Below are 72,089 nucleotides of genomic sequence, written 5' to 3' on the forward strand. Positions count from 1 at the left end.
TGGCATTCAGGCCAAAGAGTTCAATCTTGGTTTCATCAGACCAGAGATTCTTGTTTCTCATGGTCTGAGAGTCCTTTAGGTGCCTTTAATTCCTTTGACCTCATGGCTTGGTTTTTGCTCTGTCAAGTGTGGGACCTTATATAGACAGGTGTATGCCTTTCCAAATCATGTCCAATCAATTGAATTTACCACAGGTGGACTCCAATCAAGTTGTACAAACATCTCAAAGATGATCAATGGAAACTCGATGCACCTGAGCTCAATTTCGAGTCTCATAGCAAACGGTCTAAATACTTATGTAAATAAGGTAGTGTTATTTATTTTTAATACGTTTGCTAACATTTCTAAAAACCTGTTTTCGCTTTGTCATTATGGGTTATTGTGATGTCATTATGGGGTATCGTGATGTCATTATGGGGTATTGTGATGTAGATTGAAGAGGAACATTTTTTATTTTATCCATTTTCGAATATGGCTGTAATGAAACAAAGTGTGGAAAAAGTCAAGGGGTCTGAATACTTTCCAAATGCACTGTATATAGTGAACTACAACCCTATGGGCCCTGGTCAAGAGTAGTGCACTATATAGGGAATAGGGTGTTTTATTCAAAAGGTGCACCAACGAAAAGGCAACTTGTTTGTAAAGGACCATGAGAAGAAGTGGTCCCTTCTTAGCCTGGTCCCAGATCTGTTTGTGCTCTTACCAGCTCCATTGATGTGGGGCAAGACAGCACAGACAGACTGTCTCTCAGGCTAGTCCACCCTCTCTCTCCTTCACATCCCTGTTCTCCTCTCAAAGCCAAGCTCCAGGTGTAGCGTTGCACAATTCCCCTAATTCTCAGGTTTTCCAGAAAACCCCAACCTCGAAGATTACCGTAATCAGAGGGGAATAAGCAGGAAATCCTGAATCCTCCATACAGGATTTCTAGAAAACCTGGGAATTTAGGGAAAGTGATTCGAGTTTTGCAACTCTAGCCAGGTTTCAGCTTGAGGACAGTTCTGAACCTCCCCTAGCCAGGTTTCAGCTTCAGGACTGTTCTGAACCTCCCCTAGCCAGGTTTCAGCTTCAGGACTGTTCTGAACCTCCCCTAGCCAGGTTTCAGCTTCAGGACTGTTCTGAACCTCCCCTAGCCAGGTTTCAGCTTCAGGACTGTTCTGAATCTCCCCTAGCCAGGTTTCAGCTTCAGGACTGTTCTGAATCTCCCTAGCCAGGTTTCAGCTTCAGGACTGTTCTGAATCTCCCCTAGCCAGGTTTCAGCTTCAGGACTGTTCTGAATCTCCCTAGCCAGGTTTCAGCTTCAGGACTGTTCTGAATCTCCCTAGCCAGGTTTCAGCTTCAGGACTGTTCTGAATCTCCCCTAGCCAGGTTTCAGCTTCAGGACAGTTCTGAATCTCCCTAGCCAGGTTTCAGCTTCAGGACAGTTCTGAATCTCCCCTAGCCAGGTTTCAGCTTCAGGACAGTTCTGAATCTCCCTAGCCAGGTTTCAGCTTCAGGACAGTTCTGAATCTCCCTAGCCAGGTTTCAGCTTCAGGACAGTTCTGAATCTCCCCTAGCCAGGTTTCAGCTTCAGGACAGTTCTGAATCTCCCCTAGCCAGGTTTCAGCTTCAGGACAGTTCTGAATCTCCCCTAGCCAAGTTTCAGCTTCAGGACAGTTCTGAATCTCCCCTAGCCAGGTTTCAGCTTCAGTACTGTTCTGAACCTCCCCTAGCCAGGTTTCAGCTTCAGGACAGTTCTGAATCTCCCCTAGCCAGGTTTCAGCTTCAGGACAGTTCTGAATCTCCCCTAGCCAGGTTTCAGCTTCAGGACAGTTCTGAATCTCCCCTAGCCAGGTTTCAGCTTCAGGACAGTTCTGAATCTCCCCTAGCCAGGTTTCAGCTTCAGAACTGTTCTGAATCTGAAGTCCTGTTTCAGAAACGTTCCGAACATGGTTCCAATAGGAACAGAACAGGGTTCCCATGAGGAAGTTGGGAGTCCACCCCTCCTAAAGAGACTCAATTTTCTAAATCGATCGCCTCTATCAAAACGGTCCTGTTTGGCTCAGTTGGTAGAACATGGCACTTGTAACATCAGGGTTGTGGGTTGGATTCCCGCTGGGGACACCCATAGTTTCTACACACTACTGTAAGTGTGTGTTTCTAGCTTTGAGGCTATTAACCCTTCTATCTAATTAGCATAATAATAATAATTTAAAAAATCCCCATAAAAATCTGTCCGTTTAAGCTAGAGATATCTGTTGTTTTGTATCAATCCACTACATCCGTCGATGTCGCACTTCTGCATCTGCAGTGAAAGAGCTCGAGCGGTGTTTGTTTCCCCGAACGGTTTGACTCAACGAGCGTCTTGGGACCCGTCTGAAGTCGGGAAAAGCAGATCTGCCAACTTCTGTCTGTAGCGTCCCGACAGTTTGGCCTACACACTAATCTGTGGAAAGGTGAGAGACTTACACCAACATATCGGTGTTGTTCTATGCCTCCCCACTGGCCTCAGAAGACTTGTCTGAAGGTCCTCCCGGTGGAAAAGGCAGGGTTTAGGCTGTAGAGGGTCAAAGGGCAGTGAGTCTAGAGTGAGTCTAGAGTCCACTAGACAGAGAGTACAGGTGATACCATATAGACCCTTCAAATTCAAAACTGGACCTCAAAGCCAATTCCACTGCTATTTTCCCCACTCTTCCTTTCTAATCAGAGACGGATTTTAAACCTGGGAGTTTTTCCTCCATGGTTCTCCTCTAAATCAGAGACTGATTTTAAACCAGGGAGTTTTTCCTCCATGGTTCTCCTCTAAATCAGAGACTGATTTTAAACCTGGGAGTTTTTCCTCCATGGTTCTCCTCTAAATCAGAGACTGATTTAAAACCTGGGAGTTTTTCCTCCATGGTTCTCCTCTAAATCAGAGACTGATTTTAAACCTGGGAGTTTTTCTGGACATTATTTTAAAAACTCAATCCTACCTAGAAGCGGTGTTTTAACTAGGAACCAAACGGAACCCATTTGTCCAATAGAAACGGTTGTTTTAGTTGAAAATGTGTTTTTTAGCTACAGTGTGTGACTAATGAGTAGACCAGAGGTTCTCCACTACAGCAGTGACTATACGATCCTCCAAACAGAATTTATGGAAAAAAAACAACATTTCCGGTAAGTTTCCCAGGAATTTTCCCAATCCAACTCAACCCGACCTACCAGGCCAGCCTACATACAGATCGTAAGGCATGTCGACGTTCTGCCAGCGTAGACAGGTGGTCTTGGGAGTGTTTTGTACAGGTTGAAAACGCTTGACTCGTTAGCATTTAGCTAGCATCCACTATGGGAATTCCCTACTACTTTGTTAGCATACCGCTAATTTGGCTATTTTTTATTTTTTTATTATTTTCCCATTAATTCGCAACGCCCGGTAATACCGTTTGGCTCCAGTACGGCACAACGATGGTATAAAGGTATTAAAATCTGGATACCGTTTACTTCCCCCCTACAGTGATCACATCTATCACCTACACAAGCCTACATCAGTGTGTTGGCCATGTTGCTGTTCTGCCAGCGCAGACAGGTAGTCTTGGAGTGTTTGTACAGGTGGGACGACTGGCTGAAACGTTTACCGCACTTGAGACAGGCGTAAGGTTTCTCCCCGGTGTGAACTCTGATGTGTTTCTTACAGTCAGTCAGAGTGAGGAAAGTCTTACAGCAGATTCTACAAGCGTATTTCCTGGCTCCTTCTACCACCAGGACGTTGTGTTCAGACAGAGCTTTCTTACACTTGGAGAGAACATCTGCTGAGGCACGGGTCAGCTGTGGGTGTGGGTGGGGGGCGGAGGAGGAGGTGGGTGGGCCTGACTCGTACCCTCCCGATCCGTTCAGAAGCAGGGGTCCCCCTTCCCCAAGACTGGAGGAAGACAGGGCGTCTTGGAGAACGACCCCCGTTTCTCCTCCTCGGTTGTCGTTTTTAGGTGCGATGCGGCGATATCCAGGAAAGCCCAGGGAGCCCCCTCTAGAGGCGCGGGCCAGGGAGTGCAGGCCCAGGCTGGAGCGCTGGAAGTCCAGAGAGAACGGGTCTGGAAACCCTCCTCCTCCTCTGGGGTTTCCCAGCCCGTCATGCAGGGGACGCAGGAAGAGCGAATCAGCGTCTGTAGAGAATCCCCCGAGACCATCGCTACCCAGCAGGTGGTTGGCTGACCCGGTACGGAGCATCGAAGAAGAGCTATTGGTCCCAGAGTGTTCCGGGCTCAGCAGGAAGCGATGTGCCGCTGCCATCGCTTCGCCGGTTGTCGTGTTGAGGTCGTCGTCCCCGGCATCGACCCCCGACCCCCCGCTTCCAAACACCTTGGCGCCGAGGAAGCTAGAAATCCTAAAACCAGACTTCCCATCAAGATGGTTACTACAGCCAAAACCACCGCCACTCTCCCTACCAAGACCTCCTTTCAGCAGGAGCTGGGAGCTGGGCTGGAGCAACTGTTGGTCAGAGGAGGAAAGACTACGGTCGCTGCTCTGTGGGCTCAGCTCTACCTTCTCCTCCTCTCCTCTTCCTCCTCCAAGTCCCAGCTGGTCGCTACCCTGGATGGTGATGTCATCAGCTGGCTCTGGGGAGCTCAGAGGCTCACACTTGACCACCACCTGGAGGAGAGGAGAGAGGAGGAGATGAGGAGAGAGAGAGGAGGGGAGAGGAGAAGGAGAGAGAGGAGAAGATAGGAGGAGAGAGAGGAGGAGGAGAGATGAGGGGAGAGGAAGAGGAGAGAGAAGGGGAGAGGAGAAGAGAGAGAGAGGAGAAGAAGAGAGGAGGGGAGAGAGGAGAAGATAGGGGAGAGAGGAGGAGGAGGAGAGAGAGAGAGGAGAAGAGGAGAGGAGGGGAGAGAAGAGAGAGAGGAGGAGAAGAGGAGAGATACAGACATGAAGGAGGACAACAGGATATGACCCATTACTTTATCCAAGGTTGGGTTTAAACCCTTTATTTAACCAAGGTAAAGCATGAATTATGGCTAGACAGTTGTTTCATACATTGCTAACTCTTTAAATGGAGAAGTATTCGTCCCAAATGGCACCCTATAACCTGAGCAATGAGCCCTGGTCAACAGTAGTCCACTATGGGTCCTGGTCAACAGTAGTCCACTATTGGGTCCTGGTCAACAGTAGTCCACTATTGGGCCCTGGTCAACAGTAGTCCACTATTGGGTCCTGGTCAACAGTAGTCCACTATTGGGCCCTGGTCAACAGTAGTCCACTATTGGGTCCTGGTCAACAGTAGTCCACTATGGGTCCTGGTCAACAGTAGTCCATTATGGGTCCTGGTCAACAGTAGTCCACTATTGGGCCCTGGTCAACAGTAGTCCACTATTGGGTCCTGGTCAACAGTAGTCCACTATTGGGTCCTGGTCAACAGTAGTCCACTATTGGGCCCTGGTCAACAGTAGTCCACTATTGGGCCCTGGTCAACAGTAGTCCACTATTGGGCCCTGGTCAACAGTAGTCCACTATTGGGTCCTGGTCAACAGTAGTCCACTATGGGTCCTGGTCAACAGTAGTCCATTATGGGTCCTGGTCAACAGTAGTCCACTATTGGGTCCTGGTCAACAGTAGTCCACTATTGGGTCCTGGTCAACAGTAGTCCACTATTGGGTCCTGGTCAACAGTAGTCCACTATTGGGTCCTGGTCAACAGTAGTGCACTATGGGTCCTGGTCAACAGTAGTCCACTATTGGGTCCTGGTCAACAGTAGTCCACTATTGGGTCCTGGTCAACAGTAGTCCACTATTGGTCCTGGTCAACAGTCTATTATTGGTCCTGGTCAACAGTAGTCTATTATTGGCCCTGGTCAACAGTAGTCTATTATTGGGTCCTGGTCAACAGTAGTCTATTATTGGGTCCTGGTCAACAGTAGTCCCCAATGGGCCTGGTCAACAGTAGTCTATTATTGGTCCTGGTCAACAGTAGTCCACTATTGGGTCCTGGTCAACAGTAGTCCACTATGGGCCTGGTCAACAGTAGTGCACTATGGGTCCTGGTCAACAGTAGTCTATTATTGGGTCCTGGTCAACAGTAGTCCACTATGGGTCCTGGTCAACAGTAGTGCACTATGGGTCCTGGTCAACAGTAGTGCACTATTTGTCCTGGCCAACAGTAGTCCACTACAGAGGGAATAAGAAGCCATTTGGGATGCAGATGAAGTATTTCCTGGTAAAATGTCATTACCTGTCCCTGTTGCTCCCGTACTTCCTCCTCTTCCTCCGTTATCTTCACCTCCACCCCATCGCCATGGTGACTCCCTCCATCCAGGGACTCCTTCCCCACACCCTCCTCCTCCGCCATCTCTTGCTCCTCCCCTTCGCAGCGTCCGCCGTCCGATTGGCTGGGCATCTGGGAGTCATCCTGGGACACGCCCCCTGCTAGGCCGGTGATCGTCGCGTCCAGTCTGGCCTCCTCCCCCGTCTTGTGGGAGTCGGGGGAGAGTAGTCCCACTTCCTCATCCCCGTGGGGTCCGGAGGGGCGGGGCCTCTGCCTGGACCTGTCCTCTGATAGGCTAAAGCTCAGGGAGGGTTTTCTCTTGTGGAAACGTCGGATGGGGAAGGAAGCTTTATGCTCCACTACGCCACTAATGCTAACGCCATCGCTACCACCCCTGGCCCCATCCTCCTCCACCCCGCCCAGGGCAGAGCTCACCAGGCTTAGACCCAGCTGCTGCAGCAGGAACGACCGCTGGAGCCTGGAAGTAGCAGCGTTAGCCGCTAGGTTAGCGTTAGCCTCTTGGTTAGCGTTAGCCGCTAGTTTAGCGTTAGCGGCTAACTCGGCGGCTGCCTGCTGCTGCCTGTGCCTCTGCTGTTCTGCGTGGGTGTGTTGGTGCTGGCGGTGTTGTGTGGCCCGGTGGTCTGCCGGCGGGGACATGGGCATGGTGCGGGTGGTCAGGTAGTGCTTACAGGCCTTGACTACGGCGTTCAGGTGGAGGTGAGAGGCAGCTAGCAGCACGTCCATCACGTTGCTCTCTCCTAGCATCAGGGTGGAGGTGTACATCATGTCCACCAGGGCAGCAAACGCCTCCGCTGTCACCACCTGCAGTAACACACACATCATCATCATCCTCATCATCCCTGTTATAGACTCATCCTCCTCATCACCCCTGTTGTAGACTCATCCTCATCATCCCTGTTATAAACTCATCATCCTCACACCCCTGTTTACTCATCACCCCTGTTTACTCATCCTCATCACCGTTATAGACTCATCCTCCTCATCACCCCTGTTATAAACTCATCCTCCTCATCACCCCTGTTATAAACTCATCCTCTTCATCACCCCTGTTATAAACTCATCCTCCTCATCACCCCTGTTATAAACTCATCCTCTTCATCACCCCTGTTATAAACTCATCCTCCTCATCACCCCTGTTATAAACTCATCCTCCTCATCACCCCTGTTATGAACTCATCCTCCTCTTCACCCCTGTTATAGACTCATCCTCCTCTTCACCCCTGTTATAAACTCATCCTCCTCATCACCCCTGTTATAAACTCATCCTCCTCATCACCCCTGTTATAAACTCATCCTCTTCATCACCCCTGTTATAAACTAATCCTCCTCATCACCCCTGTTATGAACTCATCCTCCTCATCACCCCTGTTATAGACTCATCCTCCTCATCACCCCTGTTATAGACTCATCCTCCTCATCACCCCTGTTATAAACTCATCCTCCTCATCACCCCTGTTGTAGACTCATCCTCCTCATCACCCTTGTTGTAGACTCATCCTCCTCATCACCCCTGTTATAAACTCATCGTCCTCATCACCCTGTTATAGACTCATCCTCCTCATCACCCCTGTTATAAACTCATCCTCCTCATCACCCCTGTTATAAACTCATCCTCCTCATCGCCCCTGTTATAGACTCATCCTCCTCATCGCCCCTGTTATAGACTCATCCTCCTCATCGCCCCTGTTATAAACTCATCCTCCTCATCACCCCTGTTATAGACTGATCCTCCTCATCACCCCTGTTATAAACTCATCCTCCTCATCACCCCTGTTATAAACTCATCCTCCTCATCACCCCTGTTATAGACTCATCCTCCTCATCACCCCTGTTATAGACTCATCCTCCTCATCACCCCTGTTATAGACTCATCCTCCTCATCACCCCTGTTATAAACTGATCCTCATCTTAATCATCACCACCTTCATCATCCTCACCTCGCTGTCCAGTTGTATCATGTTCATGCTGGCGTCTCCCTGGGCGACCGTAAACAGGGCTCTGAAGTGAGTGCTGCAAGCCGCCAGCACCGAGCGGTGGGCTTTAAAATGGCGGCTGCCCACCACAATGACACAGTCACACAGCTGGCTGTGAACCCGCTGGTAGTTCAGCTGCTGGAAGACCTGGATAATATGAATAATAATAATAATAATAATAATAATATGACTCATGTGTGGCTCAGTCGCTAGCTAGAGCACGGGTCGTGGGTTCGATTCCCGCTGCGGCCACGTGTACATGTAAAATGCATGAATTCATGAAAGTAATTCGCTTCAGATAAAAGCGTCTGACAAATGGAATATATTCTTATATTATATTGTTATGAACAATACACTATTTGTAGAGCATTTTTTCCATTTACTGAGAGAAATTATAAAGCTGTTTGCATTACCTGGTCGAAGTGGCCCGGGAAGTCCATGACCTGCAGGGAAGGAGGGGGAGGAGGAGAGAGAAGGGGAGGGAGGGGTGAGAAAGGGAGGGGTGGGAAAGGGAGGGGGGAGAAAGGGGAAGGAGGCGAGAGAAGGAGGAATGGGGGAGAGGAGGGAGGAGAGGTGGGGGGAGGGAGGGAACAGGGTTGTAAAAAAAAAATCTGTTGTGTAATTATTTGTGAGGAAAATGAGGTCCTCTGGAGGTAATCTTCCTGACAAAACCTTTGATTGATTAAAAAGTAAGCTTTAAAATTGACTGTCACTGGAGGGGACATTATAGTAGACTATAGGTTGATGCTTTGAATAATATATTTTGTAGAAGGGCAGTAGCTACACTTGCTATCACAATTCATTAGTTCAATGTATTAACAAATAAATAATAGAAGTCTCGTTGGAAGTTATAGCATAGGCTATTTCACGGTAAGTGAAAGTGAGAACTAGTAAGGATATTGAAGAGAATATGTTAAATGTGTGAAATGAAAGCCAGTATGTCTATGTGAAGACATTAGTCAAGTACAAGCAAGGAAACTGTTGCCAAGGAAACTGTTAGCAAGGAAACTGTTGGCAAGGTAACTGTTAGCAAGGTAACTGTTAGCAAGGTAACTGTTAGCAAGGTAACTGTTAGCAAGGTAACTGTTGGCAAGGTAACTGTTGGCAAGGTAACTGTTAGCAAATAAACTGTTAGCAAGGAAACTGTTAGCAAGGTAACTGTTAGCAAGGAAACTGTAGAGTTTGTTGACGTCTAGAAGTCTTGTCTAGACAGCTAGCTAACTAAATAACCACTGCCGTCGGTTAGCCAAGCCCTCGTCTGGCGAGTACTATCGTTGCTAACTAACTAGCTATGCTAGCTAACTAACTAACTAGCAAGTCAGCAACTGGATATTTAGTTAGCTAGCTAGTTAGCTACTTGCTAACCTTTGGGAAAGGTTGTGTAATAAAAATAAAAACCCAGTAAGACAACAGCGATGGCGGTGAAGTAGCTAGCTAGCATGACCCCGTTGTGTGACCGACATTTTGTTTAAAATAACAGCCAAGGCCAACAACAAAACATCACAACATGAAGAAATTATTCTGTTTGGCTACAATGGCTACTGTTATTAATGCGGACTACCTAGCTAGATTTGCTAACGTTAACAGTTGTCAAGTTTCCCCCTAGAAAGCATGCAACATTGATATAACTCGAGGAAACAATAAAAACGTGATGATATTAAAAAGGTAAATAAAGCTAAAATGTAGCTAGCTAGCTTGCTAATGTTAAGCTACCGGTACCTTGTTTTTGTCGGTGCTACTCCCGGGTCATGGGTGGACAAACGGGGTTCATCAAGTCCACTAGACCGGACAGAACGAGGGACTACCGACGGCTAGACAGTCTTCATGGACCGCTACGGCTACTCCAAATGCTCACAGTCACATACTCAATATACCAATCCCTTGTCCGACTGGTTGAACCCACCCCAAGGACAGACACAACACCAGCTAAACAGCTAAGACTCCATGTAGCTACTTTAAATGAATCTAAATGTAGTTTTGTTACCAAAGAGGGTCTTCTCCTGGGTGGGCGATGGCTGGAGCTGGATGAGTTTCTCCTCCTCCTCCAGACTCTGTAGGTGGCGCTACACTCCTATGTCCTCACCGTGTTAACCAGTTGCAGTACCACTCCTCGCCGTTGGATGGCGCTGCAGTTTGCTGGGGGTGAATATCTCTCCGATTGTTTTTTTATATAGGTCCCCGACCGACAACAAACATGGACGTCAACTGCACATTGGTTTGTTGTGAAGAGGAGAGAGAAGACGATAAAGCTGTTATTGGTAAATATACTATTTATGTCACAGGTTAATTATATATATATATATATTTTTTTAAATACATGTTTAATTACACGATTGCAGTTTAAACGTCCCCCAAGCATTGACAAGACTGAAGTCCACCCTGTTCCGTAGTACACGTGGGTGCTCTCATGGTAGCGCAGTAATGTTAAATGTATACTTCGGGATTTTGTCATTGAAGTCCTTTTATCTACTGTCCACAGAGTCAAATTAACTAATGGATAACATTTTTATGTCTCTGCATACAGTATGAAGGAAGTTCAGAGGTAGTTTCACGACACAATGCTAACTAGCTTAATGACTGGAAGTCTGTGGAATCTACTACCGTGCTAGCAGTTACCATAGACTTCCAGTCATTGCGCTAACGCTAGTTAGTAACTTCCTTCGAACTGCACACAGAGACGACATTGGCTAAGTTAGTTAGCAAACATTCAATTAACGTTAGCCGGGTGATATTATTTTTTTGGGGGAGACTAAACGGTAACAAACTATATTGATTTAACTTGCACCATCAACCATAGTTAGCCAGCAGAGCCGACCCATTTGCTAACTGCTACGCTCGGGTCAGACAGCAGTCCTGTATAGATTAAGACCCAACAGAGGCTGTGAGAGATATGGCTCGGTAAACATACCTCTTATCCAGGGATGAGAAATGAGTTGTACTCCAAATGTTCTTATAGAGACCCACAGTGGTGTCATCATACCCATAAAACCTAGCGGTTAAACAAGGAAATGATTCCAATCGTTTTTCCAACATTCTTCCCACCCCCCTTCATAGGGAATTTTAGAAACACTTTTAAAATTAAGGATGTTGTGTTTTGTGTAGGCTTACCCTGGCGTGACGTTTTGATAACCGTGTCAATCTCTCTCTGACAAGGTGACTTTTATCAATATATTCGGCTCTATTTACTCTTATTCTAAAACGCTAATTAAAACCAAATTAGACATCATGCAAGACTACAAATCCCAGCATGCTCCTGCACCTCATCTCTAGCTGACACTTTTGCTAACAGGTATTGTGTCAATTTAAAACTTGCACAAGACAGTTATTAGCAGAATTGTAAATGTAAAGAAAATGTTTTTTTATTTTTTTATTACTACATTTAGCTAACATTAGATCGTTAATCCAGAGATTCTTAGCTTTGCCTTGATTCGTCAGTCTCGTCCAGGTCATCATGGTATTTGTAGTTCTTCATGATAGCCACATTAGCATTTTACATACAAGCAAATATATTAAAAATGAATGGTGGAAAAAACGATTGGAACCATTTCCCTGTTTTGACCACTAGGTTTTATGGGTATTATGACTCATACTGTGGTACTCTATAATCCCCAACTGTTACAGTAGAGAAGATTGAACGACTGCTAGTTTTTATGGACAACTGCCGCTTCGTCCCCATGCTATAGGTAGCAGAAGCCACTGCAGCCATTTTCTGGAATGGCAGTGTAAGCCAATCAGCTAATTTGTTGTGCAGCTGTAAAAGCAGTCTGGTCGGATCTGCTGGCTACCATACATTATGTTCCATATATAGTGTTCTATTGTTTGACCAGGTGGTGGCACCCTATTTCTATACAGCTAGTGTACGACTTTTGACCATGGTATGTTCACTATATCGTTCCCTACCTTTTGACCAGGGATAGGGGGGGGATAGGTAGCTAAACTACTGGTGGTTTCAGCATGATGAATGTCCATTGGGGTGTTGGCAGGGTAAAATTGACGTTTGGGGGAGGGGGGTTAAATGTCCTTAAGGGGATCAGCAGGGTGGTAGGAAGTCCGGGATAAGGGGGGGGGGGGGGGGCAGCGGAGTTGCCGTACCAGGCTGTGATGCAGCCCGACAGCAGGCTCTCGATGGTGCTACTGTAGAACACTGAGAGGGTCCTCGGAGACAGGTTGAATTTCTTCAGCAATCCTGAGGTTGAAGAGTCCCTGTTGTTCCTTCACCACGGTGTCCGTGTGGTTTGACTGTTAAAGCTCTTCTGAGATGTGCATCTCGAGGAACTTGACGTTTTTTGTACAGTCTCCAAGGCAACCCAGTTGATGAGGATTGTGGGAGGGGGGGGGCGTGCTCAGCCTGGTTCCTTCTGAAGTCCACATTCAGCTCTTTTTGTTTTGTTGACGTTGAGGGGAGAGGTTGTTTACCTGGCACCACGCCGTCAGAGTGCCTACCTCTTCCCTGTAGGCTGTCTCGTCGTTGGTGGTAACCGGGCCTACTACTGTCGTGTCGTCAGCGAACTTGATGGTGGAGTTGGAACTGTTTGAGGCCACGCAGTCGTGGGTGTACAGGGACTTCAGGAGGGGACTGAGGACGCGCCCTTGTGGGGCCCCGGTGTTAAGAATCGGTGTAGAGGAGGTAATGTTGCCTACCTTCACCACCTGGAGGTATTGAAGGCAGAGCTGTGAGTTTTGTGGTGAGCATAGAGGACACTATGGTATTGAAGGCAGAGCTGTGAGTTTTGTGGTGAGCATAGAGGACACTATGGTATTGAAGGCAGAGCTGTGGTCGTTGGAACAGCGTTGTGTCAATCATCAATCCCCTTCTCTTCAACAGTTCAGTTCTCTAACGGCAACCTGAGGAACACAGAGCAGCTGAACTTCAGCTTCTATAAGAACGTGGACGAGACCAACCCCAGGAAGAAGACCCGACGCATGCTGGTGAGACCATATAGGGTGACGTTGTCCTCTAGAACACTGATCTTGGATCCGTTTTGGATCTATACCCAAAAAACACTGAGTTGATAAATATTGGACACTTTGGGTAAAACACCATTCCTTCTGTCTGTGTTTTAGGCTACTTCTCTCTAACATGGTCTTCTGTCTGTGTCAGGTTGCAGAATCACAAAGACTCTCCTATGTTGGGAATAACTTTGGAACAGAATCCCTAAAATGCAACAACCTTTGCAAGTAAGTTTTTGTTTACAAGTATTATGTCCTCAGCTGTTTACCAAAACAGTGGCAGGGTGGCCATGTGTTATTATGTCCTCAACTGTTTACCAAAACAGTGGCAGGGTGGCCATGTGTTATTATGTCCTCAGCTGTTTACCAAAACAGTGGCAGGGTGGCCATGTGTTATTATGGCCTCAGCTGTTTACCAAAACAGTGGCAGGGTGACCATGTGTTATTATGTCCTCAGCTGTTTACCAAAACAGTGGCAGGGTGGCCATGTGTTATTATGGCCTCAGCTGTTTACCAAAACAGTGGCAGGGTGACCATGTGTTATTATGTCCTCAGCTGTTTACCAAAACAGTGGCAGGGTGGCCATGTGTTATTATGGCCTCAGCTGTTTACCAAAACAGTGGCAGGGTGGCCATGTGTTATTATATCCCCAGCTGTGTTATTATATTCCAGCTGTGTTATTATATTCCAGCTGTGTTATTATATCCTCAGCTGTGTTATTATATCCTCAGCTGTGTTATTATATTCCAGCTGTGTTATTATATCCTCAGCTGTGTTATTATATCCTCAGCTGTGTTATTATATTCCAGCTGTGTTATTATATCCTCAGCTGTGTTATTATATCCTCAGCTGTGTTATTATGTCCTCAGCTGTGTTATTATATCCTCAGCTGTGTTATTATATCCTCAGCTGTGTTATTATACCCTCAGCTGTGTTATTATGTCCTCAGCTGTGTTATTATGTCCTCAGCTGTGTTATTATGTCCTCAGCTGTGTTATTATATCCTCAGCTGTGTTATTATGTCCTCAGCTGTGTTATTGTATCCTCAGCTGTGTTATTATACCCTCGGCTGTGTTATTATATCCTCAGCTGTGTTATTATATTCCAGCTGTGTTATTATATTCCAGCTGTGTTATTATATTCCAGCTGTGGTATTATATCCTCAGCTGTGGTATTATATCCTCAGCTGTGGTATTATATCCTCAGCTGTGGTATTATATCCTCAGCTGTGATATTATATTCCAGGTATTATATCCTCAGCTGTGTTATTATATCCTCAGCTGTGTTATTATACCCTCAGCTGTGTTATTATACCCTCAGCTGTGTTAATATATCCTCAGCTGTGTTATTATATTCCAGCTGTGTTATTATACCCTCAGCTGTGTTATTATATTCCAGCTGTGTTATTATACTCCAGCTGTGTTATTATATTCCAGCTGTGTTATTATATTCCAGCTGTGTTATTATATTCCAGCTGTGTTATTATACCCTCAGCTGTGTTATTATATTCCAGCTGTGTTATTATATTCCAGCTGTGTTATTATATTCCAGCTGTGTTATTATATCCTCAGCTGTGTTATTATATCCTCAGCTGTGTTAGTATATCTTCAGCTGTGTTAATATATCCTCAGCTGTATTATTATACCCTCAGCTGTGTTATTATATTCCAGCTGTGTTATTATACCCTCAGCTGTGTTATTATATCCTCAGCTGTGTTATTATAACCTCAGCTGTGTTATTATATTCCAGGTATTATGTGGGTGTGCTGAACAAGGAGACCATGAAGATGGAGGTGCACAGAGCTCAACTCTTCAACATGCAGCCGATCATCCCAGGTACAGATAAACCCTTCAGCGTGGTGTCAATGTAAACGTTCTACCTGCAGTCCATCATCCCCCAGGTACAGATAAACCCTTCAGCGTGGTGTCAATGTAAACGTTCTACCTGCAGTCCATCCATCCCAGGTACAGATAAACCCTTCAGCGTGGTGTCAATGTAAACATTCTACCTGCAGTCCATCATCCCCAGATAAACCCTTCAGCGTGGTGTCAATGTAAACGTTCTACCTGCAGTCCATCATCCCCCAGGTACAGATAAACCCTTCAGCGTGGTGTCAATGTAAACATTCTACCTGCAGTCCATCATCCCCAGATAAACCCTTCAGCGTGGTGTCAATGTAAACGTTCTACCTGCAGTCCATCATCCCCCAGGTACAGATAAACCCTTCAGCGTGGTGTCAATGTAAACGTTCTACCTGCAGTCCATCATCCCCCAGGTACAGATAAACCCTTCAGCGTGGTGTCAATGTAAACGTTCTACCTGCAGTCCATCATCCCCCAGGTACAGATAAACCCTTCAGCGTGGTGGTGTCAATGTAAACGTTCTACCTGCAGTCCATCATCCCCCAGGTACAGATAAACCCTTCAGCGTGGTGTCAATGTAAACGTTCTACCTGCAGTCCATCATCCCCCAGGTACAGATAAACCCTTCAGCGTGGTGTCAATGTAAACGTTCTACCTGCAGTCCATCATCCCCAGATAAACCCTTCAGCGTGGTGTCAATGTAAACGTTCTACCTGCAGTCCATCATCCCCCAGGTACAGATAAACCCTTCAGCGTGGTGTCAATGTAAACGTTCTACCTGCAGTCCATCATCCCCAGATAAACCCTTCAGCGTGGTGTCAATGTAAACGTTCTACCTGCAGTCCATCCATCCCAGGTACAGATAAACCCTTCAGCGTGGTGTCAATGTAAACGTTCTACCTGCAGTCCATCATCCCCAGATAAACCCTTCAGCGTGGTGTCAATGTAAACGTTCTACCTGCAGTCCATCATCCCCCAGGTACAGATAAACCCTTCAGCGTGGTGTCAATGTAAACGTTCTACCTGCAGTCCATCATCCCCAGATAAACCCTTCAGCGTGGTGTCAATGTAAACGTTCTACCTGCTACACCAGAAACCAATTTGATTTGTTATAATTTAAATTCAGAAGATAGAATGGGTCAGACGTCGAGAATTGAACCTCTGCGACTCTTGACCTTTGGACGCTGCCATTGGACGCTGCCATTGGACGCTGCCATTGGACGTGACGCGGGAGAGTAGAGCAGCTCTCGTTGATAATCAAAAGGAAACGTTTCCTCGATGGCCGACGGCTGTAGTGTAGCAGGGTCGTAAGGATACGGGAGGACTACTCTCCACAAGGCATCGACGCAGTCCCAAATCAACCACTAAGCCCTACACACTGGTAGAGATCTGAGAGGATTTACCAGCCCTCTGATTGGCTAGGTGGAGGTTTCACCATATTACCTATAACTGGCCTTTCAATGGGTTCAATCAGGTGAGTTTTACCTGGGACTGGAGTTGGGCTGTTGGGGGGACTGGAGTTGGGCTGTTGGGGGGACTGGAGTTGGGCTGTTGGGGGGACTGGAGGACTGGAGTTGGGCGTACTGGAGGACTGGAGTTGGGCTGTTGGGGGGACTGGAGTTGGGGGGACAGGAGGACTGGAGTTGGGCTGTTGGGGGGACTGGAGTTGGGCTGACTGGAGGACCCGGAGTTGAGCAACACTGACCTATACAAATCAAATCTCAGATCTCCACAAGGACCTAGAGGTTGATGTGGGATTGGGTCATCAACTTCTTCTGTTTTTTAAAAACAGGCTGGACGAATGGCTGTACAAAATCAAATCAAATGTGTATTTTTGTCACATGCGCCCAATACGACCGGTGTAGCTAGACCTTAACGTCAAATGCTGACTGACGAGCCCTTAACCTACAGTGCAGTTATGTGTTGAACTGGAACGTCGTCGCTCTGACTGACATATTGTCTGTTTCCCAGGGGAGTCGTCTACAGAGATAATAACATGTCTGTTTCCCAGGGGAGACGTCTACAGAGATAATAACATGTCTGTTTCCCCAGGGGAGACGTCTACAAAGATAATAACATGTCTGTTTCCCCAGGGGAGACGTCTACAAAGATAATAACATGTCTGTTTCCCCAGGGGAGACGTCTACAGAGATAATAACATGTCTGTTTCCCCAGGGGAGACGTCTACAGAGATAATAACATGTCTGTTTCCCCAGGGGAGACGTCTACAGAGATAATAACATGTCTGTTTCCCCAGGGGAGACGTCTACAGAGATAATAACATGTCTGTTTCCCCAGGGGAGACGTCTACAGAGATAATAACATGTCTGTTTCCCCAGGGGAGACGTCTACAGAGATAATAACATGTCTGTTTCCCCAGGGGAGACGTCTACAGAGATAATAACATGTCTGTTTCCCCAGGGGAGACGTCTACAGAGATAATAACATGTCTGTTTCCCCAGGGGAGACGTCTACAGAGATAATAACATGTCTGTTTCCCAGGGGAGACGTCTACAGAGATAATAACATGTTGTCTGTTTCCCCAGGGGAGTCGTCTACAGAGATAATAACATGTCTGTTTCCCAGGGGAGTCGTCTACAGAGATAATAACATGTCGTCTGTTTCCCAGGGGAGTCGTCTACAGAGATAATAACATGTCGTCTGTTTCCCAGGGGAGTCGTCTACAGAGATAATAACATGTTGTCTGTTTCCCCAGGGGAGTCGTCTACAGAGATAATAACATGTTGTCTGTTTCCCCAGGGGAGTCGTCTACAGAGATAATAACATGTTGTCTGTTTCCCCAGGGGAGTCGTCTACAGAGATAATAACATGTTGTCTGTTTCCCCAGGGGAGACGTCTACAGAGATAATAACATGTCTGTTTCCCAGGGGAGTCGTCTACAGAGATAATAACATGTTGTCTGTTCCCCAGGGGAGTCGTCTACAGAGATAATAACATGTCTGTTTCCCAGGGGAGTCGTCTACAGAGATAATAACATGTCTGTTTCCCAGGGGAGTCGTCTACAGAGATAATAACATGTCTGTTTCCCAGGGGAGTCGTCTACAGAGATAATAACATGTCTGTTTCCCAGGGGAGTCGTCTACACAGATAATAACATGTTGTCTGTTTCCCAGGGGAGTCGTCTACAGAGATAATAACATGTCTGTTTCCCCAGGGGAGTCGTCTACAGAGATTGACGCGTCCCAGAACACAGATCTAACATACAGGGAAAAGGTACCTTCATTAATTTCTGTTAAAAATAGAACCTGGAGCGTTCTAGAGTTGTATCAGCCTTGAACATCTCCCCTCCATTTTAGTCTCTAGTCCAGCGATTAGAGTTTCCACAATACTTCCTGTCAGGTTTAACACGTTTTTTAGTGTTGTTGTTTTACTAAATCCACTGCGGGCTACATTATAATCTGCATTTGATCACATCATCAGAATGAATAAGTAATCCCTCCCTCTCCAGGTGGACTCTCTGATCGAGGCGTTTGGGACCAACAAGCAGAAGAGAGCTCTGACTTCCAGGAGGCTGAACCAGGTGGGCAGTGAGACCCTGCAGAGCGCTGTAGCAAAAGCTGCTCACTCCGTCATAGACCAGAAGGGTCTGGAAGGTAACACACCTGTATACCTACCCCCACACACACACACCTGTATACCTACCCCCACACACACACCTGTATACCTACCCCCACACACACACCTATATACCTACCCCCACACACACACACCTGTATACCTACCCCCACACACACACCTGTATACCTACCCCCACACACACACCTGTATACCTACCCCCACACACACACCTGTATACCTACCCCCACACACACCTGTATACCTACCCCCACACACACCTGTATACCTACCCACCACACACACACCTGTATACCTACCCCCACACACACCTGTATACCTACCCCCACACACACACCTGTATACCTACCCCACACACACACCTGTATACCTACCCACACACACACCTGTATACCTACCCCCACACACACACCTGTATACCTACCCCACACACACACCTGTATACCTACCTCCACACACACACCTGTATACCTACCCACACACACACCTGTATACCTACCCACACACACACCTGTATACCTACCCCACACACACACCTGTATACCTACCCCCACACACACACCTGTATACCTACCCCCACACACACACCTGTATACCTACCCCCACACACACACCTGTATACCTACCCCCACACACACACCTATATACCTACCCCCACACACACACCTGTATACCTACCCCACACACACACCTGTATACCTACCCCCACACACACACCTGTATACCTACCCCCACAAACACACACCTGTATACCTACCCCCACACACACACCCTGTATACCTACCCCCACACACACACACCTGTATACCTACCCCCACACACACACCTGTATACCTACCCCCCACACACACCTGTATACCTACCCCCACACACACACCTGTATACCTACCCCCCACACACACACCTGTATACCTACCCCCACACACACACCTGTATACCTACCCCCACACACACACCTGTATACCTACCCCCACACACACACCTGTATACCTACCCCCACACACACACCTGTATACCTACCCCCACACACACACACCTGTATACCTACCCCCACACACACACACCTGTATACCTACCCCCACACACACACACCTGTATACCTACCCCCCACACACACACACCTGTATACCTACCCCACACACACACACACCTGTATACCTACCCCCACACACACACACCTGTATACCTACCCCCACACACACACACCTGTATACCTACCCCCACACACACACACCTGTATACCTACCCCCCACACACACACCTGTATACCTACCCCACACACACACCTGTATACCTACCCCCACACACACACCTGTATACCTACCCCCACCACTAGCCCTGTATACCTACGCCCCACACACCACCTGTATACCTACCACCCCACACACACACACCTGTATACCTACCCCCACACACACACACCTGTATACCTACCCCCCACACACACACCTGTATACCTACCCCCCCACACACACACCTGTATACCTACCCCCCCACACACACACCTGTATACCTACCCCCCCACACACACACCTGTATACCTACCCCCCCACACACACACCTGTATACCTACCCCCACACACACACACACCTGTATACCTACCCCCACACACACACCCTGTATACCTACCCCCACACACACCTGTATACCTACCCCCACACACACACCTGTATAACCTACCCCACACACACACCTGTATACCTACCCCCACACACACACCTGTATACCTACCCCCACACACACACCTGTATACCTACCCCCACACACACACCTGTATACCTACCCCCACACACACACCTGTATACCTACCCCCACACACACACCTGTATACCTACCCCCACACACACACCTGTATACCTACCCCCCACACACACACCTGTATACCTACCCCCCACACACACACCTGTATACCTACCCCCACACACACACCTGTATACCTACCCCCACACACCACACCTGTATACCTACCCCACACACACACACCTGTATACCTACCCCCACACACACACACTGTATACCTACCCCCACACACACACACCTGTATACCTACCCCCACACACACACACCTGTATACCTACCCCCACACACACACACCTGTATACCTACCCCCACACACACACCTGTATACCTACCCCCACACACACACCTGTATACCTACACCCCACACACACACCTGTATACCTACCCCCACACACACACCTGTATACCTACCACACACACACACCTGTATACCTACCCCCACACACACACCCTGTATACCTACCCCCACACACACACACCTGTATACCTACCCCCACACACACACCTGTATACCTACCCCCCCACACACACACCTGTATACCTACCCCCCCACACACACACCTGTATACCTACCACCCCACACCACACACCTGTATACCTACCCCCCACACACACACCTGTATACCTACCCCCCCACAACACACACCTGTATACCTACCCCCCCCACACACATCACCTGTATACCTACCCCCCACACACACACCCTGTATACCTACCCCCACACACACACACACCTGTATACCTACCCCCACACACACACCTGTATACCTACCCCCCACAACACACACCTGTATACCTACCCCACACACACACCTGTATACTAACCCCCCACACCACACCTGTATACCTACCCCCCACACACACCTGTATACCTACCCCCACACACACACCTGTATACCTACCCCCACACACACACCTGTATACCTACCCCCACACACACACCTGTATACCTACCCCCACACACACACCTGTATACCTACCCACACACACACCTGTATACCTACCCCCACACACACACCTGTATACCTACCCCCCACACACCACACCTGTATACCTACCCCCACACACACACCTGTATACCTACCCCCACACACACACCCCTGTATACCTACCCCACACACACACCTGTATACCTACCCCCCACACACACCTGTATACCTACCCCCACACACACACCTGTATACCTACCCCCACACACACACCTGTATAACCTACCCCACCTCACACACACCTGTATACCTACCCCCACACACCCACCTGTATACCTACCCCCACACACACACCTGTATACCTACCCCCACACACACACCTGTATACCTACCCCCACACACACACCTGTTATACCTACCCCACACACCACCTGTATACCTACCCCACACACACACACCTGTATACCTACCCCCACACACACACCTGTATACCTACCCCCACACACACACCTGTATACCTACCCCCACACACACACCTGTATACCTACCCCCACACCCACACACCTGTATACCTAACCCCCCACACACCCTGTATACCTACCCCCACACACACACCTGTATACCTACAGCCCCACACACACACCTGTATACCTACCCCCACACACACACCTGTATACCTACCCCCACACACACACCTGTATACCTACCCCCACACACACCACCTGTATATACCTAACCCCACACACACACACCTGTATACCTACCCCCACACACACACACCTGTATACCTACCCCCACACACCACACACCTGTATACCTACCCCCACACACACACACCTGTATACCTACCCCACACACACAGCCTGTATAACCTACCCCCACACACACACACCTGGATACCTACCCCCACACACCACACCTGTATACCTACCCCACACACACACACCTGTATACCTACCCCCACACACACACCTGTATACCTACCCCCACACACACACACCTGTATACCTACCCCCACACACACACACCTGTATACCTACCCCCACACACACACCTGTATACCTACCCCCACCACACACACCTGTATACCTACCCCACACACCACACCTGTATACCTACCCCCACACACACACCTGTATACCCTACCCCCACACACACACCTGTATACCTACCCCCACACACACACCTGTATACCTACCCCCACACACACACCTGTATACCTACCCCCACACACACACCTGTATACCTACCCCACACACACCTGTATACCTACCCCCCCACAACACACCTGTATACCTACCCCCACACACACACCTGTATACCTACCCCCACACACACACCTGTATACCTACCCCCACACACACACACCTGTAACCTACCCCCACACACACAACCTGTTATACCTACCCCCACACACACACCTGTATACCTACCCCCACACACACACACCTGTATACCTACCCCCACACACCACACCCTGTATACCTACCCACCACACACCGGTAACCTACCCACCACACACACCTGTATACCTACCCCCACACACACCACCTGTATACCTACCCCCACACACACACACCTGTATACCTACCCCCACACACACACACCTGTATACCTACCCACACACACACACCTGTATACCTACCCCCACACACACACCTGTATACCTACCCCCACACACACACCTGTATACCTACCCCCACACACACACACCTGTATACCTACCCCCACACACACACCTGTATACCTACCCCCCACACACACACCTGTATACCTACCCCCCACACACACACCTGTATACCTACCCACACACACACCTGTATACCTACCCCCACACACACACCTGTATACCTACCCCCCACACACACTGTATACCTACCCACACACACACCTGTATACCTACCCCACACACACACCTGTATACCTACCCACACACACACCTGTATACCTACCCCCACACACACACCTGTATACCCCACACACACACCTGTATACCTACCCCCACACACACCTGTATACCTACCCCCACACACACACACCTGTATACCTACCCCCACACACACACACCTGTATACCTACCCCCACACACACCTGTATACCTACCCCCACACACACACCTGTATACCTACCCCCACACACACACACCTGTATACCACCCCCCACACACACACCTGTATACCTACCCCACACACACCTGTATACCTACCCCCACACACACCTGTATACCTACCCACACACCACACCTGTATACCTACCCCCACACACACACACACCTGTATACCTACCCCACACACACACACACCTGTATACCTACCCCCACACACACACCTGTATACCTACCCCCACACACACTATATCCTACCCCCACACACACACTGTATACCCACCCACACACACACTGTATACCTACCCCCACACCCACCTGTATACCTACCCCCCCACACACACCTGTATACCTACCCCCACACACACCTGTATACCTACCCCACACACACCTGTATACCTACCCCCACACACACACCTGTATACCTACCCCCACACACACACCTGTATACCTACCCCCACACACACACCTGTATACCTACCCCCACACACACACACTGTATACTACCCCACAACACACTGTATACCTACCCCACACACACCTGTATACCTACCCCCACACACACACCTGTATACCTACCCCCACACACACACCTGTACCTACCCCCCCACACACACCTGTATACCTACCCCCACACACAACCTGTATACCTACCCCCACACACACACCTGTATACCTACCCCACACACACCACCTGTATACCTACCCCACACACACACCTGTATACCTACCCCCACACACACACACACCTGTATACCTACCCCCACCCCACACACACACCTGTATACCTACCCCCACACACACACACCTGTATACCTACCCCCACACACACACACACCTGTATACCTACCCCCCACACACACCTGTATACCTACCCCACACACACACACCTGTATACCTACCCCACACACACACCTGTATACCTACCCCCACACACACACCTGTATACCTACCCCCACACACACACACCTGTATAACCTACCCCCACACACACAACCTGTATACCTACCCCCCACACACACACACCTGTATACCTACCCCCCACACACACACCTGTATACCTACCCCCACACACACACCTGTATACCTACCCCCACACACACACCTGTATACCTACCCCACACACACACCTGTATAACTACCTACCACACACACACTGTATACCTACCCCCACACACACCTGTATACCTACCCCCCCCCACACACCTGTATACCTACCCCCACACACACACCTGTATACACAGACCCCCACACCCACACACTGTATACTACCCCCACACAACACACCTGTATACCTACCCCCCACACCCACACACCGTATACCTACCCCCACACACACACCCCTGTATACCTACCCCCCACACACACAACTGTATACCTACCCCCACCACACACACTGTATACCTACCCCCACACACACACCTGTATACCTACCCCCACCACACACACCTGTATACTACCCCCACACACACACCTGGATACTACCCCACACACACACCTGTATACCCTACCCCCCCACACACACACGGTATACCTACCCCCACCACACACACCCTGTATACCTACCCCCACACACACACACCTGTATACTACCCCCCACACACAACACCTGTATACCTACCCCCACAACACACACTGTATACCTACCCCCACACACACACCCTCGTATACCTACCCCACACCACACACCTGTATACCTACCCCCCACACACACACCTGTATACCTACCCCCACACACACACCTGTATACCTACCCCCCCACACACACCTGTATACTACCCCCCCACACAACACCTGTATACTACCCCCACACCACAACACCTGTATACCTACCCCACACACACACACCTGTATACCTACCCCACACACACACCTGTATACCTACCCCACACACACACTGTATACCTACCCCCACACACACCTGTATACCTACCCACACACACACACCTGTATACCTACCCCCACACACACACCTGTATACCTACCCCCACACACACACCTGTATACCTACCCCCACACACACACACTGTATACCTACCCACACACACACCTGTATACCTACCCCACACACACACCTGTATACCTACCCCCACACACACACCTGTATACCTACCCCCACACACACACACCTGTATACCTACCCCACACACACCTGTATACCTACCCCCACACACACACCTGTATACCTACCCCCACACACACACTGTATACCTACCCCCACACACACACCTGTATACCTACCCCCACACACACCTGTATACCTACCCCCACACACCACCTGTATACCCTACCCCCACACACACACCACCTGTATACCTACCCCCACAACACACCTGTATACCTACCCCCACACACACACCTGTATACCTACCCCCACACACACACCTGTATACCTACCCCCCACACCACACACCTGTATACCTACCCCCCACACACACACCTGTATACCTACCCCCACACACACACACCTGTATACCTACCCCCCCACACACACCTGTATACCTCCCCCACACACACACCTGTATACCTACCCCCACACACACACCTGTATACTACCCCCACACACACACCTGTATACCTACCCCCACACACACCACCTGTATACCTACCCCCACACACACCTGGTATACCTAACCACACACACACCTGTATACCTACCCCACACACACACCTGTATACCTACCCCACACACACACCTGTATACCTACCCCCACACACCACACCTGTATACCTACCCCCCAACACACACACCTGTATACATACCCCCCCACACACACCTGTATACCTACCCCCACACACACCTGTATACCTACCCCACACACACACACCTGTATACCTACCCCACACACACCTGTATACCTACCCCCCCACACACACCTGTATACCTACCCCCACACACACACCTGTATACCTACCCCCACACACACACACCTGTATACCTACCCCCACACACACACCTGTATACCTACCCCACACACACCTGTATACCTACCCCCCCACACACCTGTTACTACCCCCACACACACACCTGTATACCCCCCACACCACACACCTGTATACCTACCCCCACACCACACACCTGTATACCTACCCCCACAACACACACACCTGTATACCTACCCCACACACACACACCTGTATACCTACCCCACACACACACCTGTATACCTACCCCCACACACAACCTGTATACCTACCCCCACAACACACCTGTATACCTACCCCACACACACACCTGTATACCTACCCCCACACACACACCTGTATACCTACCCCCACACACACACCTGTATACCTACCCCCACACACACAACTGCTATACCTACCCCCAGGCCACACACACCGTGTATACCTACCCCCACACCCACCACCTGTATACCTACCCCCACACCACACCACCTGCTAGTACCTACCCCACACACACCCACCTGGTCTACCTACCCCCACACACACACCTTGTATACCTAGCCCCCACCACACACACCCTGTATACCTACCGCCACACACACACACCTGTATACCTACCCCCACACACACACCTGTATACCTACCCCCACACACACACCTGTATACCTTAACCCCCACACACGACACCTGTATACCTACCCCCACACACACACTGTATAGGCCTATCCCCCACAACACACACCTGTATAGACCTACCCCCACACACACACCTGTATACCTACCCACACACACTGTATACCTACCCCCACACCAACACTGTATACCTAGCACCCCATCACCACACACACCTTGATAGCCTTAGCCCCCCACAGCACACCACCTCTATACCTACCCGCCACACACACACCTGTTATACCTACCCCCACACACACACCTGTATAGCCTACCCCCACACCCACACCGTGTATAGGCCCTACACCCACACACACACCTGTATACCTACCCACACACACACACCTGTATACCTACCCCCACACACACACACCTGTATACCTACCCCCCTGACATCACAGTACCCCATACTGACATCACAGTACCCCATACTGACATCACAGTACCCCATACTGACATCACAGTACCCCATAATGACATCACAGTACCCCATAATGACATCACAGTACCCCATAATGACATCACAGTACCCCATACTGACATCACAGTACCCCATACTGACATCACAGTACCCCATACTGACATCACAGTACCCCATACTGACATCACAGTACCCCATACTGACATCACAGTACCCCATACTGACATCACAGTACCCCATAATGACATCACAGTACCCCATAATGACAAAGCGAAAATATGTTTAGAAATGTTTGCATATTTATTAAAAATAAACCAAAATAAGTATTCAGACCGTTTGCTATGAGACTTTGAATTGAGTTCAGGTGCTTCCTGATTCCATTGATCATCTTTGAGATGTTTCTACAACTTGATTGGAGTCCACCTGTGGTAAATTCAATTGATTTGGACATGATTTGGAAAGGCACACACCTGTCTATAAGGTCCCACAGTTGACAGAGCATATCAGTGCAAAAACCAAGCCATGAGGTCCGAAGGAAATGTCCGTAGAGCTCCGAGACAGGATTGTGTCGAGGTACAGATCTGGGGAAGGGCACCAAAACATGTCTGCAGCATTGAAGGTCCCCAAGAACACAGTGGCCTCCATCATTCTTAAATGGAAGAAGTTTGGAACCACCAAGACTCTTCCTAGAGCTGAACGCCCGGCCAAACTGAGCAATCGGGGGAGAAGAGCCTTGGTCAGGGAGGTGACCAAGAACCCGATGGTCACTCTGACAGAGCTCCAGAGTTCCTCTGTGGAGATGGGAGAACCTTCCAGAAGGACAACCATCTCTGCAGCACTCCACCAATCAGGCCTTTATGGTAGAGTGGCCAGACAGAAGCCACTCTTCAGTAAAAGGCACATGACAGCCCGCTTGGAGTTTTGCCAAAAGGCACCTAAAGGACTCTCAGACCATGACAAACAAGATTCTCTGGTCTGATGAAACCAAGATTGAACTCTTTGGCCTGAATGCCAAGCATCTGGAGGAAACCTGGCACCATCCCTACGGTGAAGCATGGTGGTGGCAGTATCATGCTGTGGGGATGTTTTTCAGCTGCAGGGACTGGGAGACTAGTCAGGATCGAGGGAAAGATGAACGGAGCAAAGTACAGAGATCCTTGATGACAACCTGCTCCAGAGCGCTCAGGACCTCAGACTGGGGCGAAGGTTCACCTTCCAACAGGACAACGACCCAAAGCACACAGACAAGACGCAGGAGTGGCTTCGGGACAAGTCTCTGAATGTCCTTGAGTGGCCCAGCCAGAGCCCGGACTTGAACCTGATCTAACATCTCTGGAGAGACCTGAAAATAGCTGTGCAGCAACGCTCCCCATCCAACCTGACAGAGCTTGAGAGGATCTACAGAGAAGAATGGGAGAAACTCCCCAAATACAGGTGTGCCAAGCTTGTAGCGTCATACCCAAGAAGACTTGAGGCTGTAATCGCTGCTAAAGGTGCTTCAACAAAGTCCTGAATAAAGGGTCTGAATACTGATGGAAATGTGATATTTCAGTTATTTTACTTTTGCCTAAATTGTTAAAGACCTGTTTCTGCTTTGTCATTATGGGGTATTGTGATGTCATTATGGGGTCTTGTGATGTCATTATGGGGTCTTGTGATGTCATTATGGGGTCTTGTGATGTCATTATGGGGTCTTGTGATGTCATTATGGGGTCTTGTGATGTCATTATGGGGTCTTGTGATGTCATTATGGGGTCTTGTGATGTCATTATGGGGTATTGTGATGTCATTATGGGGGTATTGTGTGTAGATTGATGAAGGGAAAAAACAATGTAATCCATTTTAGAACAAGGCTGTAACGTAATAAAATGTGGAAAAAGTCAAGGGGTCTGAATACTTTCCGAATGCTTTGTAGCTGTATGTCTAGACAGTCAGACCAGAAGGTAGTGGAATGTAACACACCTGTAGACGCCCACACACACACGTACAGTAACACACACACCTGTACAGTAACACACACACCTGTACAGTAACACACACACACACACACACACACACAGCTGTAACCCAGTGAGTGTTTCCTCCCTCCAGCCCTGCAGCAGGAGGTTGTTCAGGCAGAGTCCCAGTCGGAAGTATCTCATTACCTTCCTCCCTGCTTCCCCGACGCTGACACACCTCAACACGTCTACCTGTTTGACGACAGTATCCTTCACCTGGACTCCTGCTGTGTGTGTGTGTGTGTGTGCGTGTGTGAGAGAGAGAGCGCAGGTAAAGGTGTGTCCTCCAGGTTAAGGTGTGTGTGTGTGTGTGTGTGTGACTCCAGGTTAAGCTGTGTGTGTGTCCAGCTTAAGCTGTGTGTGTGTCCAGGTTAAGCTGTGTGTGTGTGTGTGTGTGTGTGTGTGACTCCAGGTTAAGGTGTGTGTTAAGGTGTGTGTGTGTGTCCAGGTTAAGGTGTGTGTTAAGGTGTGTGTGTGTGTCCAGGTTAAGGTGTGTGTGTCCAGGTTAAGGTGTGTGTGTCCAGGTTAAGGTGTGTGTGTCCAGGTTAAGGTGTGTGTGTGTCCAGGTTAAAGTGTGTGTGTGTGTCTCCAGGTTAGGCTGTGTGTGTCTCCAGGTTAAGGTGTGTGAGTCCAGGTTAAGGTGTGTGAGTCCAGGTTAAGGTGTGTGTGTCCTTACCTGAGTCCTAGTCCTGTCTCCAGTGGAGTATGACGCCCTGGATGCTGCTGGCTCCAAGATGGCCGCCCTGACCCCAGAGGAACTACACAAGATAACGGATGGAGGGTAGGACTACAACACGGCTACTGCTGACCACGTTGTTGACCACTTATTGACCTTGTTGTTGTTGTTGACGTGTTGTTCCAGGTGTCTGAGCGTGGTGCGTCAGTTGGAGAGCCTGCCCAGAGAGGGCGTGGCCAGAGAGAGACAGGCTCGCTGTGCCTTCTACCTCCTCCTGCTGATCAAACTGGCACGGCAGAAAAACATCACTCGCAAGTGTGAGTTCCACGCCCTGTGTGTGTGTGTGTGTGTGTGTGTGTGTGTGTGTGTGTGTACGAGAAGCAAGTGTTGACTTTTTAAAAAGTAATCCTCGCTTGAGCACCTGTAGTGTTTACCGAGAACATGATCTCTGAACATCCGGGGAAATTGACTTTTTTTAAAAAGGCACGCGGTCGACGATGCGCCTTTGATTGAATCCCGGCCTAAAGGTTGTGTTAATGTTGTTTTCCAGTCGGGGCAGGAGGAGGGCTGTGTTAATGTTGTGTTAATGTTGTTTTCCAGTCGGGGCAGGAGGAGGGCTGTGTTAATGTTGTGTTAATGTTGTTTTCCAGTCGGGGCAGGAGGAGGGCTGTGTTAATGTTGTGTTAATGTTGTTTTCCAGTCGGGGCAGGAGGAGGGCTGTGTTAATGTTGTGTTAATGTTGTTTTCCAGTCGGGCAGGAGGAGGGCTGTGTTAATGTTGTGTTAATGTTGTTTTCCAGTCGGGGCAGGAGGAGGGCTGTGTTAATGTTGTTTTCCAGTCGGGGCAGGAGGAGGGTTGTGTTAATGTTGTTTTCCAGTCGGGGCAGGAGGAGGGCTGTGTTAATGTTGTTTTCCAGTCAGGGCAGGAGGAGGGCTGTGTTAATGTTGTGTTAATGTTGTTTTCCAGTCGGGGCAGGAGGAGGACTGTGTTAATGTTGTTTTCCAGTCGGGGCAGGAGGAGGACTGTGTTAATGTTGTTTTCCAGTCAGGGCAGGAGGAGGGCTGTGTTAATGTTGTGTTAATGTTGTTTTCCAGTCGGGGCAGGAGGAGGACTGTGTTAATGTTGTGTTAATGTTGTTTTCCAGTCGGGCAGGAGGAGGGCTGTGTTAATGTTGTTTTCCAGTCGGGGCAGGAGGAGGGCTGTGTTAATGTTGTTTTCCAGTCGGGGCAGGAGGAGGGCTGTGTTAATGTTGTTTTCCAGTCGGGGCAGGAGGAGGGCTGTGTTAATGTTGTTTTCCAGTCGGGGCAGGAGGAGGGTTGTGTTAATGTTGTTTTCCAGTCGGGGCAGGAGGAGGGCTGTGTTAATGTTGTTTTCCAGTCGGGGCAGGAGGAGGGTTGTGTTAATGTTGTTTTCCAGTCGGGGCAGGAGGAGGGTTGTGTTAATGTTGTTTTCCAGTCGGGGCAGGAGGAGGGCTGTGTTAATGTTGTTTTCCAGTCGGGGCAGGAGGAGGGTTGTGTTAATGTTGTTTTTCAGTCGGGCAGGAGGAGGGCTGTCCTCGTATCATCCACACCAAGCTGATGAGGACCTTCACCGTGGAGACCTTCAATAACGGCAGGTAGCTGTCCACTCACTGGCTCCCTACGCCCTTATATATATATATATATAGTGTACGACTTTTGACCCGGGACCATAGATCGTCTGCTTCTCAAATAGCGCCCTACATAGGGAATAGAGCTCTCCTTTCCCTACTCTGAGTTAAAAACAGATGTAGTTAAATGCAGTAGCTACATTGGTGTGTGTGTGTGTGTGTGTGTGTGTGTGTGTGTGTGTGTGTGTGTAGGGTGCAGAACGTGGTCTCTACGTCGATGCGTGTGAAGGTGGCAGCGTACTGCCTGGCCCTGCTGCTCCACATGGGAGACATGACCTCTGACCTCACACTGTTACACAGAGACCTGGGGGTCACAGAGAAACGGTAAGAGACCTGGGGGTCACAGAGACCTGGGGGGTCACATAGACCTGGGGGGTCACAGAGACCTGGGGGGGGGGGGGGTCACAGAGACCTGGGGGGGGGTCACAGAGAAACGGTAAGAGACCTGGGGGGGTCACAGAGACCGGGGGGGGGGTCACAGAAACCTGGGGGGGGGTCACAGAAACCTGGGGGGGGGGGGGTCACAAAGACCTGGGGGGGGGGGGGGGGGTCACAGAGACCTGAGGGGGGGGGTCACAGAGACCTGGGGGGGGGGGTCACAGAGAAACGGTAAGAGACCTGGGGGGGGGTCACAGAGACCTGGGGGTCACAGAGAAACGGTAAGAGACCTGGAGGGGTCACAGAGACCTGGGGGGGGTCACAGAGACCTGGGGGGGGTCACAGAGACCTGGGGGGGGGTGTCACAGAGACCATTGGGGGGGTGTCACAGAGACCTGGGGGGGGTCACAAAGAACAGGAGAGGGGGAGAGAGACACACCTCTTAAACACAAAAGCAACAGTGTTACTGATCTTTTCTCTCTCTCTCTCTCTCTCTCTGTGTGTGTGTGTGTGTGTGTGTGTGTGTGTGTGTGTGTGTAGGATGGTGGAGGTGGCCAAGTCGATGGGGCTGACCCTGGTCAGACATGGCTGTGTGAAGGGGGATGATGACGGGTCGACAGCCGACAACAGACTGGCCTCTCTGGTGCTGCCCCTCGTCAAATACCAAGCGTTCACAGAGATACGCAAACGCAAAAAAATGCATTAGAGGAAGACGAGGGTAACGCTTCCAACACAACCGACAGCATCATTTAGTAAAATAGTTCGCAGCATCGTCTGGTTATGTCTGCAACCAAAGTTCAACATTCGCCTTCTGCTACCAGTTTCTGTCAAGCCGTCGACAGCAGACAGTTTGACGCCCCACAACGAACGCACTGCACCTGCCTCTGCGACGCAAACACTGTGTTTTCATTGGAAATGAATGTACTTCTGGGTGTACCAACATGTAATGATGCTGTCAGGGTGTTAGAAGGAGAGAGGGGAGGAGGAGCGCGGGGAGAGGAAGAAGGAGAGAGGGGAGGAGGAGAGAGGAGAAGGAGAGAGGGGAGGAGGAGCGCGGGGAGAGGAAGAAGGAGAGAGGGGAGGAGGAGAGAGGAGGAGGAGAGAGGGGAGGAGAGAGGAGGGGGAGGAGAGAGGAGGAGCGCGGGGAGAGGAAGAAGGAGAGAGGGGAGGAGAGAGGGGAGGAGAGAGGGGGAGGAGGAGAAAGAGAGAGGGGAGGAGAAAGAGAGAGGAAGACAGGGGTAAGGAGGGAGAGGAAGACAGGGGTAAGGAGGAAGAGAGAAGGGGAGAGAGGAAGACGGGTGAGGAGAGGGGAGGAGGAGAGAGGGGAGGAGGAGAGAGGGGAGGAGGAGCGAGGGGAGAGGGAAGAGAGAAGGGAAGAGAGGGTAAATATTCCTAGAGAGGGAAAGCAGGTGAGATAAAGATGGACGCTAGAAACCTTCATCACAAAGTATTCTGTAAACAAATAAAACCTTTTAATGTAATAAAGTAAATTCAGGTTGTGTGTGTGAGTTCATACCGCTCCGTCAGAACATTACCTGTCTGGAAGAACTGAGGAAGTGACTCGTGGTTCTTGAAAGCCCAGTAAAAACAGACATTTCAGTGAGGAAACGTGAATATTGTCATTATTAAGGCCAGGAGTTATTCCTAGTCAGGCGGGGTCACACCGTCAGCCAGGGGCGAAAATCTGATATCAACTTTGGGGGGGACAATTACATGAAATTTTCTCAACAGCAATTCCTGAGGGGGACACCAGAAGTAGTGCTGTAACTCATAGCCTACATTGTAATATGGTAAATGTATATTGAGGAACCAAAGAAATAAGGTGTTTGCCGTACTCCTAACTACCGGTACCCAAAACTACACAACTAATCACAACAGCAATACCATTGCCTTTAACAAATCTTAGTTCAGTCACCAGTTTAAGTTGAGAGTGGGGGTATCCATGGCATTTTCCAATTATGTTCCTATTTTACAAGTCAAAAAAATGGAGAACCTTTCATAATGTTGCCAAACAAAGACTCAACAAACTTACCTGAGACTCCCTGTCTCTGCCAGTCTGTCCCTGTCTCTGCCAGTCTGTCCCTGTCTCTGCCAGTCTGTCCCTGTCTCTGCCAGTCTGTCCCTGTCTCTGCCAGTCTGTCCCTGCCTATCTGTCCCCAACTCTGCTGTCTGTGTGCCATCTGTTGCCTGCTCTGCCTAATGACATCATTGTGAAACATTTCCATTAGAATTTCATTTCTTTCTTATGAACATTTTATCAACTAGTCTTTGAGATATTAGGCTACTAGGGTTCTTACTATGCGTTTTGGTGAACTGAAAAATACTCTGATGTCCGTCTTTTATTTTTCTGCCATTTTTCTACCTGGCTGGCTGGCTGGCTGGCTGGCTGGCTGGCTGGCTACACACACAGTGTGTAGGTTATTTACAGTAGGAGATGGGCTTCTATCATCTTCAATCATTCTATTTGGGCTTCGATCTAAAAGGTAGCTAGCAAATGTGAAACGGATTAAAATGACAAGAGTTGACAGCTGTATGAGTTCACCATTTACACAACATATGCTGCAACCTTTTGTAATTTTAATAGTTTGTTTCATATTGGCTGGCTTCCAACAATAGCTGAATTTGCAAAGCTAGCGAGCACCAATTCAGTTTCAGTGGTGTTTGCTATAATCTTTGCTACCCGGGTTAAATAAAGTAAATAAATAAAAGTTCCCTTGTGACAATTTAGCTTTTGCAACGAGACCATTAAATATATTTAAGACATGGTAGAAGAGAGTGTAGTTCTGTTCAGTTTGGACTTCAGTTTATCGCTAACATTATCACAGGGACTTTGAAGCACTAACTTACATCATCTGCATGCTGATCTCGGAATAAATTGACGATAGCAAAGATTCCATCTTTGACGAGGCCACATAAATGGAATAGGCACTAGCTAGCTTAAAAGTTAATATTTGCGCGCTAGCTCTGCATATTCAGCTAGTGTGTGTGCGCGATTGACCTCAAGTCAGTTACGTTCATTGAGTGCCTTTCAGACAGTGGCTACGACCCCTCTGTTACCTAGCAAGCTAAGGAACTGGCAGTGGATCAAACCATTGTGAGGCAAAGGGTGGGGGGGGTCGCAATCTTTTGAAACTTAAAAATGCGCTATTAAGTGTCTATAATCAGCACAATTGCTTTCATTGCGTATTATTAATATTATTTAAATTACATAGTTATGTTTCAGTGATATATTGGGGGGGACAAATCATATTTTTCCCAGGATGGGGGGGTCGTGTCCCCCCCGGGATTTCCGCCCCTGCTGTCAGGTAAAACTCCAGTCCCTAACCACTGATGTCACATGATACTGTCCGTGATACCACACCAGTCACATGACACCACACCAGTCACATGATACTGTCCATGACACCACACCAGTCACATGATACCGTCCATGATGTCATAGTCCGTGATACCACACCAGTCACATGACACCACACCAGTCCCATGATACCACACCAGTCACATGATACCGTCCATGATGTCACAGTCCGTGATACCACACCAGTCACATGATACCACACCAGTCACATGACACCACACCAGTCACAGTGGTAAATGTTGTATAGTGAGAGTTGGTTCTGTATAGAAGTGATATAGAAGCTGCATAGAAGCTCCTCCAGTAGTGGGGATCTCATAGCTCAATGACACTTCTAGAACCCCCGGGGAGGACAATGTTCTAGAACCCCCGGGGAGGACAACGTTCTAGAACCCCCGGGGAGGACAACGTTCTAGAACCCCCGTGGAGGACAACGTTCTAGAACCCCCGGAGAGGACAACGTTCTAGATCCCCGGGGAGGACAACGTTCTAGAACCCCCGGAGAGGACAACGTTCTAGATCCCCGGGGAGGACAACGTTCTAGAACCACCGGGGAGGACAACGTTCTAGAACCCCCGGGGAGGACAACGTTCTAGAACCCCCGGGGAGGACAACGTTCTAGAACCCCCGGGGAGGACAACGTTCTAGAACCCCCGGGGAGGACAACGTTCTAGAACCCCCGTGGAGGACAACGTTCTAGAACCCCCGGAGAGGACAATGTTCTAGAACCCCCGGGGAGGACAATGTTCTAGAACCCCCGGGGAGGACAACGTTCTAGAACCACCGGGGAGGACAACGTTCTAGAATCCCCAGGGAGGACAACGTTCTAGAACCCCCGGGGAGGACAACGTTCTAGAACCCCCGGGGAGGACAACGTTCTAGAACCCCCGGGACAGGCAACGTTCTGTGTCCAGCCAGCCATTCCACAACATTTGCAGAGTCCAAGTGTTCCTAGATCAAAATGTCAGAGGAATGTTCTAAGAAAACAGAATGTCTCGAGACAGGAGAACTCTTGACCCTTGGTGAGGAGGTCATCCAATCCGTCTTCAGGGCGGGGTTGCTAGGCGGGCTGGTTGCCAGGGCCTCAGAGGATGGTGCAGAAAACGCTGCCGTTGTTGTGGCAACCGCTCTCGACGGTGGCCGTGATCCTGGTAGTCATGGAATTGACAAAGTGGGAGGGGTGATGGGAGGCGGAGGGGGGGAGGTATGAGGGACGGTCAGAGAGGGGGCGGGGGGGAGGGTTCTCCAAAACCCAGGCAGGGGCAGAGGAACATGTCCTGGCAGGAGAGAGCAGAGAGGGGGGGAGTGGTGGAGGATGGAGAGGAGACGAAGAGGAGAGGAAACGGGATGAGGGAAGAGGAGAGGAAACGGGGAGAGGAGAGGAAACGGGGAGAGGAGAGGAAACGGGACGAGGAGAGGAAACGGGGAGAGGAAGCGGGATGAGGGAAGAGGAGAGGAAACGGGAAGAGGAGAGGAAACGGGATGAGGGAAGGAGAGAGAAGGGATGAGGGAAGGAGAAGGGATGAGGGCAGAGGAGAGGAAACGGGATGAGGGAAGAGGAGAGAAGGGATGAGGGAAGGAGAAGGGATGAGGGCAGAGGAGAGGAAACGGGATGAGGGAAGAGGAGAGGAAACGGGATGAGGGAAGGAGAAGGGAAGAGGAGAGGAAACGGGAAGAGGAGAGGAAACGGGATGAGGGAAGAGGAGAGAAGGGATGAGGGAAGGAGAAGGGATGAGGGCAGAGGAGAGGAAACGGGATGAGGGAAGAGGAGAGGAAACAGGATGAGGGAAGGAGAAGGGAAGAGGAGAGGTAAAATGTATTATTAACCCATTAAATAGCTAGAAGGACTTGGTGAGTAGCATTGAAAGTGGGTTGCTAAGCTACCTGTTGCTATGTTTCAGCACGCTGTTGTTGCGCAGTGCGCTGCCGTCGTTGCCGGGGTCGCGGTGTAGCGGGGGTTTGACGTTGCCGGGGTGACCCTGGAACACCAGGTTGTCGTGGACGACGGCCTTTGCCGGCCCCAGCACAGCGATGCCACACCCCTGCACTGGCTGGACTCGATTACGCAACACCTACACACACACACACACACACACGCAAAGTATTTATTTCATTCCCAGGGTGATGGTGATATGGTGTGTGTGTGTGTCTGAGCCCAGCTCACCTTGACGTCGGCGCTGTCCGTCAACCGTATCCCGTAACCACGGTTACCCACCACGTCGTTCTCCACCACCTGTCCGTCGCCCCGGAAACTAACGCCATGGCCGCCGTTGTCATACACACCGTTGCCGCGGAGTTCCACCCGACACTCCCTCTCCACGGTGACGCCGCCGCGACCGTTTCCACGGACGCAGTTAGCGACTAGTCGAGTCAGCTGGCCGCTCTGTAGCACGGCAACACCGGCACCACGGTTACCGTTCACTAGGTTGGCAACGACATTCAGCGGTTCACTGCTCTTCACGTACAAACCAACCGCTGGAGGGAGGGAGGGAGGGGGGGGGGAGGGAGGGAGAGAGGGAGGGGGGGAGGGAGGGAGGGAGGGAGGGGGGGGGAGGGAGGGAGGGAGGGAGGGGGGGGGGGGGGAGGGAGGGAGGGAGGGAGGGAGGGAGGGAGGGAGGGGGGGGGGAGGGAGGGAGGGAGGGAGGGAGGGGGGGGAGGGGGGAGGGAGGGAGGGAGGGAGGGGGGAGGGAGGGGAGAGGGAGGAGGAGGGGGGAGGAGAGAGAGAGAGAGAGAGAGAGAGTTTGTTACATTCCAATGCTGCGTTTAGATGGTACGAGGTAAACGGTAGACCAAATGTCATTGTTCTAGGACCTCCTCTTCTCTCTATAGACCAAGTCACTCAGCTCTGTCATATCACTGCTCTGAGGATGGACCTCTCCTCTTCTCTCTATAGACCAAGTCACTCAGCTCTGTCATATCCTCACATAGGGCTGGGCATTACGGCCAAAATATTATATCACGGTAAAAATTGACGGTATTTGATGTTTTTTTTTTTATAATAGAAGTTGTAAATGTGCTTTATGAGTGTGTGGCCCTTGGGAGGCAAGACATACATTTTAAGTGATTTCAATGTGTCTTTCTCCATTCTGATTTTGTTGAAGTTGAATTGAACAGTATAAAACAAAACAAAGTCGTCATTTTTTATCAATTTCTGCATTTGAGATTGTTTCTTCCTCATTGCCGCATGATATGGGCAAGTCATCTGGACCTTATTTTTAACAAAATGTTGCGATTTAGAGCAAAACACTTGGATTAACTGTTGGAATCACGGGAATATCATGTTTATTCTCATTATTTGGTTAGAACATAATAGTGGGCACTTTGAATACAGTGTTGTTGGACATGACAACGAATGAAAATGCCAACATCAAAGTGACAGGGTAGGAACTAATGTGTTGATAGGTGTTTCCTAGGGGACCCTATAATCTTTGGGCTACATTGAATGTTCTCTCTTAGCTACATCATGTAACTAACGTATTCTTACTTTGCGTTTACCTCTTTAAATTTAGAAGACACTGTTGCACAAACAACATGCTGATTTATGTCTACACCATCTCTGTTATTATCAGGCTGTATCGCAAACTACACTTGTTCTGACTCAGTACATTTACTAGCTAGCGATTAGCATTAGCGGCTAACAGGATTTAGGAACGTCTCGCTAAGAAAAGACAAACTAGCACTTAGCAGATGTAAGAAACACAAGCTAATAGTGTAATTTCTAGGATACTAGTAGATTTATATTTAAGAAGCAAATTGACAACTGCATCGTTGTCATCAACAGTGGTGTTATGTGTCGCATTGACCATGCAGACTGAACGCAAATGCTCTCCTGGTTGAGGAACAACAAATGCTCTCCTGGTTGAGGAACAACAAATGCTCTCCTTGAGTGACAGGAGAGGTGGCTAGGTCTGTGTGGAGAGAAGTAAACTCAAAAAAAAAAAATGGACGTTACAACACTGCGTATCACATTTAACAAACCAAACATTCAAATGCAAGGTATAGAAGGTAAAGTAAAAACCCAAACCAGTCCGTGCATCAATATATGGCAACAACAACAAAAAAACGTATACGACCTATCACTGCTATGAGGGTGACACTCAACAACTCTTCTCCCCCCCCACCACCTCAAGCTCAACCTCGACAAGACAGAGCTGCTCTTCCTCCCGGGGAAGGCCTGCAGGCTGAAGGACCACAGTGTCGCCCTCCCAGAGTGTAAATAACCTTGGCGTGACCCTGGACAACACTCGTTCTCTCTGCAAACATCACAGCAGTCACCATGTCCTGCAGGTTCATGCTCTACAACATCCGTAGAGTACGACCCTACCTCACACAGGAAGTGGCCCTACCTCACACAGGAAGTGGAGCAGGTCCAAATACAGACACTCCTCATATCCCGTCTGGACGACTGCAACTGGCTGTTGGCTGGGCTTCCCGCTTGTGTCATCAAACCCCTGCAACTTGCCCAGAACGCAGCAGAACCGCCTGGAGTTCAACCTTCCCAAATTCTCCCATGTTACCACCACTCCTCTGCACACTCCCCTGGCTTCCAGTCGAAGCTCACACCCACGACCAGAACACGGTGCTTCCCTACAGAGCAGCAAGAGGAACTGCTCCCTCCCTACCTTCAGGCTATGCTCAAACCCTACACCCTAACCTGGGGCGGCAGGTAGCCTAGTGGTTAGAGCGTTGGGCCAGTAACCGGGAAGGTTGCTAGATCGAATCCCCGAGCTGACAAGGTAAAAAATCTGTCGTTTTGCCCCTGAACAAGGAAGTTAAAACCCACTGTTCCCTAGGCCGTCATTGTAAATAAGAATTTGTTCTTTAACTGACTTGCCTAGTTAAATAAAAAATATTTAAAAACCTGAGCAGTCTATTCTGCCACCTCTGATCTCTAGGCCCTCCCACCCCTACAGGAAGGCAGCTCCCGCTCAGCCCAGTCCAAGCTCTTCTCTGTCCTGGAACACCAACGGTGGAACCAGCTGCAGTAGGGTTGATCTGAGCGTTCTGACCTCACAACGGCAGTCAAACACCCAAGCTAACTGGCTAACGTGCTAGCTACTTCCAGACACAAATGAGAGAACAGCTCACTCTGACCATCTTACTGGCCCTAGCAGAGCTGGTTAGGCAGTTTTCAGCCTCCATTGCGGCTCTATAGTGTCTACAGTCTCACCTCCATTGTGGCTCTAGTGTCTACAGTCTCACCTCCATTGCGGCTAATGCAGTTTCCCTCCACCAGAGCCGTGCTGCTGGAGTACCCGGCGCAGAGACGTTCGCAATCGATGTCAAGGTCACCTTCCCACGCCAGCAGCTCTCCTTCCTCATGGAAGTTCTCCTGTCCTCCTCCTCTTCCTCCTCCTCCCTCCTGCCCCCCTTCCCTGGTCCCGCCCCCGTCAGGGTCCTTTCGGCAGAACACGGCCAGCCCGTACATGCGGTTATGGGTAATGTAGTTTCCCAACAGCTGAGGGAGGCTGGAGGACATCAACCACACACCACAGCCCTTGTTGCCTAGGAGAAGGGAGAGGAGAGGAGGACAGGAGAACAGGAAGTGACGTCAGCGAACAGGAAGTGTGTGTGTATTACTCACTGTAGATATGGTATCCCTCTATGAGTCTACGGCCTCTCTCCCCCACCACCACCACCCCGTCAGAGTAGCCATGACAGAGAGGAGGAGGAGAGGAAGACAGGAAGTGATGTCAGCGAACAGGAAGTGTATTACTCACTGTAGATGTGGTTTTCCTCTATGAGTCCACGGCCTCTCTCCCCCACCACCACCCCGTCAGAGTAGCCATGACAGATGTAGTTGTTCCTCAGGAACGGGTCGCCCCCCCGCCTGATGTCTGCACCCCCCCACTGGTTCTCCCTGATCACATTCTCTGGAGGGAGGGAGGGGGGGGGGGAGGGAGGGAGAGGGGAGGAGGGAGGGAGAGGGGAGGAGGGAGGGAGGGAGGGAGGGGGGATAGATAGCATTAAATAACCTGCATTTACATAATGGTCACTGATTATATATTTCATTCATAGAGCACTTTTCACATTTCAGTCAAGACGCTGTGCAGGCTGCTGGGTGTGTGTTGCTGTGTGTGTGTGTGCTGCTGGGTGTGTGTTGCTGTGTGTGTGTGCTGCTGGGTGTGTGTTGCTGTGTGTGTGCTGCTGGGTGTGTGCTGCTGGGTGTGTGTTGCTGTGTGTGTGCTGCTGGGTGTGTGCTGCTGGGTGTGTGTTGCTGTGTGTGTGCTGCTGGGTGTGTGTTGCTGCTGGGTGTGTGTTGCTGTGTGTGTGTTGCTGGGTGTGTGCTGCTGGGTGTGTGTTGCTGTGTGTGTTGTGCTGTGTGTGCTGCTGGGTGTGTGTTGCTGTGTGTGTGTTGCTGTGTGTGTGTGTGTGTGCTGCTGGGTGTGTGTGTGTGTTGCTGTGTGTGTGTGTGCTGCTGTGTGTGTTGCTGTGTGTGTGCTGTGTGTGTGCTGTGTGGTGTGTGTGCTGCTGTGTGTGTGCTGCTGTTTGTGTGTGTGTGTGTGTGTTGCTGTGTGTGTTGCTGGGTGTGCTGCTGTGTGTGTGTGTGCTGCTGTGTGTGTTGCTGTGTGTGTGTGTGTTGCTGTGTGTGTGTGTGTTGCTGTGTGTGTGTGTGCTGCTGTGTGTGTGTGTGTGTTGCTGTGTGTGTGTGTTGCTGTGTGTGTATGTTGCTGTGTGTGTGTGTGTGTGTTGCTGTGTGTGTGTGTTGCTGTGTGTGTGTGTTGCTGTGTGTGTATGTTGCTGTGTGTGTGTGTGTGTGTGTTGCTGTGTGTGTATGTTGCTGTGTGTGTGTGTGTGTGTGTTGCTGTGTGTGTGTGTGTTGCTGTGTGTGTGTGTTGCTGTGTGTGTGTGTGCTGTGTGTGTGTTGCTGTGTGTGTGTGTGTTGCTGTGTGTGTTGTGTGTGTGTGTTGCTGTGTGTGTGTTGCTGTGTGTGTGTGTGTGTTGTGCGGTGTGGGTGTGTGTGTGTGTGTGTTGCTGTGTGTGTGCTGTGTGTGTGTGTTGCTGTGTGGTAGTGTGTGTTGCTGTATGGTAGTGTGTGTTGCTGTGTGTGTGTGTCGCGTGTGTGTGTGTTGCGTGTGTGTGTGTGCGTGTGTGTGTGTGTGTGTGTGTGAGTGTGTGTGTTTAAGTACCGACTATCACCCCTCTGCCGTTCTCATTCACAGCAATCCCTGCTGCCTGACCCTGGAAGATATGGTTTCCACTGGAGGAGAGAGAGAGGGACAAGGTTGGAGGGAGGGAGGGGGGGGGGGAGGAGGGAAGGAGAGGAGAGGGAGAAGGTTGGGAGGGGTGGAGGGAAGGAGAGGTAAAATAAATTTATAATATCTAGATATATAGTAATGAATCTCTCTAGACATAATGTATAATATCTAGATATATAGTAATGAATCTCTCTAGACATAATGTATAATATCTATATAGTAATGAATCTCTCTAGACATAATGTATAATATCTATATAGTAATGAATCTCTCTAGACATAATGTATAATATCTATATAGTAATGAATCTCTCTAGACATAATGTATAATATCTATATAGTAATGAATCTCTCTAGACATAATGTATAATATCTATATAGTGATGAATTTCTCTAGACATAATGTATAATATCTATATAGTAATGAATCTCTCTAGACATAATGTATAATATCTATATAGTGATGAATCTCTCTAGACATAATGTATAATATCTAGATATATAGTAATGAATCTCTCTAGACATAATGTATAATATCTATATAGTAATGAATCTCTCTAGACATAATGTATAATATCTAGATATATAGTAATGAATCTCTCTAGACATAATGTATAATATCTAGATATATAGTAATGAATCTCTCTAGACATAATGTATAATATCTATATAGTAATGAATCTCTCTAGACATAATGTATAATATCTATATAGTAATGAATCTCTCTAGACATAATGTATAATATCTATATAGTGATGAATCTCTCTAGACATAATGTATAATATCTAGATATATAGTAATGAATCTCTCTAGACATAATGTATAATATCTATATAGTAATGAATCTCTCTAGACATAATGTATAATATCTAGATATATAGTAATGAATCTCTCTAGACATAATGTATAATATCTAGATATATAGTAATGAATCTCTCTAGACATAATGTATAATATCTAGATATATAGTAATGAATCTCTCTAGACATAATGTATAATATCTATATAGTAATGAATCTCTCTAGACATAATGTATAATATCTATATAGTAATGAATCTCTCTAGACATAATGTATAATATCTATATAGTAATGAATCTCTCTAGACATAATGTATAATATCTATATAGTAATGAATCTCTCTAGACATAATGTATAATATCTATATAGTAATGAATCTCTCTAGATATAATGTATAATATCTATATAGTAATGAATCTCTCTAGAAATAATGTATAATATCTAGATAGTAATGAATCTCTCTAGACATAATGTATAATATCTAGATATATAGTAATGAATCTCTCTAGACATAATGTATAATATCTATATAGTAATGAATCTCTCTAGACATAATGTATAATATCTAGATATATAGTAATGAATCTCTGCAGACATAATGTATAATATCTAGATAGTAATGAATCTCTCTAGACATAATGTATAATATCTATATATATAGTGATGAATCTCTCTAGACATAATGTATAATATCTAGATATATAGTAATGAATCTCTCTAGACATAATGTATAATATCTAGATAGTAATGAATCTCTCTAGACATAATGTATAATATCTAGATATATAGTAATGAATCTCTCTAGACATAATGTATAATATTTATATAATAATGAATCTCTCTAGACATAATGTATAATATCTATATAATAATGAATCTCTCTAGACATAATGTATAATATCTAGATATATAGTAATGAATCTCTCTAGACATAATGTATAATATCTATATAGTAATGAATCTCTCTAGACATAATGTATAATATCTATATAGTAATGAATCTCTCTAGACATAATGTATAATATCTAGATATATAGTGATGAATCTCTCTAGACATAATGTATAATATCTATATAGTAATGAATCTCTCTAGACATAATGTATAATATCTATATAGTAATGAATCTATATAGTAACAGAATGTAGACTCCCCTCCTACCTGACTACAGGGTTCCTGTTGAACAGAATGTAGACCCCCCCTCCTACCTGACTACAGGGTTACTGTTGAACAGAATGTAGACCCCCCCTCCTACCTGACTACAGGGTTCCTGTTGAACAGAATGTAGACCCCCCCTCCTACCTGACTACAGGGTTCCTGTTGAACAGGATGTAGACCCCCCCCTCCTACCTGACTACAGGGTTGCTGTTGAACAGGATGTAGACCCCCCCCTCCTACCTGACTACAGGGTTACTGTTGAACAGAATGTAGACCCCCCCTCCTACCTGACTACAGGGTCCCTGTTGAACAGAATGTAGACCCCCCTCCTACCTGACTACAGGGTTCCTGTTGAACAGAATGTAGACCCCCCCCTCCTACCTGACTACAGGGTTCCTGTTGAACAGGATGTAGACCCCCCCTCCTACCTGACTACAGGGTTACTGTTGAACAGAATGTAGACCCCCCCCTCCTACCTGACTACAGGGTTACTGTTGAACAGAATGTAGACCCCCCCCTCCTACCTGACTACAGGGTTACTGTTGAACAGGATGTAGACCCCCCCTCCTACCTGACTACAGGGTTACTGTTGAACAGGATGTAGACTCCTGCTTCCTTGTTGTTGTAGATCTGGTTGCTCCGGATGGAACCCCTCCCGTTGCCAAGGACCACGATGCCGGAACGCAAACCGCTGTGTATTCTGTTACACTGAGTGTGTGTGTGTGTGTGTGTGTGTGTGTGTGTGTGTGTGTGTGTGGTGTGTGTGTGTGTGTGTGTGTGTGTGTGGTGTGTGTGTGTGTGTGTGTGTGTGTGTGTGTGTGTGTGTGTGTGTGTGTGTGTGTGTGTGTGTGTGTGTGTGTGTGTGTGTGTGTGCGTGCGAGCGAGAGAGAGAGAGAGAAAGTTTGATCAGTTGTTATTTTAGATCATGTCTCCTGAGATAAAAGACAGACAGACAGACAGACAGACAGACAGACAGACAGACAGACAGACAGACAGACAGACAGACAGACAGACAGACAGACAGACAGACAACCATGTCCTGTAACTTCTACCAGATGAAAGACAGATATGATTTGACACCCATTTGACAAACTGCTGGGTAGAGAGGAAAATGCCAAGTGCACTAGTAAGACAAACAGGACAGATACGATGACATCAGAGACGAACAGGACAGATACGATGACATCAGAGACGAACAGGACAGATACGATGACATCAGAGACGAACAGGACAGATACTATGACATCAGAGACGAACAGGACAGATACGATGACATCAGAGACGAACAGGACAGATACGATGACATCAGAGACGAACAGGACAGATACGATGACATCAGAGACGAACAGGACAGATACAATGACATCAGAGACGATGACATCAGAGACGAACAGGACAGATACGATGACATCAGAGACAAACAGGACAGATAAGATGACATCAGAGACGATGACATCAGAGACGAACAGGACAGATACTATGACATCAGAGACGAACAGGACATGTACGATGACATCAGAGATGAACAGGACAGAGACGATGACATCAGAGACGAACAGGACAGGTGAAGATGACATCAGAGACGAACAGGAGAGATGACATCAGAGACGGACAGGACAGATACGATGACATCAGAGATGAACAGGACATGTACGATGACATCAGAGACGAACAGGACAGATGACGATGACATCAGAGACGAACAGGACAGATAAGATGACATCAGAGATGAACAGGACAGATGACGATGACATCAGAGACGAACAGGACAGATAAGATGACATCAGAGACGAACAGGACAGGTAAAGATGACATCAGAGACGAACAGGACAGATGCCGATGACATCAGAGACAAACAGGACAGATGACGATGACATCAGATACGATGACATCAGAGACGAACAGGACAGATGACGATGACATCAGATACGATGACATCAGAGACGAACAGGACAGAGACGATGACATCAGAGACGAACAGGACAGATGACATCAGAGACGAACAGGACAGATACGATGACATCAGAGACGAACAGGACAGATACGATGACATCAGAGACGAACAGGACAGATGACGATGACATCAGAGACGAACAGGACAGATGACGATGACATCAGAGACGAACAGGACAGATACGATGACATCAGAGACGAACAGGACAGATGACGATGACATCAGAGACGAACAGGACAGATACGATGACATCAGAGACGAACAGGACAGATGCCGATGACATCAGAGATGAACAGGACAGATAACGATGACATCAGAGACGAACAGGACAGATGACGATGACATCAGAGACGAACAGGACAGATGACATCAGAGACGATGACATCAGAGACGAACAGGACAGATGACATCAGAGACGATGACATCAGAGACGAACAGGACAGATGACATCAGAGACGAACAGGACAGATACGATGACATCAGAGACGAACAGGACAGATGACGATGACATCAGAGACGAACAGGACAGATGACGATGACATCAGAGACGAACAGGACAGATGACGATGACATCAGAGACGAACAGGACAGATACGATGACATCAGAGACGAACAGGACAGATGACGATGACATCAGAGACGATGACATCAGAGACGAACAGGACAGATGACGATGACATCAGAGACGAACAGGACAGATGACGATGACATCAGAGACGATGACATCAGAGACGAACAGGACAGATACGATGACATCAGAGACGAACAGGACAGATGACGATGACATCAGAGACGAACAGGACAGATACGATGACATCAGAGACGATGACATCAGGGATGTGAAATAGAATGAATAGAACTACCAGGATGATGGGGTCCGCCCCCTTGCGGATGTCAAGCCCCGCCTCCCCGTTGGAGTGGATGTTGTTGTCAGCGATCAGACCGTGAGACGACAGACGCAGGAACACGCCCGACGCACGACACTCACACACCTCATTACGGAGCATCACAATCTGGAACACACACACATGCAAAATACACACACCAATGAGATACACACAATCATGTTTGATCTACACTACCGGTCAAATGTTTTACAACACCGACTCATTCAAGGGTTCTTTATTTATTTTTACTATTTTCTACATTGTAAAATAATAGTTGAAGACATCAAAACTATGAAATAACACATATGGAATTGTGTAGTAACCAAAACAAAAGTGTTAAATAAATCCAAAAATATTTTATATTTGAGATTTTACAAATAGTCACCCTTTGCACACTCTTGGCGTTCTCTCAACCAGCTTCACCTGGAATGCTTTTCCAGCCGTCTTGAAGGAGTTCCCACATATGCTGAGCACTTGTTGGCTGCTTTTCCTTCACTATGCGGTCCGACTCATCCCAAACCATCTCAATTTGGTTGAGGTCGGGTGATTGTGCAGCAATAAAATAGCCATTACACAGCCTGGAGGTGTGTTGGGTCATTGTCCTGTTAAAAAACAAATTATAGTCCCACTAAGCCCAAACCAGATGGGATGGCGTATCGCTGCAGAATGCTGTGGTAGCCATGCTGGTTAAGTGTGGCTTGAATTCTAAATCAATCACATCATGTCACCAGCAAAGTATCCCCACACCATCACACCTCCTCCTCCATGCTTCACGGTGGGAAATACACATGCGGAGATCATCCGTTCACCCACACCGCATCTCACAAAGACACGGCGGTTGGAACCAAAAATCTCAAATTTGGACTCATCAGACCAAAGGACAAATTTCCACCGGTCTAATGTCCATTGCTCGTGTTTCTTGGCCCAAGCAAGTCTCTTTTTCTTATTGGTATCTTTTAGAAGTGGTTTCTTTGCAGCAATTCAACCATGAAGGCCTGATTTACACAGTCTCCTCTGAACAGTTGATGTTGAGATGTGTCTGTTACTTAAACTCTGTGAAGCATTTATTTGGGCTGCAATCTGAGGTGCAGTTAACTCTAATGAACTTATCCTCTGCAGCAGAGGGAACTCTGGGTTTTCCTTTCCTGTGGCGGTCCTCATGAGAGCCAGTTTCATCATAGCGCTTGATGGTTTTTGCGACTGCAGTTGAAGAAACTTTCAAAGTTCTTGACATTTTCCAGATTGACTGACCTTCATGTCTTAAAGTACCGTAATTTACGGACTATTAAGCGCACCTGAATATAAGCCGCACCCACTGAATAAAAAATAAAAAAGTATTATTTTGAACATAAATATGCCGCACATGTCTATAAGCCGCAGGTGCCTACCGGTACATTGAAACAAATGAACTTTACACAGGCTTTAACGAAACACGGCTTGTAACAAAAATAAATAGGCTTTAACGAAACACGGCTTGTAACAAAAATAAATAGGCTTTAACGAAACACGGCTTGTAACAAAAATAAAAAATTTGCAGGCAGCTTTAGTTGTCTTTTTGCACTGAGTCAATTCCTCACGCTGCTGTTTCCAACGTCTTATCATCGACTCATTAAGACCAAGCTCCCGTGCAGCAGCTCTATTTCCTTTTCCAACAGCCAGATCAATCGCCCTCAACTTGAAAGCTGCATCATATGCATTTCTCCGTGTCTTTGCCATGATGAGGGTGACAAAATGACTACCGTAATCAGAATGATGGGAAGTTTGAGAGCGTTCGATTTAATCTAAACAGTAAACAAAAAAGTTGTTTGACCTTAACCCGTTCGGCAATTTCATTGGTCTAATGAAAGCTTCATGCCGCCAAAAAACTGAGCACGTCACAGAAAGTTTTTTTGGAGAAAAAAACATTTAAAGCGGGAAAAATCCATATATTAGCAGCGTTCAAAGCCTGGTAAAAAAGTTGCGGCTTATAGTCCGAAATTTACGGTAATGATGGACTGTCGTTTCTCTTTGCTTATTTGAGCTGTTCTTGCCATAATATGGACTTGGTCTTTTACCATATAGGGCTATCTTCTGTATACCATCCCTACCTTGTCACAACACAACTGATTGGCTCAAACGAATAAAGAAGGAAATCAATTCCACAAATTAACTTTTAACAAGGCACACCTGTTAATTGAAATGCATTCCAGGTGACTACCTGATGAAGCTGGTTGAGAGAATGCCAAGCGTGTGCAAAGCTATCATCAAGGCAAAGGGTGGCTATTTGAAGAATCTCAAATATAAAACATATTTTGATTTGTTTAACACTATTTTGGTTACTACATGATTCCATATGTGCTATTTCATAGTTTTGATGTCTTCACGATTATTCTACAATGTAGAAAATAGTCAAAACGAAGAAAAACCCTTGAATGAGTAGGTGTTCTAAAACTTTTGACTGGTAGTGTAGATTACTATCTAAAACACATCCAGTTAAGGGAGGATATATACATCAACAAACCAATCCTTCAACAAACCAACCAATCAATCAACCAACCAACCAACCAATCAACCAACCAACCAACCAACAAACCCATCAATCAATCAATCAATCAACCCATCAATCAATCAATCAACCAACCAACAAACCCATCAATCAATCAATCAATCAATCAATCAACATACCAACCCATCAATCAACCAACCCATCAATCAATCAATCAATCAACCAACTCATCAATCAATCAACCAACCCATCAATCAATCAATCAATCAACCAACCCATCAATCAACCAACCCATCAATCAATCAACATACCAACCCATCAATCAATCAACATTCCAACCCATCAATCAATCAACATACCAACCCATCAATCAATCAATCAACCAACCCATCAATCAACCAACCCATCAATCAATCAACCCATCAATCAATCAACCCATCAATCAATCAACCAACCCATCAATCAATCAACATACCAACCCATCAATCAATCAATCAATCAACCCATCAATCAATCAATCAACCAACCCATCAATCAATCAACATACCAACCCATCAATCAATCAATCAACCCATCAATCAATCAACCTATCATATCAGATCGGCAGCCCTATCTGGTTACCGTGGCGTTCTGGATGCAGCGCACGGCATAGGTCAGCCCCCGGAACACGTTTCCTTCCAACCTGGCGTTTCCGTGGTTACACACGTGCACACCGCCCTTGCCGTCCCGAAACAGGCAGCGCCTCAGCACGCACCCCTGCACTGTCTCGACCAGCGCCTGGGCTCCGGGGTCGCGTTGGAGCTCCTCGGTCAGGGTTCGGATTTCAGGGGTCAACGTGGGGGAGTCGTCCTGGTTGGGTGTGAGGAGATGAGAGAGGCCGTGGTGACTGTGGGCCAGTCTGTAGTTTAGACTGTTGTTGCCTTGTCCTGAACCTTCCTCTTCTTTTTCCTCCTCCTCTTCCTCCTCACTAGGAGCGCTGTCGCTCCAGCCGTCCTCAATCACCGTATCCTGACAACCTCCTTCCTCTCCTCCTCTTCTCCTCCTGCTCTCCGTTTCTCCTTTGCTCCAGTCCTCCAGGGTGATGGTAGCCCCAGGGGGCCGTGTGGCTCCTGAATGCCCGCCCAAGTTGTCTCCAGCTGGGCTACCACTCCCAGGCGAGGTCCAGGATGTGGTGATTCGGGCCAGAGCGGCCAGGTGTTTACAGGCCCAGTTCCGCTCCGTCACTGGAGCGCCCTCAACCGTCACGGACGCCGAATCACTTCCTGAGAAATCACAGCTATCCAACAGGCTGAGGGCCACGCCCAGGAAGTGGGTGGAGCTTCCCTGTGAAAATGAGCAGAAGCGGGCGTGGCAGGTTCCTGGTCCTTGGATCTGCAGCTGAGCCCCCTCGAAATTACAGTTGTCCAACTGGACATGACCTGATGATGTCTGGTGGATGGAGGGGGTAGAGGGTAGGAGAGAGAATGATACAGAGAAAAGGTGAAACTGCAGCAAGCTCTAACAGAAGGTAGAGTTCGAGCTCTAACAGAGCATGAACAGAAGGTAGAGGTCAAGCTCTAACAGTATGAACAGAAGGTAGAGGTCGAGCTCTAACAGTATGAACAGAAGGTAGAGGTCGAGCTCTAACAGTATGAACAGAAGGTAGAGGTCGAGCTCTAACAAAGCATGAACAGAAGGTAGAAGTCGAGCTCGAACAATATTAACAGAAGGTAGAGGTCGAGCTCTAACAGAAGGTAGAGTTCGAGCTCTAACAGTAGGAACAGAAGGTAGAGGTCGAGCTCTAACAGTATGAACAGAAGGTAGAGGTCGAGCTCTAACAGTATGAACAGAAGGTAGAGGTCGAGCTCTAACAGTATGAACAGAAGGTAGAGGTCGAGCTCTAACAGTAGGAACAGAAGGTAGAGGTCGAGCTCTAACAGTAGGAACAGAAGGTAGAGGTCGAGCTCTAACAGAGTATGAACAGAAGGTAGAGGTCGAGCTCTAACAGTATGAACAGAAGGTAGAGGTCGAGCTCTTACAGAGTATGAACAGAAGGTAGAGGTCGAGCTCTAACAGTATGAACAGAAGGTAGAGGTCGAGCTCTACAGTATGAACAGAAGGTAGAGGTCGAGCTCTTAACAGTATGAACAGAAGGTAGAGGTCGAGCTCTAACAGTATGAACAGAAGGTAGAGGTCGAGCTCTATCAAGTATGAAACAGAAGGTAGAGGTCGAGCTCTAACAGTAGGAACAGAAGGTAGAGGTCGAGCTCTAACAGAAGGAACAGAAGGTAGAGGTCGAGCTCTAACAGAGTATGAACAGAAGGTAGAGGTCGAGCTCTAACAAGTATGAACAGAAGGTAGAGGTCGAGCTCTACAGAGTATGAACAGAAGGTAGAGGTCGAGCTCTTACAGAGTATGAACAGAAGGTAGAGGTCGAGCTCTAACAGTATGAACAGAAGGTAGAGGTCGAGCTCTAACAGTATGAACAGAAGGTAGAGGTCGAGCTCTTACAGTATGAACAGAAGGTAGAGGTCGAGCTCTAACAGTATGAACAGAAGGTAGAGGTCGAGCTCTAACAGTATGAACAGAAGGTAGAGGTCGAGCTCTAACAGTAGGAACAGAAGGTAGAGGTCGAGCTCTAACAGTAGGAACAGAAGGTAGAGGTCGAGCTCTAACAGAGTATGAACAGAAGGTAGAGGTCGAGCTCTAACAGTATGAACAGAAGGTAGAGGTCGAGCTCTTACAGAGTATGAACAGAAGGTAGAGGTCGAGCTCTAACAGTATGAACAGAAGGTAGAGGTCGAGCTCTAACAGTATGAACAGAAGGTAGAGGTCGAGCTCTTACAGTATGAACAGAAGGTAGAGGTCGAGCTCTAACAGTATGAACAGAAGGTAGAGGTCGAGCTCTATCAGAGTATAAACAGAAGGTAGAGGTCGAGCTCTAACAGTATGAACAGAAGGTAGAGGTCGAGCTCTAACAGAGTATAAACAGAAGGTAGAGGTCGAGCTCTAACAAAGCATGAACAGAAGGTAGAAGTCGAGCTCGAACAATATTAACAGAAGGTAGAGGTCGAGCTCGAACAGAAGGTAGAGGTCGAGCTCTAACAGAGTATTAACAGAAGGTAGAGGTCGAGCTCTAACAGAGTATTAACAGAAGGTAGAGGTCGAGCTCTAACAGTATGAACAGAAGGTAGAGGTCGAGCTCTAACAGAGTATTAACAGAAGGTAGAGGTCGAGCTCTAACAGTATGAACAGAAGGTAGAGGTCGAGCTCTAACAGTATGAACAGAAGGTAGAGGTCGAGCTCTAACAGAGTATTAACAGAAGGTAGAGGTCGAGCTCTAACAGTATGAACAGAAGGTAGAGGTCGAGCTCTAACAGAGTATAAACAGAAGGTAGAGGTCGAGCTCTAACAGTATGAACAGAAGGTAGAGGTCGAGCTCTAACAGAGTATGAACAGAAGGTAGAGGTCGAGCTCTAACAGCATGAACAGAAGGTAGAGGTCGAGCTCTAACAGTATTAACAGAAGGTAGAGGTCGAGCTCTTACAGAGTATGAACAGAAGGTAGAGGTCGAGCTCTAACAGTATGAACAGAAGGTAGAGGTCGAGCTCTAACAGAGTATTAACAGAAGGTAGAGGTCGAGCTCTAACAGTATGAACAGAAGGTAGAGGTCGAGCTCTAACAGTATTAACAGAAGGTAGAGGTCGAGCTCTAACAGTATGAACAGAAGGTAGAGATCGAGCTCTAACAGTATGAACAGAAGGTAGAGGTCGAGCTCTAACAGAGCATGAACAGAAGGTAGAGGTCGAGCTCTAACAGAGTATGAACAGAAGGCCACTGCTTACAGACTCTAAAAGGTGCAGAGCAACCAGTTAAAGGCTTAAAGCCACACAACTGATTGACTGACAGCCCAGACAGAGAGACAGCCAGTCAGCCAGCCAGTCAGTCAGCCAGCCAGACACCCCAGTCAGCCAACCAGCCAGCCAGCCACCTGAGCCAGTCAAACACCCCACTCCAGCCAGACACCCCAGTCAGCCAACCAGCCAGCCAGTTAGTCAGCAGGCCAGACACCCCAGTCAGCCAACCAGCCAGCCAGCCAGCCAGTTAGTCAGCAGGCCAGACACCCCAGTCAGCCAGCCAGCCAGCCACCTGAGCCAGTCAGCCAGACACCCCACTCCAGCCAGCCAGCCACCCCAGCCAGCCAGCCAGCCAGCCACCACAGCAGTCAGCCAGCCAGACACCCCAGCCAGTCAGACACCCCAGCCAGTCAGCCACCACAGCCATCAGCCAGCCAGTCAGACACCCCAGCCAGTCAGCCACCACAGCCGTCAGCCAGCCAGTCAGACATCCCAGCCAGCCAGTCCAACACCCCAGCCAGTCAGACACCCCAGCCAGTCAGACACCCCAGCCAGTCAGACACCCCAGCCAGTCAGCCACCACAGCCAGCCAGTCAGTCAGTCTGTAAAGCACTGTCGAAATGTACTGTTGTAAAAAAACTTTTTTATAAATGTGATCTGATTTGATGTACCTTGTATACAACGGTGGAGAACCATGCAGGCATGAAGACCAGGTTGGAGAGCCTGGCTGTGGGACACTGCTGCTCCAGACTGACCAGGAGAGCCACGTCCCCCAGCCTCCCTAACCCCACCACCTCCACAGGCACCTGGCAGGGTCAAAGGTCAATATTTTCATTTATCAAATTGCAGATCTTATTACCATACTTAATACTAACAGATACTAACATTTTAACAGATATTACCAGATACTAACATTTTAACAGATATTACCAGATATTAACAGATATTAACAGATACTAACATACTAACAGATACTAACAGATACTAACAGATACTAACAGACACTAACAGATACTAACAGATACTAACAGATACTAACAGATACTAACAGATACTAACAGATATTAACAGATACTAACAGACACTAACAGATACTAACAGATACTAACAGATACTAACAGATACTAACAGACATTAACAGATACTAACAGATACTAACAGACACTAACAGATACTAACAGATTAACAGATACTAACAGATACTAACAAATACTAACAGATTAACAGATACTAACAGATACTAACAGACACTAACAGATACTAACAGATACTAACAGACACTAACAGATACTAACAGACACTAACAGATACTAACAGATACTAACATATACTAACAGATACTAACAGATACTAACAGATACTAACATATTAACAGATACTAACAGATACTAACAGATACTAACAGATACTAACAGATACTAACAGACACTAACAGATACTAACAGATACTAACAGATACTAACAGATACTAACATATTAACAGATACTAACAGACACTAACAGATACTAACAGATACTAACAGATACTAACAGATTAACAGATACTAACAGACATTAACAGATACTAACAGATACTAACAGATACTAACAGACATTAACAGATATTACCAGATACTAACAGATACTAACAGACACTAACAGATACTAACAGATACTAACAGACACCAACAGATACTAACAGATACTAACAGATACTAACAGATACTAACAGACACTAACAGATACTAACAGATACTAACAGATACTAACAGACACCAACAGATACTAACAGATACTAACAGATACTAACAGACACTAACAGATACTAACAGATACTAACATATTAACAGATACTAACAGACACTAACAGATACTAACAGATACTAACAGATTAACAGACACTAACAGATATTACCAGACACTAACAGATACTAACAGACACTAACAGATACTAACAGATACTAACAGACACCAACAGATACTAACATATTAACAGATACTAACAGACACTAACAGATACTAACAGATACTAACAGATTAACAGACATTAACAGATATTACCAGATACTAACAGATACTAACAGACACTAACAGATACTAACAGATACTAACAGACACCAACAGATACTAACAGATACTAACAGACATTAACAGATATTACCAGATACTAACAGACACTAACAGATACTAACAGATACTAACAGACACTAACAGATACTAACAGATACTAACAGATACTAACAGACACTAAAAGATACTAACAGATACTAACAGATACTAACAGATACTAACATATTAACAGATACTAACAGACACTAACAGATACTAACAGATACTAACAGATACTAACAGATTAACAGATACTAACAGACATTAACAGATACTAACAGATACTAACAGACATTAACAGATATTACCAGATACTAACAGATACTAACAGACACTAACAGATACTAACAGATACTAACAGATACTAACAGACACCAACAGACACCAACAGATACTAACAGATACTAACAGATACTAACAGATACTAACAGACACTAACAGATACTAACAGATACTAACAGATACTAACAGATATTAACAGACACTAACATATTAACAGATACTAACAGATACTAACAGATACTAACAGATACTAACAGACACGAACAGACACGAACAGATACTAACAGATACTAACAGATACTAACAGATACTAACAGATACTAACAGATAGTTTCCAGCTCCAGATTAACTTAAAGAAACAATCTGCAGTTCAAACAATAATACGGCTCCCGAGTGGAGCAGCGATTGAAGGCACTGCATCTCATCTGGTTCGATTCCAGGCTGTATCACAACCGGCCGTGATCGGGAGTCCCATAGGGCGGCGCACAATTGGCACCAGTGTTATCCGGGTTAGGCCATCATTGTAAATAAGAATTTCTTAACTGACTTGCCTAGTTAAATAAAGGTTAAATTAAATTAAAAATAAAGAATAAATAATGAATTTAAAAGTCCAGAAATGGATGGATGAATCCCAGACAGGCCCTTTAACTAGACATTGTGTCATCAAGACAACAGCAGCCAATCAGTAAGTCACCTTTAATTAGACATTATGTCATCAAGACAACAGCAGCCAATCAGTAAGTCACCTTTAATTAGACATTATGTCATCAAGACAACAGCAGCCAATCAGTTAAATCACCTTCAGCACCAACTCTGCCTGCTCCTCATACACCCCGGGGTGCAGCACCACCCGGTCGTACGACCCAGCTACAACCAACGCCCCCCTCAGCGTCTCCAGCTCCAGGCCCGACCCAACCTGCCACACCCTCCTCTCCTTCCTCCGGCGGAACAGGTGAAGGCAGGAGGAGGGCTGGAGCTCAGGGTGGGCGTGACGGGACCAGGTACGACTGGCGATGGCATGCTGCCTCATGGCTTCTCTCCAGGATGAGGGCTCCAGGTGGGGCTGGCTGGGGACAGACAGACAGACACACGGAGGGGGGGTTTAGAGAACGTGAAGAGGAAGACCTTGTAGTTCAGAGAACATCCATCTCTATTACAGTACCTGGGCCAGTTGGGGTGTCGAGGACACTCGGGCAGGCCCAGGCAGAGCTGTCTCCAGCGGGTGTTATCCAGGGAGAGGATCAGCTCTCTCCAGGCCCTGCACACCAGGCTGCAGCGGCCCAGCTCTGGGAGGGGGAGGTAGGCCAGGACCACACGCCATACCTCCACTGGGAGGTTAACACCTCTACCACCACCGCTGCTGCTGCTTCCCCTGCTGCTGCCCAGTGACATGGCTCTGAAAGGGAGGGTGGGCACCTGGGGACAGGAGACACACAGACAGACTGGGTTAGTTTACACTAGGTCTACAGACAGACAGACAGACAGACAGACAGACAGACAGACAGACAGACAGACAGACAGACAGACAGACAGACAGACAGACAGGCAGACAGACAGACAGACAGACAGACAGGCAGGCAGGCAGGCAGACAGGGTTAGTTTAAACTAGGCCTACAGACAGACAGACAGACAGACAGACAGACAGACAGACAGGGTTAGTTTACACTAGGCCTACAGACAGACAGACAGACAGACAGACAGACAGACAGACAGACAGACAGACAGACAGACAGACAGACAGACAGACAGACAGACAGACAGACAAGGTTAATTTAGACTAGGCCTACAGACAGACAGACAGACAGACAAGGTTAATTTAGACTAGGCCTATAGACAGACAGACAGACTAGGTTACTGTAGACTAGGCCTATAGACAGACAGACAGACTAGGTTACTGTAGACTAGGCCTATAGACAGACAGACAGACAGACAGACTAGGTTACTGTAGACTAGGCCTATAGACAGACAGACAGACTAGGTTACTGTAGACTAGGCCTATAGACAGACAGACAGACAGACTAGGTTAGTGTAGACTAGGCCTATAGACAGACAGACTAGGTTACTGTAGACTAGGCCTATAGACAGACAGACAGACAAGGTTAGTTTAGACTAGGCCTATAGACAGACTAGGTTAGTGTAGACTAGGCCTATAGACAGACAGACAGACTAGGTTACTGTAGACTAGGCCTACAGACAGACAGACAGACAGACAGACAGACAGACAGACAGACAGACAGACAGACAGACAGACAGACTAGGTTAGTGTAGACTGGGCCTATAGACAGACTAGGTTAGTGTAGACTAGGCCTATAGACAGACAGACAGACAGACAGACTAGGTTAGTGTAGACTAGGCCTATAGACAGACTAGGTTACTGTAGACTAGGCCTACAGACAGACAGACAGACAGACAGACAGACAGACAGACAGACAGACAGACAGACAGACAGACAGACAGACTAGGTTAGTGTAGACTAGGCCAATAGACCTACACTTCGTTGTGATGGTGACTTCCACTGCCTATGTCATGAACGATGACTGTCTTGCGTTGGACTTAGTTTTAAACTCCTACAGACATAGGCTGTCTACTCCTCCTTCTCCTGGGGGGGCAATGACTGGCCATCGGGCCAGATTACATTGTGGAACAGGCCAGCTAACATCTAACTAAAGGCTAGTGTGCGGATGAAGTTACATATGACTGTCGCTGAGTCATCATCATCATCATCATCATCATCAAGGGAATTTGTACCAACTAACAACACAGCGACGTGGTTGGCAACAAGCAACAACATTGGATCGTCGTGGGCGCAACTTCGTTTCCACATCGGTAACGTTATAAAAACATGACTTCTTGGCTGGCTATATTTCGTCGAAAAAATAATAGTAACAATTTAGCTACACGTCTGCGTTTAGTGGACGTACCTAGCGATATAAGTTAGCTAACAAACCCGAATATTCACTAACGTTATTACGTCGGAATTCACTACATTGTAGACTAGGCTATATATGACATCTTACCCGTGTTAATAAAGTCTCTTGGATTAAGCCCCGGACATCCCAGCGTGGTTTTTAACTAGGTATATAGCTGTAATAGTCATGCTTCTAGCGATATATCGGGAACAACGCCTGGTTCAGGAATCAAGAATAGAAACACAGACAAGAATCAGACATTTTCCCTCACTTTACGGCAAGGCAAGCCATGGAAACCAACCAGGGACGCCCTTACACTGGGCGGGAGCGAGCAAGGCTGGGTGAGAGAAGAGCAGAGAGAGAGAGAGAGGAGGCTGGAGATAGAGAGACAACTGAGAGGGAAGGGGAGGGATGAGAGAGAGAGAGGAGGCTGAAGATGGAGGGAAGAGGAGAGATGAGGAGAGAGAGAGAGGAGGCTGAAGACGGAGGGAACTGAGAGGGAAGGGGAGAGAGAGGAGAGAGAGAGGAGGCTGGAGACGGAGGGAACTGAGAGGGATGAGGAGAGAGAGGAGAGAGAGAGGAGGCTGGAGATGGAGGGAACTGAGAGGGATGAGGAGAGAGAGGAGAGAGAGAGAGGAGGCTGAAGACGGAGGGAACTGAGAGGGAAGGGGAGAGAGAGGAGAGAGAGGAGGCTGAAGACGGAGGGAACTGAGAGGGAAGGGGAGAGATGAGGAGAGAGAGAGGAGGCTGGAGACGGAGGGAACTGAGAGGGAAGGGGAGAGAGAGGAGAGAGAGAGGAGGCTGGAGACGGAGGGAACTGAGAGGGAAGGGGAGAGATGAGGAGAGAGACGAAATAAGTGTTTGCTCAAGTGATAAACACACACTAGTAATGCGCATGTTGACTCATAACCCGCAGACAACTAGCCTACAGCTAAACACCAATATCACTAAACACCAATATCACTAGACACCAATATCACTAGACAACTAGCCTACAGTTAGACACCAATATCACTAGACAACTAGCCTACAGCTAGACACCAATATCACTAGACACCAATATCACTAGACACCAATATCACTAGACACCAATATCACTAGACACCAATATCACTAGACAACTAGCCTGCAGCTAAACACCAATATCACTAGACACCAATATCACTAGACACCAATATCACTAGACAACTAGCCTGCAGCTAAACACCAATATCACTAGACACCAATATCACTAGACACCAATATCACTAGACACCAATATCACTAGACAACAATATCACTAGACAACAATATCACCAGACACCAATATCACTAGACACCAATATCACTAGACACCAATATCACTAGACACCAATATCACTAGACAACTAGCCTGCAGCTAAACACCAATATCACTAGACACCAATATCACTAGACACCAATATCACTAGACAACTAGCCTGCAGCTAAACACCAATATCACTAGACACCAATATCACTAGACACCAATATCACTAGACACCAATATCACTAGACACCAATATCACTAGACAACAATATCACTAGACACCAATATCACTAGACACCAATATCACTAGACACCAATATCACTAGACAACTAGCCTACAGCTAGACACCAATATCACTAGACACCAATATCACTAGACAACAATATCACTAGACAACTAGCCTACAGCTATACACCAATATCACTAGACACCAATATCACTAGACACCAATATCACTAGACACCACTATCACTAGACAACTAGTCTACAGCTAGACACCAATATCACTAGACACCAATATCACTAGACACCAATATCACTAGACAACTAGCCTACAGCTAGACACCAATATCACTAGACACCAATATCACTAAACACCAATATCACTAGACAACTAGCCTGCAGCTAAACACCAATATCACTAGACACCAATATCACTAGACACCAATATCACTAGACAACTAGCCTGCAGCTAAACACCAATATCACTAGACACCAATATCACTAGACACCAATATCACTAGACAACTAGCCTGCAGCTAAACACCAATATCACTAGACACCAATATCACTAGACACCAATATCACTAGACAACTAGCCTGCAGCTAAACACCAATATCACTAGACACCAATATCACTAGACACCAATATCACTAGACAACTAGCCTGCAGCTAAACACCAATATCACTAGACACCAATATCACTAGACACCAATATCACTAGACACCAATATCACTAGACAACAATATCACTAGACAACAATATCACCAGACACCAATATCACTAGACACCAATATCACTAGACACCAATATCACTAGACAACTAGCCTGCAGCTAAACACCAATATCACTAGACACCAATATCACTAGACACCAATATCACTAGACAACTAGCCTGCAGCTAAACACCAATATCACTAGACACCAATATCACTAGACACCAATATCACTAGACACCAATATCACTAGACACCAATATCACTAGACAACAATATCACTAGACACCAATATCACTAGACACCAATATCACTAGACACCAATATCACTAGACAACTAGCCTACAGCTAGACACCAATATCACTAGACACCAATATCACTAGACAACAATATCACTAGACAACTAGCCTACAGCTATACACCAATATCACTAGACACCAATATCACTAGACACCAATATCACTAGACACCAATATCACTAGACAACTAGTCTACAGCTAGACACCAATATCACTAGACACCAATATCACTAGACACCAATATCACTAGACAACTAGCCTACAGCTAGACACCAATATCACTAGACACCAATATCACTAAACACCAATATCACTAGACAACTAGCCTGCAGCTAAACACCAATATCACTAGACACCAATATCACTAGACAACTAGCCTGCAGCTAAACACCAATATCACTAGACACCAATATCACTAGACACCAATATCACTAGACACCAATATCACTAGACACCAATATCACTAGACAACTAGCCTACAGCTAGACACCAATATCACTAGACACCAATATCACTAGACTACAATATCACTAGACAACTAGCCTACAGCTATACACCAATATCACTAGGCACCAATATCACTAGACACCAATATCACTAGACACCAATATCACTAGACTCCAATATCACTAGACAACTAGTCTACAGCTAGACACCAATATCACTAGACACCAATATCACTAGACACCAATATCACTAGACAACTAGCCTACAGCTAGACACCAATATCACTAGACACCAATATCACTAGACACCAATATCACTAGACACCAATATCACTAGACAACTAGCCTACAGCTAGACACCAATATCACTAGACACCAATATCACTAGACACCAATATCACTAGACAACTAGCCTACAGCTAAACACCAATATCACTAGGCACCAATATCACTAGACAACTAGCCTACAGCTAAACACCAATATCACTAGACACCAATATCAGTAGACACCAATATCACTAGACACCAATATCACTAGACACCAATATCACTAGACAACTAGCCTGCAGCTAGACACCAATATCACTAGACACCAATATCACTAGACACCAATATCACTAGACAACTAGCCTGCAGCTAGACACCAATATCACTAGACACCAATATCACTAGACAACTAGCCTGTAGCTAGACACCAATATCACTAGACACCAATATCACTAGACAACTAGTCTACAGCTAGACACCAATATCACTAGACACTAATATCACTAGACAACTAGCCTGCAGCTAGACACCAATATCACTAGACAACTAGCCTACAGCTAGACACCAATATCACTAGACACCAATATCACTAGACAACTAGCCTGCAGCTAGACACCAATATCACTAGACACCAATATCACTAGACACCAATATCACTAGACAACTAGCCTGCAGCTAGACACCAATATCACTAGACACCAATATCACTAGACACCAATATCACTAGACAACTAGCCTGCAGCTAGACACCAATATCACTAGACACCAATATCACTAGACAACTAGTCTACAGCTAGACACCAATACCACTAGACACCAATATCACTAGACACCAATATCACTAGACAACTAGTCTACAGCTAGACACCAATATCACTAAACACCAATATCACTAGACACCAATATCACTAGACAACTAGCCTGCAGCGAGACACCAATATCACTAGACAACTAGCCTACAGCTAGACACCAATATCACTAGACACCAATATCACTAGACAACTAGTCTACAGCTAGACACCAATATCACTAGACAACTAGCCTACAGCTAGACACCAATATCACTAGACACCAATATCACTAGACAACTAGTCTACAGCTAGACACCAATATCACTAGACACCAATATCACTAGACAACTAGTCTATAACTAGACACCAATATCACTAGACACCAATATCACTAGACAACTAGCCTGCAGCTAGACACCAATATCACTAGACACCAATATCACTAGACAACTAGCCTGCAGCTAGACACCAATATCACTAGACACCAATATCACTAGACACCAATATCACTAGACAACTAGTCTACAGCTAGACATCAATATCACTAGACAACTAGCCTACAGCTAGACACCAATATCACTAGACACCAATATCACTAGACACCAATATCACTAGACACCAATATCACTAGACAACTAGCCTGCAGCTAGACACCAATATCACTAGACACCAATGTCACTAGACAACTAGCCTGCAGCTAAACACCAATATCACTAAACACCAATATCACTAGACACCAATATCACTAGACACCAAAATCACTAGACAACTAGCCTACAGCTAGACACCAATATCACTAGACACCAATATCACTAGACAACAATATCACTAGACAACTAGCCTACAGCTATACACCAATATCACTAGGCACCAATATCACTAGACACCAATATCACTAGACACCAATATCACTAGACTCCAATATCACTAGACAACCAGTCTACAGCTAGACACCAATATCACTAGACACCAATATCACTAGACACCAATATCACTAGACAACTAGCCTACAGCTAGACACCAATATCACTAGACACCAATATCACTAGACAACAATATCACTAGACAACTAGCCTACAGCTAGACACCAATATCACTAGACACCAATATCACTAGACACCAATATCACTAGACAACTAGCCTACAGCTAAACACCAATATCACTAGGCACCAATATCACTAGACAACTAGCCTACAGCTAAACACCAATATCACTAGACACCAATATCACTAGACAACTAGTCTACAGCTAGACACCAATATCACTAGACACTAATATCACTAGACAACTAGCCTGCAGCTAGACACCAATATCACTAGACAACTAGCCTACAGCTAGACACCAGTATCACTAGACACCAATATTACTAGACAACTAGCCTGCAGCTAGACACCAATATCACTAGACACCAATATCACTAGACACCAATATCACTAGACAACTAGCCTGCAGCTAGACACCAATATCACTAGACACCAATATCACTAGACAACTAGTCTACAGCTAGACACCAATATCACTAGACAACTAGCCTACAGCTAGACACCAATATCACTAGACACCAATATCACTAGACAACTAGTCTACAGCTAGACACCAATATCACTAGACACCAATATCACTAGACAACTAGTCTATAACTAGACACCAATATCACTAGACACCAATATCACTAGACAACTAGCCTGCAGCTAGACACCAATATCACTAGACACCAATATCACTAGACAACTAGCCTGCAGCTAGACACCAATATCACTAGACACCAATATCACTAGACACCAATATCACTAGACAACTAGTCTACAGCTAGACATCAATATCACTAGACAACTAGCCTACAGCTAGACACCAATATCACTAGACACCAATATCACTAGACACCAATATCACTAGACACCAATATCACTAGACAACTAGCCTGCAGCTAGACACCAATATCACTAGACACCAATGTCACTAGACAACTAGCCTGCAGCTAAACACCAATATCACTAAACACCAATATCACTAGACACCAATATCACTAGACACCAATATCACTAGACAACTAGCCTACAGCTAGACACCAATATCACTAGACACCAATATCACTAGACAACAATATCACTAGACAACTAGCCTACAGCTATACACCAATATCACTAGGCACCAATATCACTAGACACCAATATCACTAGACACCAATATCACTAGACTCCAATATCACTAGACAACCAGTCTACAGCTAGACACCAATATCACTAGACACCAATATCAATAGACACCAATATCACTAGACAACTAGCCTACAGCTAGACACCAATATCACTAGACACCAATATCACTAGACAACAATATCACTAGACAACTAGCCTACAGCTAGACACCAATATCACTAGACACCAATATCACTAGACACCAATATCACTAGACAACTAGCCTACAGCTAAACACCAATATCACTAGACACCAATATCACTAGACAACTAGTCTACAGCTAGACACCAATATCACTAGACACTAATATCACTAGACAACTAGCCTGCAGCTAGACACCAATATCACTAGACAACTAGCCTACAGCTAGACACCAGTATCACTAGACACCAATATTACTAGACAACTAGCCTGCAGCTAGACACCAATATCACTAGACACCAATATCACTAGACACCAATATCACTAGACAACTAGCCTGCAGCTAGACACCAATATCACTAGACACCAATATCACTAGACACCAATATCACTAGACAACTAGCCTGCAGCTCGACACCAATATCACTAGACACCAATATCACTAGACAATTAGTCTACAGCTAGACACCAATACCACTAGACACCAATATCACTAGACAACTAGTCTACAGCTAAGCACCAATATCACTAGACACCAATATCACTAGACAACTAGCCTACAGCTAGACACCAATATCACTAGGCACCAATATCACTAGACAACAATATCACTAGACAACAATATCACTAGACACCAATATCACTAGAAAACGAGTCTACAGCTAGACACCAATATCACTAGACACCAATATCACTAGACACCAATATCACTAGACAACTAGCCTACAGCTAAACACCAATATCACTAGACAACTAGCCTACAGCTAAACACCAATATCACTAGACACCAATATCACTAGACACCAATATCACTAGACACCAATATCACTAGACACCAATATCACTAGACAACTAGCCTACAGCTAGACACCAATCTGCATCCGTGGTGTGGGTAAAATCATGGGGAAGCCAAGCCAGAAAAAAGACATATAACAACCTATCTATTGTGATAATTGCGTTGTTTTTTCTATAACCTGTTAGTTCATATCCCTTGACACAGTGATATACAGTGCATTTTTTTTACATTACAGCGTTATTCTAAAATGGATTCAATTGTTATTTTTTTCCTTCATCAAATCTACACAATATTACCCCATAATGACAAAGCTTTTCATAGCCGAGCATTCAGAGGTCGAGACAGCAGGTCTCTTCCACCGCACAAGCCCGAGGGGGGCGCAAGCCCGAGGGGGACGCAAGCCCGAGGGGGACGCAAGCCCGAGGGGGGGCGCAAGACCAGACAGGAAGAGCACAAGACCAGACAGGAAGAGCACATCAGTGACTCAACCCATTCAAGTCGAGTTTTAGTGAAAAAAAGCCTGGCACGAGTTAACGCACGGGACGGCATGAAAGAGAATCCCAGTGGAGAGAGGAGAACCGGCCAGGCAGAGACAGCAAGGGCGTTTCGTCGCTCCAGTGTCTTTCTGTTCACCTTTACACCCCTGGGCCAGACTATACGCAATCATAGGACCTGCTGAAGAGATGAGTCTTCAATAAAGACTTAAAGGTCGAGACCGTGTCTCTCACATGAATAGACAGACCATTCTATAAAAATGGAGCTCTATAGGAGAAAGCCCTGCCTCCAGCTGTTTGCTTAGAAATTCTAGGGACAGTAAGGAGGCCTGCGTCTTGTGACCGTAGCGTACGTGTAGGTATGTACGGCAGGACCAAATCAGAGCGATAGGTAGGAGCAAGCCCATGTGATGCTTTGTAGGTTAGCAGTAAAACCTTGAAATCAGCGCTTGCCTTAACAGGAAGCCAGTGTAGAGAGGCTAGCACTGGAGTAATATGATTACATTTTGTTGGTTCTAGTCAGGATTCTAGCAGCCGTATTTAGCACTAACTGAAGTTGATTTAGTGTTTTATCCGGGTAGCCGGAGAGTAGAGCATTGCGGTAGTCTAATCTAGAAGTGACAAAAGCATGGATACATTTTTCTGCGTCATTTTTGGACAGAACTTTTCAGATTTTTGCAATGTTACAAAGATGGAAAAAGCTGCCCTTGACATATTCTTGATATGTTCGTCAAAAGAGAGATCAGGGTGCAGAGTAACGCCGAGGACAAACCATCCACAGAGACAAACTGATACCTTTCTGATAGATAAGATCTAAACCAGGTCAGAACTTGTCCGTGTAGACCAATTTGCGTTTCCAATCTCTCCAAAAGAATGTGGTGATCGATGGTATCAAAAGCTGCACTAGGAGCACAAGGACAGATGCAGAGCCTCGGTCTGACGCCATTAAAAGGTAATTTACCACCTTCACAAGTGCAGTCTCAGTGCTATGATGGGGTCTAAAACCAGACTGGAGCGTTTTGTATACATGATTTGTCTTCGGGAAGGCAGTGAGTTGCTGCGCAACAGCTTTTTCCTAAAATGCTGAGAGGAATGGAAGATTCGATATAAACCAAACTTGTTTATTTTTTATTTTTTCTCTGGGTCAAGTTTTGGCTTTTTCAAGAGAGGCTTTATTACTGCCACTTTTAGTGAGCTTGGTACACATCCAGTGGATAGAGAGCCGTTTATTATGTTCAACATAGGAGGGCTGAGCACAGGAAGCAGCTCTTTCACTAGTTTAGTTGGAATAGGGTCCAGTATGCAGCTGGAAAGGTTTAGAGGCCATGATTATTTTCACAGAGATACAGGATTTTAAAAAACTTGAGTGTCTCCCTTGATCCGAGGTCCTGGCAGTGATGTGCATACTCGGGACAACTGAGTTTTGGAGAAATACACAGATTCAAAGAGGAGTCCGTAATTCACTTTCCAATGATCGTGATCTTTTTTGTCTAAGAAGTTCATGAATTCATCTGCTGAAGTGAAGGTCATGAAGTACAAAGTTTTCTTGTTTGTTGTCCTAGGCTACATGGCTAAAATGCTCGCTAGCCTAACTTCCATTCATGGGCAACATTAGCTAGTTAACATTAGCCTTCTACATCTAGCTACATATTGAACTTCTATCCTCTCAGGCCAGGGGCAAAACAATGTATGAATTAATGGTTGGATCGGAATCGAAGTTATAATCATTAGCCATTACGGAGAATTAAGTAAAAAAAATATAAACGGAGGCAAAATACTCGCTGGCTTCAACGCTACAGGTCGGCAACAATGTCATACTCTTTTGGACCACACAGCATCAGATACATGGTCTACACATAGAGGGACAGAGGGGCGCTGTTTCGCTCACTCTGATTCTTTCTTCGGTGAGATACGTTCAGCTTCTTGCCAATTGAAGGAAAATTCAGAAACGCAGAGACACTAAAGATACATTATTTATATATATATAAATAAATAAAATTGGGGGGGGGGAGCCTGGCTTCACACACACACACACACACACACACACACACACACACACACACACACACACACACACACACACACACACACACACACACACACACACACACACACACACACACACACACAGACAGACAGACACACACACACAGGTGGGGTATTAATATCTCTTTTCTACCCTGGTTAGAATTCTCTCTTCTCCTTATTTTTGTCTCCTCTCTATGTCTCTTTTTCTCTTCAATTCCTCCCTCTCTCCTAACCTTCTCTCTCTTTCTCTCCTAACCTCCTCTCTCTCTCTCTCTCTGCCTCTCTCTCTCTCTCTCTCTCCTAACTTCCTCTCTCTCTCTGCCTCTCTCTCTCCTAACCTCCTCTCTCTCTCTGCCTCCCTCTCTCCTAACCTCCTCTCTCTCTCTGCCTCTCTCTCTCTCTCCTAACCTCCTCTCTCTCTCTCTCTCTCTCTCCTAACCTCCTCCCCCCTCGCTCTCTCAATCCCTCTCTCTTTCTGTTTCTCTCTGTTTCTTTTATTTATTCACGAGACAGTTGAATGGTCAGAGTGGATGAAGGAGATATGAGAAAACATTAACATAGACACCTGCCTCTCACCTCCATTAACATAGACACCTGCCTCTCACCTCCATTAACATAGACACCTGCCTCTCACATCCATTCAAGCGCAGGCAAACACACACACACGCAACACACACAGAACACACACACACACAGACATGCACACCACCAAGTATGTGAGTGGTGACTGGCCAAATCACAGACATCTTCACCACAGAGATACAATAAGATTCTGTTTCTGTTACATTTTACATTTAAGTCATTTAGCAGACGCTCTTATCCAGAGCGACTTACAAATTGGTGCATTCACCTATAATATCCAGTAGAACAAACACTTTACAATAGTGCATCTAAATCCTTTAAAGGGGGGGGGGTTAGAAGGATTACTTTATCCTATCCCAGGATTACTTTATCCTACACTGTTGTCTTCAACAGTGTAGTGAAAACATTTCTGACTGTGGTCCTCTGTAGCTCAGCTGGTAGAGCATAGAGCTCGCAAGGCCAGGATAGTGGGTTTGATTCCCGGGACCACCTGTATGTTAAATGTATGAACACATGACTGTAAGTTATGCTAAATGACATATATTCATATTATATTGATAGTGTTGTCTGTATGGGGAAACTAAATGACATATTATTATTATATTGATAGTGTTGTCTGTATGGGGAAACTAAATTATATATATTATTATTATATTGATAGTGTTGTCAGTATGGGGAAACTAAATTATATATATTATTATTATATTGATAGTGTTGTCTGTATGGGGAAACTAAATTATATATATTATTATTATATTGATAGTGTTGTCAGTATGGGGAAACTAAATTAATATATTATTATTATATTGATAGTGTTGCCTGTAACATTGTAGTAATAAGTGTCCTGTCCTATTCAATAAGGTGTCCCCCGTCCTTTAAACTCTATTCAATAAGGTGTCCCCGTCCTTTAAACTCTATTCAATAAGGTGTCCCCGTCCTTTAAACTCTATTCAATAAGGTGTCCCCGTCCTTTAAACTCTATTCAATAAGGTGTCCCCGTCCTTTAAACTCTATTCAATAAGGTGGCCCCCGTCCTTTAAACTCTATTCAATAAGGTGTCCCCGTCCTTTAACTCTGTTCAATAAGGTGTCCCGGTCCTCAGTGTTTAAACTCTGTTCAATAAGGTTCCCCGTCCTCAGTGTTTAACTCTGTTCAATAAGGGGTCCCCGTCCTCAGTGTTAAACTCTATTCAATAAGGTGTCCCCCGTCCTCAGTGTTTAAACTTATTCAATAAGGTGTCCCCGGCCTCATGTTTAAAAACCTTCAATAAGGTGTCCCCGTCCTCCAGTGTTTAAAACTCTATTCAATAAGGTGTCCCTCCTCAGTGTTTAAAACTCTATTCAATAAGGTGTCCCCGTCTCAGTGTTAACAACTCTATTCAATAAGGGTTCCCCGTCCTCAGTTTAAACTCTGTTCAATAGGTGTCCCCGTCCTCAGTGTTTAAACTCCTGTTCATAAGGTGCTCCTTTGCTTGAATGTTTTGGTGTTGTAGTACATGAAGGACCCCATATCCCTCCCTTCAGATGTGTGTGTGTGTGTGTGTGTGTGTGCGGTGCGTGCGTGTGTGCGTGGCGTGCGTCGTGTGTGTGTGTGTGCGTGCAAATGCTTGTTTATAGGGATTCTCCTTCATGTTGTTCATTCAGGCGATTTGCATTAATTAAACACTCTTTGATAATCATTTCACAGCAGCTCTCTGATTAGAATCACATTTGGTTGTCTGACACCTCCCCCTCGTCTCTATGGTAACACAGCCCAACCGCCCCTTGAGGTGTGGACCAATCAAGGATGCGGGTCAACAGGAGATGAGAGGATTTAGGGTGTATCCTTCATTACAGGCTCCTAATACCAGGTCTAGGATCAGTTATACACACATATATCCCTTCATTACAGGCTCCTAATACCAGGTCTAGGATCAGTTATACAACACATATATCCTTCATTACAGCTCCTAATACCAGGTCTAGGATCAGTTATACAACACATATATCCTTCATTACAGGCTCCTAATACCAGGTCTAGGATCAGTTATACAACACATATATCCTTCATTACAATGCAAAACTGAACGTAGATCAGTGTGTGTGTGTGTTGTGTTGTGTGTGTGTGTGTGTGTGTGACAGCTTGAGCTCCAGTAGCATCAAAGGAGCACCTGTCTAGAATGGAACACTACATGATGCTGTCAGTATACCACTGTCTTGATGAACCAGAATGGAACACTACATGATGCTGTCAGTATACCACTGTCTTGATGAAGCCAGAATGGAACACTACATGATGCTGTCAGTATACCACTGTCTTGATGAACCAGAATGGAACACTACATGATGCTGTCAGTATACCACTGTCTTGATGAACCAGAATGGAACACTACATGATGCTGTCAGTTTACCACTGTCTTGATGAACCAGAATGGAACACTACATGATGCTGTCAGTATACCACTGTCTTGATGAACCAGAATGGAACACTACATGATGCTGTCAGTATACCACTGTCTTGATGAACCAGAATGGAACACTACATGATGCTGTCAGTATACCACTGTCTTGATGAACCAGAATGGAACACTACATGATGCTGTCAGTATACCACTGTCTTGATGAACCAGAATGGAACACTACATGATGCTGTCAGTATACCACTGTCTTGATGAACCAGAATGGAACACTACACTACATGATGCTGTCAGTATACCACTGTCTTGATGAACCAGAATGGAACACTACATGGGGCTGTCAGTATACCA

The 72,089-nt window shown here is 46.7% G+C and overlaps 3 protein-coding genes across 5 annotated transcripts; 1 reads left to right on the forward strand and 2 right to left on the reverse strand.

Annotated features, from left to right (window-relative positions):
- Window positions 1-3,025: 3,025 nt before the first annotated feature.
- LOC115189469 (zinc finger and BTB domain-containing protein 5-like) lies at window positions 3,026-10,175 on the reverse strand. Its single transcript, XM_029748087.1, has 5 exons — window positions 9,921-10,175; window positions 8,615-8,644; window positions 8,166-8,348; window positions 6,175-7,029; window positions 3,026-4,602 (listed from the first exon to the last, which is right to left on the reverse strand). Exons 2-5 carry the CDS (start codon window positions 8,639-8,641, stop codon window positions 3,496-3,498), a joined length of 2,172 nt encoding a protein of 723 aa, XP_029603947.1. The 5' UTR covers window positions 8,642-8,644; window positions 9,921-10,175; the 3' UTR covers window positions 3,026-3,495.
- polr1e (RNA polymerase I subunit E) lies at window positions 9,207-33,127 on the forward strand. 2 transcript variants are annotated; one of them, XM_029748083.1, is made up of 13 exons: window positions 9,207-9,220; window positions 10,376-10,459; window positions 13,027-13,130; window positions 13,303-13,379; window positions 14,901-14,986; window positions 18,189-18,247; window positions 18,483-18,627; window positions 29,536-29,646; window positions 30,129-30,222; window positions 30,304-30,434; window positions 31,651-31,732; window positions 31,958-32,089; window positions 32,684-33,127. In XM_029748083.1, the coding sequence occupies exons 2-13, from the start codon at window positions 10,396-10,398 to the stop codon at window positions 32,847-32,849; spliced, it is 1,251 nt and encodes a 416-aa protein (XP_029603943.1). In that variant the 5' UTR covers window positions 9,207-9,220; window positions 10,376-10,395; the 3' UTR covers window positions 32,850-33,127. The 2 variants fall into 2 exon arrangements, with proteins under 2 accessions (XP_029603943.1, XP_029603942.1); XM_029748082.1 differs by lacking the exon at window positions 9,207-9,220 and adding an exon at window positions 10,180-10,254.
- Window positions 33,128-35,442: 2,315 nt separating this feature from the next.
- On the reverse strand, window positions 35,443-59,429 carry fbxo10 (F-box protein 10). Of its 2 annotated transcripts, none has more exons than XM_029747961.1 (13): window positions 59,365-59,429; window positions 57,347-57,600; window positions 56,984-57,251; window positions 54,486-54,620; window positions 50,600-51,406; window positions 47,470-47,619; window positions 45,224-45,360; window positions 42,629-42,699; window positions 41,219-41,371; window positions 40,701-41,003; window positions 37,663-37,973; window positions 37,383-37,570; window positions 35,443-36,775 (listed from the first exon to the last, which is right to left on the reverse strand). In XM_029747961.1, the coding sequence occupies exons 2-13, from the start codon at window positions 57,574-57,576 to the stop codon at window positions 36,583-36,585; spliced, it is 2,946 nt and encodes a 981-aa protein (XP_029603821.1). In that variant the 5' UTR covers window positions 57,577-57,600; window positions 59,365-59,429; the 3' UTR covers window positions 35,443-36,582. The 2 variants fall into 2 exon arrangements, with proteins under 2 accessions (XP_029603821.1, XP_029603820.1); XM_029747960.1 differs by having other exon boundaries at window positions 59,202-59,422.
- Window positions 59,430-72,089: the final 12,660 nt, after the last annotated feature.

The sequence above is a fragment of the Salmo trutta genome, unplaced genomic scaffold (genome assembly GCF_901001165.1).
Source record: "Salmo trutta unplaced genomic scaffold, fSalTru1.1, whole genome shotgun sequence".
NCBI classification, from domain to species: domain Eukaryota; kingdom Metazoa; phylum Chordata; class Actinopteri; order Salmoniformes; family Salmonidae; genus Salmo; species Salmo trutta.

What these genes read in the sequence shown, in the direction of transcription:
- fbxo10 (XM_029747961.1), bottom strand. Translation starts at nt 57,576, where the DNA reads ATGTCACTGGGCAGCAGCAGGGGAAGCAGCAGCAGCGGTGGTGGTAGA. An exon ending in GCTGCATCCAGAACGCCACG is followed by an intron (nt 47,620 to 50,599) that starts GTAACCAGATAG and finishes TGTGTGTTCCAG; the next exon opens with ATTGTGATGCTCCGTAATGA. An exon ending in CGGCAGAGGGGTGATAGTCG is followed by an intron (nt 41,372 to 42,628) that starts GTACTTAAACAC and finishes CCCTCCCTCCAG; the next exon opens with AGAATGTGATCAGGGAGAAC.
- LOC115189469 (XM_029748087.1), bottom strand. Translation starts at nt 8,641, where the DNA reads ATGGACTTCCCGGGCCACTTCGACCAG. An exon ending in TGATACAACTGGACAGCGAG is followed by an intron (nt 7,030 to 8,165) that starts GTGAGGATGATG and finishes GTGTTACTGCAG; the next exon opens with GTGGTGACAGCGGAGGCGTT. An exon ending in TACGGGAGCAACAGGGACAG is followed by an intron (nt 4,603 to 6,174) that starts GTAATGACATTT and finishes CCTCTCCTCCAG; the next exon opens with GTGGTGGTCAAGTGTGAGCC.
- polr1e (XM_029748082.1), top strand. Translation starts at nt 10,227, where the DNA reads ATGAGTTTCTCCTCCTCCTCCAGACTCT. An exon ending in AGACGATAAAGCTGTTATTG is followed by an intron (nt 10,460 to 13,026) that starts GTAAATATACTA and finishes TCTCTTCAACAG; the next exon opens with TTCAGTTCTCTAACGGCAAC. An exon ending in AGAAGACCCGACGCATGCTG is followed by an intron (nt 13,131 to 13,302) that starts GTGAGACCATAT and finishes TGTCTGTGTCAG; the next exon opens with GTTGCAGAATCACAAAGACT.